The following is a 60,796-nucleotide window of genomic DNA, read 5'->3' on the forward strand; positions in this document are numbered from 1 at the left end:
TACATCAGGATTGACACATCTGCGCCAAAATAGCCCAGAAAATAAAAGGTATAGTGCAGCTAAATTTAATGCAACGCGGTGATTGCCCGTCCCCCCCCCTCGTTAACATGCCAACTGATGATCAAAAACTTGCAGGAGTATTCGAATCCAGGATCAGCCAAATTTGTTTTCAGCCAAAACTGCAACTTTGCTTTTAGTCGGCGTTTGTGTCACCATGGGCGGATCCAAGATTGCATCAAGGGGGGAATGCACTCAACATTGTGGGGCCCCCTGGAGTGTGTGGCCCCCTCGAGAAATATCCTTGAATTTCGGTCATTACATTTTAGAGACAAGTTTCTGTAGCATATATACACGTGTATAATATATCCATATTAAGGCACGTATATATGCAGTATGTAATTACCTATTTATCTATTTCATAAATACGGAAACCCATCTTACTGTGCACGGCCTTATAAAGTTAGGTATGCTACGCATGCATACACATAGAATTCACTCACTTTCTGCAGATCATTTTAAATGCTGTGATTTTGAGGCTAAGTTTTCGGGACAACAGGCAAACTAAACTTGAGATAACTGTTAACAACCATCAAAACCAAGCATTAACTTGATTTCTAGCTTATGTTTTTTACAGCTAGCCGGTTGGGCGATGCCATCAATTGATGGCTGATGACTAGTACAGAGTTTTTGCTCTGTTATAAAGGAGTACAACATATCCTAGCGCTCGAAATATGCTAAGAACATAATGCATTAGTGTAATAAGTGTCACACCTTCAATAGCTAATGAAAATGACACATAGGACGTCGGCGGCATATAAACTTACGTTCGGCAATTGCACGTAAAAATTCATCGGCGCATGTTCGACCCCTGCTCCGAGGCGAAAGTACCAAGGCCAATAGGGACGAAACCTGAGCGATCATGGGTGCCACAGGAAGTCAAGAAAGTGACTTCCGTCAACAAATATAGGGTCCGCAGAGCAAGCAAAAAAACCCAAGCCAACGTAGGGGCCCACGAACGACCGGTAGTGCCCCGGCAGGCTGTTATATAAGGCCCCGGGCAGAACACAGAAACTTCCGAGCCAAGGGGAATTATCCAAGACCATGAATTCATACCCCTGTCCGGTCAAGAGTGCGTGAGCAGGTAAACAACACGAGCCTTGATAGGAGTGAGGAGTCCTCCGCAAATGAGTCCAAAGGGGGAGAGACATCGATCAAAGTAGATGACCCCTCGTAGTGTCTATGTATCGCTGCAATGAAATGGACGTTGGATGGGATAAATCGGCTTCAAGCACCGCAGGATCACCCCGTTGTGGCCAAGAGCTAGTGGAGAAGCAGAACGTTTCATGAGAACGCTATCAAAAGCTGTGAAAGCTGCTGTCGTCGAGCAACGCCCGATCAAGCAGGAAATGAACAAGTTTCTACGAAACTACCGACCAACACCGCACACCACTACTCAGAAGAGCTGACACCTCGGTTCTGCCCAGTGCCATAAGAAGGGACCGGAATCCAAGGCACCATGGTCACCGCATCACGTGGATGTCACTAGGTGACGAGAAACGCGTCGCTATTAAAAAAATGCCCGCACCTCCGTGGACAGGACGCTGATCGCTCCGAAGAAGAGGACGAAGAACAGGCGATGGATGACATCCTCGAGACCATGCGGCGCCACACCCCTACTTTCCGCGCCGCTACTGCGGCCTCCCACGCCACGACCTCGTCCCCCGCCAGTGTGTTCCCCGACCATGCGTCACCGCGCGCGGCGCCAGACCGAGTGGATGAAGGACTATGTGTAAGCTATCATCTGAAGAAGGGGAGGGATGTAGTGTCTATGTCTCGTTGCAATGAAAATCATTCACATTCCCCTGTATTGTCATACCCTCCCGGGATACCATATGAAACAAACCCCTATTGACCTTGGAATGATAAACAACTTCCCCACCGACCGTTACCACGCGTTTTATTGCTCGCACCGAGCCAGACAATACGCGAGCTGATCCAGCTCCATAAACGCCACACCCCTGAGCATGGAGCGTCTCCGCCTTACCTTATAAAGCCCTAGCAACAGTACAAGGCCTTTCGAGCAAGTAGGAAGAGCTCGAGACATAAATGAAGGGCCCGCGAGCAACTGAGTGTACCCTGGCACATGGGTCGTGGAAAAAAGCGTACAGAGCCTTTCGGGCGAACGGGGAAATTCGCGGAGAAAAACCTGATCGATCGTCAGCGCTCAGGCATGGAGGCAGATAGCATCCCAACAGCACATTAGGCCCTACGAGAAAATGCAGATATCAAGGGCAGTGCGGAAAGCTCCCTTGGCGATCAGATTGTCCCGGCAAGTTGGACATATGCGGCCAGGAAACCAACAGCACAATGGCTCTAGACAACGTGATGAGCTCCAAAATTTTCCCCCAGCGACACTTCCTCTCAGCAAAAAATGATCTCGGTATGCTTATGAACTCATTACTTTTACTAGCAACTGTTTTTGGTCGTCTGGATGCCCAAAGGCTTCCAACTTTGTTGTCTTTGTTGTAAAAAAAACTGCGTCCGTCCGGCCTCTTATGGCCCCTTCGGAGCCCTTAGGTCCCCTCGGCATGGTCCTGGCATGGTCCTCTCCCTCCACCCCCCCCCCCTCTGAATCCGCCACCGGCTCGAGCAGCTTAACAGATGGGGTCCACAACGAACATAGGGCCATCTATTCCAAAAATAAATACTCACGACACCATGTGTAGGACTCTGAGCGATCGAGTGCGCCCGAATAGGTTAACAATAGGGGCCCGATCAGCAGCGTAGGGTCCTTCATTCAAATAGGAACTGCCCAAGACCCAATGTAGGGGGCCCCCGAATATTGTGTGCCCGAGCAGGTTAACAGATAAGCTCCCCAAAAAGAGCGCATGGCACTCCTTTCAAATAAGAAGTATTCAAGACCCAATGCAGAGGACCCCCCCCCCCCCCCCCCGATTGATCCAGTGCATCAGAGCCGGTTCACACATAGGGCCGGCGTCAGGAGCGCAGGGCCCTCCATTCAAAAAGGAAGTATCCCAAACCCAATGAAGAGCGCCTCTGAATGGTCGAGTGTGCCCGAGCAGATTAACAAATAGGGCTCCCAACAAGAGCGTAAGACCCTCCATTCGAATGGAGCGCACCGACGATCTTATGTGAATGACCCCAGAATGACAGAATGTGCTCGAGCAGCTTATCAGAAGGGCCCGAGAAGAACGTAGGGCCCTCCATTCAAATCAGAAGTACCCAAAACCCAGAGCAGAGGGCTCCCGAAAGATGGAGTATAACCAAGCAGATTATCAGGTGGCCCAGACAGGAGTGTAGAGCCCTAAATACAAACGCCAGGATCCAATAAGCAGGGCCCCCGGACAATTCAGTGTGGCCGAAGCGGCGAACATATGGGGCCTCCGTCAGGCACGTACGACCCTCAATTCAGATATAAAGTGTCCAAGACACTATGTGGAAAGCCCCCGGATATTCGAGTGTGTCCGAGCAGGTTAACAGACGGGGTCCCGGCGTACGGCCTTCTGTTCAAATATGAAATATCCATAACACGATGTAGAGGGCCCAAATAATCGAATGCGCCAGAGCAGGTTACCAGATAGGGTCCCCGAAAAGCGCGGAGGGCCCTCCATTCAAAAAGTATGTACCCAAAAACCACATGTAGAGGTCCCCACGATTGAATCGGCCCGAGCATCTTATCAGAAGAGGCCCCGACAGGGGCGTAAGGTCCTCCATTCAAATAAGAATTATCCAAAGCCCGATGCCGAGGGCCGCCGAAAGATGGAGTGTACCCGAACAGGTTATCGGATGACCCCGATAGAAGCAGAGGGCCCTAATTTCCAACACTGAAAACCAATGTGCAGGGCCCCGAGCAATCCAGTGTGGCCGAGGAGCGAACAGAGAGGCCCTGACAATGTGCGTGGGACCCATTCAAATAGCACGTGCCCTAGGCCCAATGTAGAGGACCCCCCGAACGCTATCAGATAGCCCCTCCCCCCAAAAAAGCGCAGAATCCCCATTAAGAAAAGACCCAGTGTGAAGGGTTCCCGAACGACTGTTGTGCCCAAGCAGGCTATCAGATGGGCCTCCGACAAGAGTGGCAGAGCCATAAATTGGAACCGCCTAGAGCAATGAAGAGAGCCCGTGAGCATATCGCAAGTGTGTCGGTAGGTTAACTGAGACCCACGTAAATGGCCCCTGGGCAACAGAGAATACCCCGGCAGGTAAGATATGGGGCCCCGGCTATAGCTCACCACAGCCTTTCTGGCGAATGGAAGAACACGCGGAAGGGGCCGTGGTTGACGGAGTGTCCCGGCACGCTGGCAGGAAGGGCCTCAACAACAGCGCAGAGTCCCTCGAGCAAATGCAGAGAAATGAAGGGCCACGTGGAATGCACCTTGACTATTGAAATGACCACGCCAGTGGGCATATGGGTCTCCCAGTGACAGCATCGGCCCGAAGACAGTGAAATGAGGCTTGAAGTTTCCAGTTCCCAATTTTTCCAATCAATGAATTCTTTTTTGACTTATCATAGGCCCCTTCACTTTCGCTTACAATTGTTCTCGGTCGTCTGGAAGTTCAGAGATATCTAGTTTTTTGCGTTTTGTATTAAAAAACTGCATGGGCCCCTTCGGAGACAATGGGCCCATTCGGGACCAAGGGGGGGGGGCATGGTCCCGTGCCCCCCCCCCCCTCTGGAACCGCCCCTGTGTGTCACAAGTCACCAAACGTCAGTGACAAAATATGTTTACAATGCATAAACTTATATGCGGATCAAATAGAATGATACAAAGCACTAAGCATGAATAACGGTATTATTGCCAAAACGGATCCTCCCTGTTAAGCCTGTGTGGAGCGATCTATGTCATTAACCGTTGGTGATCGGAACCGACCACCTCAGCAATAAGTGCCGTGTTTGATACAGAGTCGCATCGACGTTGTGTTATGGGCCCATGCGCTGAGCCGGAGTCAGATTCGGCTCCGCTGGAACAGTATCAAGCCGAGTGCGGATGGCATCTCGCCACCTTTGCACGATCCTGCGTACCTACGAGGGCCTGCTTGAGACAAATTTGTGTCCCCAATGGTTACTCCAGGGTTTGTTTAAATTCCAGCCAGTGGCGAATGGGGTGACCAATCTTTGCAAAACAGGCAGTACCCCACCAATTTCGATCCTATCTGTCGCTATCTGACCTTAACCTGCTGCCACCAGCGTGTCCAGGTGACCCTTCGCCCTGCGGACAGATCTACGTCATTCATACCTGGCTCGCCGTCGCCTGAACTTCTCTTTTTAGGATATACATTTCAATTTGCACGTTAAGCCATCACTGTAATTGAGATGACGTCATGTTGTGTCCAGGCGGCAGTCAACGGCAGACATGGCGTTATGACAGGTTCAAACGGCCGTGGGGGGAACTGATCTGCCGCCACCAAGGTACTACGCTGAAATCAACCTCGAATTATCATTATCAGTGAAAACGCTACAGTATGCTTACCAGTGCGGTCGGTCCAGTTTAGCCAGCGGCGGGGGCGAACGTCACAGGAAAGCGTCTTCCTCGCTCCAGCTGGTCAACCGATTATGCCCAGCTGACTCCTCAGCATGTGACTCACAAAGCGTTTGTCTTATTTATTTACGAGCATCTTGTATTTCTTCGCCACCAAGTTCCGTCACAATGTTTCCCGTTGGGCCTAGTTGGGTTGGTTTGATGTTGCGCCTGGGTCGGCCGCTGCTTTTCATATCCCATTTCAAGGACGCACAAAATGCTCGTTGGCGGTGCGAAGTGTCATCGCGCGACGGAAGTTTCGATTACGTTCGCGACAAGCATAGGAGGAAGGGAGCCCAGTACCAGACCACGTATGACTGATATGAAACACTTATAGCTCTAAGGATTAAGCAGTATGCTGCCGCTACTGCTACTACTGCTTTTGAGCGTATCACAGCTGTGAGATGTTACCGAGATGTTACTGAGCGTCTCACAGCTATGTTACCGATATGTTACTGAGCGCACCGCAGCTGTTAGATGTTACCGAAATGTTATTGAGCGTCCACAGCTATAAGGTGTTACCGAGATGTTACTGAGTGTCTCACAGTTGTGAAATGTTACCGAGATGTTACTGAGCGTCTCACAGCTGTAAGATGTTACCGAGATGTTGCTGAGCGATCGGAGCTGTGAGATGTTACCGAGATGTTACATAGCGTATCACAGCTGTGATGTTAACGAGATGCTACCGAGCGTAACACAGCTGTGAGATGTTGCCGAGATGTTACTGAGCGTATCACAGCTGTGAGATGTTACCGAGATGCTACCGAGCGTGACACAGCTGTGAGATGTTACCGAGCTGTTGCCGAGCGTCCCACAGCTGCGAGATGTTACCGAGCTGTTACCGAGCGTGACACAGCTGTGAGATGTCACCGAACCGCTATCGAGCGTCTCACAGTTGTGAGATGTTACCGAGATGTTACCGAGCGTGACACAGCTCCGAGATGCTACCGAACTGTTACCGGCGTCTCACAACTGTCACCGGCGTCGTGACCAGCCAGTTGCATTAATTTAGCTAATATCTGACAAATACAAATGAACAGCAGTTGGTCTCCCTATGCAATGGGGCCTAAGATCGAGTACGTGCAATCACTCGGTTGCCATTACCTGAGTGTCAGTACGACCGAAACGAGATCAAGGAGTGGCCGACTACGCATCTGATCATGACATTCTCAACCTTCAGTGTAAAACTATACCGATTTTCACAGCCGTTCCCATCGCAGAATGCTTTCAGCGCTCCGGTGCTCTGATACATCCGGGCGTTGGTCAGACGCGCAGCGTATATTCGACGCCCACTGTTTCACACACAGCTGTTCATGTCTCCACTTTTTACTACAGTAAATGCCACCAAGGAATGCATTTGCAGCAGTACAATGGCACGCTTTCCGGGATCGAAAACTAGCGCGGTGACTCGAAAGCTTCGGTCCTGCACATCACCACCAGGTTGCAGCACCTCTCACCAGTGCCAACGCAACTCCACCTCGCGCCTTTGAAAGACATGAGCGGCAGGCGAATCGAATGCGTCAAGGTCAGGCGCCTTTCAACTGAGTAAATATGGTTGACACACGATGAGTGGAAGCTTGGCACAATACGTAGGTACGTAAAAATATGGTAGAAACGTCAACACTGACGCCTTTGAAAACCTTGCGCTGGCCTAACACGCCCGTGTTCACTCAGCAAATGTACACCTTAATGGAATTCACGGATGTGGAAATAGCTATCATACTTGGGTGGTCTTGCATAAGCAAACTTAGACTAGGTGCAGTTGAACCATAAATAGTGACTCAAGTTTAACTCATACCATAACATAAATAGACGGCGTGGCTTGGGCATTGCGTCACAGCGCTCGCGTAACAATACGTCTGAGACCACGTAGGTACGGAATCGAGCCACACGATATAAATACTTGATGCTTAACAGTACACGTAAGCAAATCAGCCGTCCCGTCCTACGCAGGGCACTCACGTGACAACGCAATACGTAAAATTCAACAAATCATCACGTCGAAGACTAGACACGCGCTGCGCTCGGGAGGAGACGCAAACCTGCGATTTACGCTGCCGCTGGGCGTGTCACACCTCCGCTGCTCGGGCCGCGTGGCGGCGCGCTCCGTGTCGCGCCCGCGTCCTGAGCCCCGCGCTATACACTCGCCCCACCGTCGGCGAGCGAGGCTGCAGCGAGCGGCTGGTGCGTCACCACCGTCTCACCGCCGAAGGGTGGAGCCGGGAGCCACAACTCCTGGCGTGTCACCACCGTCTCACTGTCGGATGGTGGAGCCGGGAGCTACAACTCCTGGTGTCACCACCGTCTCACTGTCGGAGGGTGGAGCCGGGAGCTACAACTCCTGGTGTCACCACCGTCTCACTGTCGGAGGGTGGAGCCGGGAGCTACAACTCCTGGTGTGTCACCACCGTCCCATTGTCGGAGGGTGGAGTCGAGAGCCCACAACTCCTGGTGTGTCGCCACCGACTCACTGTCGGAGGGCGGAGTCGAGAGCCACAACTCCTGGTGTGCCGCCACCGTCTCACTGTCGGAGAGCGGAGTCAAGAGCTACAACTCCTGGTGTGTCACCACCGTCTCGCTGCCGGCGCCAGATGACCGGGCACACCCATCTCGGCGAAATGGACACCCTCCATCAGACGCTCGCCAATGACGTTGCGCCGCCTCTCGGTAAGCCGGTGCCGAGTCAGCGACGTTCAGCTCGTTCAGCTTGCTCAGCAGGAACTGCTTGTCATGGCCCTCCAACACCAGCTGCTCCTTTAGCACCTCGATCATGTGCTTGTTGGCCGCGGCGATGGCCGAGTAGTAGTACATGGCCAGCAGCAGAGCCACCACCAGCGGCACGGCGAACCCAGCCGAGCCGAAGAAGTGAATGAAGGTGCGCAACCAGCCGGGCAGCGCGTTCACTGTGTCCTGGATCTCCATCCACATCGTATGGAGGCCTCGGAATGGGCCGCATGAGCGCGACGGCTGGACCCTCGGCCATCGAGAAGATGATGATGGTCAGCGCCGCGAAGAAGGAGAACAGCGACACAAGCATGTAGAAGGCCGACGAGCGGATGGTGTGCAGCGACAGCTTCGGTGGCTCGCAGATGCGCGTACAGGTGAAACGCTTGATGGTAGAAGTAGAGGAAACAGATGAGCGCGGCGATGCCGGGAAGCAGCGGCGAGTAGAAGACACCCAGCCAGCACAGCGCCTGGTTGTAGACGACGTCCAGCACGTGGCGCGGAATCTCGAACTCCTGCAGGAAGATTTTGCGCATCCACGGCACCTGGAAGTGGTCGATCACCACCTTCAGCGGGAAGTAGAACGAACAGGTTTAAAACCGGCGATGCAGGCGAAGTCGGTCAGCATCAGCTTGTAGCAGGTCTGGCCGATGATGGTCTCCCAGCAGGCGTTGGCGCGGCAGCCCGGCAGGAAACACTCGAAGCCTGTCAGTTGGCCTTCGCACTGGGCCTTGTACTTAACGAAAAACGAGTACATGAGCACGGCGATGGAGGCGACGCGCAAGAACACGGTGCGCACCAGCGTCAGGATGACGTTCACCTGCGCCGTGTAGCGCTCCAGCGTCACGATGTGGTACATGAAGAGCGTGACCACGATGTTCATCACGGACACGGTCATGGCTGGTAAGTACTGGTAAATGGTCAGCAGCGTCCGACCGGTTCTCGCCGCTGGCCTCCATCTCGACGTGCAACAGCGAGTACTGCACCACGTAGAAGATGATGACGCCCGCAGATGATGAGGATGACGGTGACGATGATGTTGGTGACGGTGCGGACCACGTACAGCTGAATGACGTCCATCGGCTGCGGTTGCGCCGCTCCGCCTCGTACTGGTCCGTCTCCAGGTAGCCCTTCAGCTCGTTGTACACCGCCATCTGCTTGTACTCGCGGGGCGCTCACGTTGTCGATGCAGAAGTCCCAGGCGCTGAAGATCACGTTACAGTACTGATAGAACTTGCCCCGCGACAGGATGGCGTCCTGGAAGCCGTGCGCCGTGTGGATGACCACGAACGCCAGACAGAGCAGCAGACAGCTGATGGACACGAGCACGTACGCCAGCGGTAGGTTGTAGTACAGCCCTGATGTGGCGCCAATCAGCACCACGTTCTCGTAGTAGCCGTAGAAGAGCGGCGTTAGCTCCATGTAGCCGGTGCCCTGCAGGAAGTCCATGAAGCCCTTGGTGACGCCGCCCCAGCTGTTGTTGTGCACGTACTCGGTGTAGTTCTGGTTGCAGCAGGCAGTGACCGTACTGTTGTCGGTGAGGTCGCAGTGCAGGGGCTCCGTCCGCTTCAGCAGCCAGGTTTGGCAGAGACCACGAACGACAGCATGGCCGCGAACACCGCAATGTTCATGTACATCACCTTCTTGATGTAGCGGAAATAGGACAGCACGCCCGTGCCGAAGTTGCCCTCGATGAGGCGTGAGGAGAGTGTGCCACAGCTCGAACGCGAAGATGTCCACCATAGCGTCCTAAAGTGTGACCAGAACTTCTGCCGATGCAAATGAAACCGCTGCATGCCCTGTACTCGGAAGGCCGAAGAGGTCTGGAACAAAGACGAATAGCACGGCGATACCCACTGTGAAACATATAATAGTAGTCGGATACTCGATTGGTACCTGTTTACACACGTCCGCACCAGTGCGGCGGTTTGATCACTGCCGCTGGCTGCCGTACGCTCAGATACGTGACGTGACGACTTCAGCACACCACTCGATGTTTTTCCAGCCGCACGTGTATTTTGTTACTGCAGTTCCATGAACAAATTTACAAATGCTGTGTTCCGATTGTACGTACAAGGAGCTTGTTCTTGCGTTCCCTCTTCTTCTCCATCGGAATCGGCATAGCCTTGATGGCCTGAATCTGGTCCCAGACCTGCTGTTCGTCAGGAATGTCTGCGGCAGACCACACGGCCGGCCGTCAGCGGCCAGCATGCCGCGTGGCCACGCTCGGCCAGACCAGCCGCCACCGCCGGCGACCGCCCGCGTAGCCGACGCCGCGCCCAGCACACAGCCCCGGTGGGCCCAAACAACACACCGGACGCCGTCTGACGTCACAGGCAGACGCTGCACCAGTCGGGACCGATCTCAGCCAGCGGTGGCATGGTCCAGCAATTACGGGCGACCACGAAGCACTTCTCGTAGTCAACGATATCTTCAGGCTGTGTTCGATATCATACGTACGATAACTACATGCAGCATATGCAATATATGATGCATGTACGATATCAAACTGTGTGGCACAGGTTAAATGCACCGTACAGCAATATGTGATAAGAGCGAGGGGTACACAGCTGCAGAGAGCGCCTGTCATAAGCTACCGTCTTATCAACCAAGCATTCTGCCGTGAAGCAGCGTGTTTTTATGACGCGCCATAACAACCCCGCCGCACAGATCTTGAGGCCCGCTCAGGTGTGCACTGACCCGCCGCGGCCGCGGCGTCGGCACGCGCATACCTTGGTCGGGCAGCATCTCATCGTCGGCGGTCAGCCTGCACCTGGCTGGGCCGCAGGGTCAGCGTTGAGCGTCGCTTGCCGAGAGTGCGGGTCATCTGGCCGCTACTCATGGTGACACCTGTCCAGCCGGGGCACAAACCCGTCAGCCGGGGCACACACTGGTCAGCCGGGGCACACACCCGTCAGCCGGGGCAACACACCCGTCAGCGGGGCACACACCCGTCAGCCGGGGAACACACCCGTCAGCTGGGGCACACACACGGTCAGCCGGGGGACACACCCGTCAGCTGGGGCACACACCCGTCAGCCGGGGACACACCCGTCAGCTGGGGAACACACTGGTCAGCCGGGCAGCACACCCGACAGCCGGGGCACATACCCGTCAGCCGGGGCACACACCCTCAGCCGGGCACACACCGTCAGCTGGGGCACAACCGTCAGCCGGGAACACACCGGTCAGCCGGGGCACACACCCGTCAGCCGGGCACACACCCGTCAGCCGGGGCACACACACCGTCAGCTGGAGCATAGCACACCGTCAGCCGGGGCACACACCCGAGCGGTCACACACCCGTCAGCCGGGGCACACACCCGTCAGCTGGGGCACACACCGGTCAGCCGGGGAACACACAGGTCAGCCGGGCACACACCGGTCAGCCGGGACACACACCCGTCAGCCGGGGCACACACCAGTCAGCTGGGTGGCGGTTCCACCGCCGTCACTTCACCGCTGTCGGGGCTAATCTGGCGGAGCGTATTTCCCCCGCCATCAGATGACTGTCGATTATCACTCAACGTAATCATCTGTAACTCCCACCAACAAGAACTCGCGATAAGATATCATCGAACGAGCATTACCGTCCCCACCCGGAAATCAGATAGAAGTCGCCAGGGCCTTCTTCACAGGTGATATCCCGGGGTAAACCCTGCGCCAAAACAACCGGCCAAATCAGGGCCCCATGCCGGCGTTCGAGCTGGGTGCTGCGGCCCGCATTTCACAGTCGCGTCAAAGAAATTACAGGACAAACAGGCGGACGGAACTGTGCCGGGTCCTGCAGACGGTAACCGGCCGGCCAGCGAGCATGGCCGGGGCGGGCAGCGTTAGCTCCTGGCGGGCGTCGGTGGCCGGCGGGGCCGTCTAAACCCACCCCACGGATGAGTTTACAGGAGTATACTTGATCCGGCTCAGCCGAATCGCGGTCGTCGAAAAACAGAGCTCTATCACAACGGGGAAATTTAAAGAACCAACTAGAATAAAGTTAAGAAATACTAGGCACATGAGTACGGGAAAGACAAAAAAGGAAAACTCAACTGCGCATAAACCGAAGCCACACGACACATTGCAACATGGAACCATGAGGTACAGACAGGTAAACATATTCACAAAAGATGACCAAATGAACAAGCCAGGTAAAAAAAGCAGAAGGTTGATGGGAACATATCAGTGTTCGCATTCACGGAGTATTCCTCGTAACTGTGACACATGAATCGTGGCATGGGTGTAAGCCTCCCTCGAAGACGCATCCTTCGTAATTTCAACAACAGCCCTCGTGCCTTGTCGCATGTCCAGTTGGCATGCGGCGTGAGCGGCGCCAGTTGTGCCGATTGTGGCACGGCGTGAGCGGCGCCAGCTGTGGCCGATTGTGGCACGGCGTGAGCGGCGCCAGTTGTGCCGATTATGGCACGGCGTGAGCGGCGCCAGCTCACCGTCGACTGTGTGCAGCAGCTGGCGGCTGGGCAGGATGTGCAGCAGCTGGGCCTGGGAGGACGAGGCGCCGCCCGACAGCGAGTCGTCCGCCTCCAGGCCCGCCTGCGACGACGGGAAGTGCTCCTGGTAGAAACTCGCCGCCGCCGCCTCCTCCCACGTGGAGGGCTGCGGCCGTGACCGGCGCGCCATCCCCAATGCTGTCGGCGCCGAACGCTGCGTCAACGGAGCACTGGGCCTTGTTACGGACATGCGCCTTGATCGAAGGCCGTCTCGCGCCGTCCTCGCAAGAACTGTTTCCCATTAGCTGGCTGCCTAGTGCCCCTGGCACAACAAAGCCGACCCTCAGCAACATCGCAGTCGTTCGAAAAAAACAACGAAATTGTGTATCTAACAGGTCATAATAGGCCTGGTGAGCATTAAGGGGGTATTTTAGTGCAAGCAACAGCAGGGGTGAGACTTTTCACAAAAGATCAAAGGGTGGAGGAGGTATGGGAACTTATGGCATGGTTGCCCATGGTAATTGACCATTGGGGGGAGGGGAATGATGTTTGCAATGGGTGAGAACATGACTAAACAATCAACAACTAAACAAATTGCATACAAATGCTTTGAAATCATGACAGCATAACTTTGTAGTATATGTGCTAGCTTTCTTTTAGTCTCTGGGGCACTGATTGTGCTTGTTCGGCAATAGAAACATGTCTAAAAAAATTCTGGTTTCTGAATACCACTGTTTCAGGAACACTGCACAGCGATTCATGGCTGGCATGGGTGGTGGTAGACAAATCTGCCGACTGTGTGTGGCGTGGGTGATACTGTTATATCACAGGGCCCTACACTATAAAAACACACACAACTGTGTGATGATGTATTCCAAATTAAATGAAGAATAAACCTGTGAATTTTAAGTTTATTCATGAGATGGTTTGGAAAATGTTGCACATAAAGCTGAAATATTCCCATTTTGGGGCAATTAATGTTTAACTTAACCCACTGGGGTCAATACCTGGCCCAGTATAACATCTCATTCCTCATTGCAAGGACCAATGCAATGCATTTTTATTTGAGACCCTTTTTAAGGTTGAAAATGGCAGGAAGCACCAGCCCATTCTCAGCATGGAGATCAAATAGATCCCAAATGGTTTGTGTTATGAAATGTTGAATCAGGGTGAGGGTTAAACATGATATCATGAGTACTTGAAAGAACACCTCTCATGGATTAACATACATCATGAGTCCCACTGTCTCGACAATGACAGAGTTAGGGAGAAACTGGTTACACAGAGCAACTATAGTTGGAATCCTTTGCTCCAACATGGCAGCCAGCTGCAAAAGGTGAACAAATGATCTAAGTAAAGGTTGGGGTCATATATTGGTGTATCACAACAGCACCATTTTCAAAATTGGCATGCTGAGTGTGCCAGTAACAATGGGAGTCACTTTGCAATGCTCAGGAAGAAGACTAGACTGACCAGACTGATTAAAATTCATGTTCTATTTCAGGAAATGTGCTCACATGATACCCACCTCTTGTAGGGTCTGTTTGCCTGTCATCACACAAATGTTAATAATGTTTAGGACAGCCTGAATCCTATGGCATTTGGAAAGCTTCAACAGCTTAGCCTATTCCAATAGAAAATTTGCCACCTTTACACATTAAAGCCCCAAGGTCATTAAGTGCCCTTTCAAGAACATCTACCTTTAAAGTAAAAAAAACAAGTAAAGAATTTCATTGACCAAACTCTCACCCATAAAGACCTTATCAGCAATTTTACACTTGGCACACTGGTCTGCAAACTGTTGACCATGACAAATTACCTTCACCAGTCATTTTTCTTGAGACATTGACCCTATCAGCTGAAAGTGGTGGTACTCATACACCAAACTCTGCACACTCAGATTTAAGGTGTACCTACTTTAACTTTTTTGCTGTAATACTGCTGCCACCACAACATGTTTAGTGCAAATGTTTTTGAGATCATGGTATGGGTGGCCTATTTCCAACTCCAAAATGAAATTGGTTCAAACTGTCTGGAAGCATGAAGGTTGTACCTTAGTTATTGAGCCAACTTTTCCCTGGAATGAGCTTGTGCATGACAACTGGACATATTTTGCAGCATAGAAATCTTATCCTGAAAAATTAAACCAATGATGCTGGGTGGCAGAACACAAAAATAGGTGGTGTATTCAAAACCCAGATTATCTCTTGGTAAATACACACTGCAACATTTCACACTCACATGTTTGTTTAACCAGTGTTGGCAGCCACCTGCAATGGAAAGGACAAAACATGTGAAAAGACACTGCAGCTCCTCTGGGGTTGAAAGCAAATCTCTGTATCCAGCAGGTCTTTGTGCTAAGAACCTCAGTTATGTCCCAGTTTTGGGAAACACTGAGAACCATGGTCTCCCTAAAATGTGACCATGGTAGCAGCCAATTTGTGGCCAAAGTCTAACTTGTATGTTCAATGTCTGATACCAACAAAATGGACATCATCTGATATAAAATAGAAAGTTTGCTAATTGCTGTGATTATGAGTGCAAAGAATGCATACATTGCCAAGATATTCATGGATAACCTTTAAAAAAAACCGAGGAGCCGAGGGCACAGTCGTGACCACACTTGTGGCCAAACTCTAACTTTCAAACAACTTCATAGAATTGAACGAAAGTGACACCAGTAGAGTTGTCTGCACACTAGTATCAATCGAGGATATTTTCGGGTCAATAAAGCAAGACGTGTTATTTATAGCTACTTTAAGTTTAGGCACCTGTGGCCAAAGTCAACTCCTAAACATGTCGTCTGATTGACATGAATTAAACACCATTCGATGGGAAATCTCCAAACTCATTATCGTGGAAAATTTGGGTGTAAACTATGCACTGCTTGCAGAAATATTCACGGGCAGCCGCAGAGCCTCCCCCGCCCACGGCCCGAAGGTGCGAACCGCCAGTAATTGCAAGTACCGCACAATTTTGCTGGTAGACGCGAAAAAGCAGGATCTAACGGAAAACGAGGCGAATCTAGCGATATGTGAACAATTGGGATATTGCGTGAGATTCTGGTGCAATGAGGAGTAAAGAATTATAGTGATTTGCACACCTTACGTAGGCATATCTGAGAACGGAATGCGAAATACATGACATGACTATAATTATGACTACGCTGAGATGCGCACCCACGACTTTATGGAGGGAGGGGGAGCTCGGTATACGCATCACCATGGGTGTAGAAACAGGGAGGGGGGCAGTGGGCCATTCCCAGTCCCCACTCTTCAAGGTGTGTGTGGGGGGGGGGGGGGGGGCAGCAGTGTTAATTGCCCGCCCCCAGTTTTCAGGTTAAGGTTGTGTTTAGATTACTTTTTTTTCTTTTTTATAAATTTGGTCCGAATCGTTTGAATGGATGGATTTCTGGGATCAGCGCTCACGCTAAGCAGTGCTTGTGTGAGCCCTGATCCCACCATCGATCGCGCAGTTCCTGGCAACGGCCAGAATTAGTTGCGAAAGCTTTACGTGCCGCAATGCTCGGCAGGTCCGTCCTGCCTCTGACGTCAACTGACTTTTAGCGCGACCGCTGCCACCGGCCGCGGGCCATACCTGCCAAGGGCAAATAGCGAGCGCCCTAAAGCGACTCGAACTCATCCCGCCACAGATGGGTGGTCGGAATGCAGGCGCTCTAACCAACTAAGCTGCCACCGGCCGCGGGCCATACCTGCCAATGGCAAATAGCGAGCGCCCTAAAGCGACTCAACTCATCCCGCCACAGATGGGTGGGTCGGAATGCAGGCGCTCTAACCAACTAAAGCACCGGGACGGACTTAACCTAGAGCCACCGGGACGGACTACGTTTGCACCACATTTAAATAAATGTATATATGGCCGATTTACCTAGTTCAGCAGCCTCTTCTCAAGATGCGTCACATTTTTCGATTACTTATGGCCGGCGCTTAGCGCCACAGCGTACGCCGACGACTACGCGGCCTATGGAGACTGCTTTTTGTTGTTGTTTATTGGAGTTTAGGGGCGTGCCGACTGCGGTGGTCATTTGGCACCCATAACGAGTTTTTTTTACCTATCTAATGAGCAGCATAAATGGTTCCAAAGTTGATGTGTTTGAGAAATAAAACGATTTGTTGAGCTCCAAAAAATTGTGAGTCGTCTCGCGCCCAATACGTAGTCTGCGGAGCACCACCTCTTCTTGCCTAACTTTGTGAGAACATGATAACTACTGACCCAGCTTGGGTTTCGTTGCTCTGAGGCTTTTCTTTCGTTTGCCCCATCCCAATAACGCCGGCATTAGTTCTGTAGAAGTTTTTTATTGCCGGGGTAATAATCTGTAGCAGGGATGGAAACAGAGCGTACACATGAAGCCCAGCGCTGCTCGCCTTGCAGCCGCGTCAGCCACCCTCGTTGCCCGCGATTCCAACGTGACTAGGAACCCAACACAGCATGACTTTCTTTCCGGCCTGATCCAGTTGAGTCAATCGTATTAAAATGTCCTGTATAAGGGAAAATGATTGATACAAAAACTTCAAACTCAGATCACTGCTCAGAGAGTCCGTCAAAATGAGATGTAAAGGTTCGTCGCCGACTTCAATAAAACATAGTACCTTAGTGATCGCTATGAGCTGCAATGTGAAAACCGAAGCGTTTGGGGGCAATTAAACGACCGGGTGACGCTACCGCTCACAAACGCACAGCCCACACCATCAGGAGTTTTAGAGCCGTCCGTGTAAGTGTGTGTGTAGCCCTCATATAACGCTATACGCTCAAGCGCTCTGGACCTCATTATATCTGGCAGCGAGACACTTTTTCATTTCAGTCAGAGATGTGTCTGTGAAGGGTGAGATCAAATGCCAGGGAGGAGTGCACAAGTGACCTGATCGCTTGACCTTTCGAATGGGAATTTCGTTTTCCCGCAGTAAGGCTTGTATCCGAGAGCCAAAGGTCACAACATGCGCCCGAGGTGAATTGCGAACAAACGGGACAGCGGGCCGCGCAAAGACTGCGTGATATGCGGGATGTCACGGGAACTGTCGCAGCTGAAGTACGTAACGCATGCCGAGCATCTTCCTCCTCGCTGACAACGGCGGGCTCGTGTGATTCTGCCAAGAGGCTTCGGGTTGGAGATGTACGGAACGCCCCTGTGATGGCACGTATAGCAGTGTGATGGATGGTGTCAATGATGCGTTTGGTGGATTCACACGCGCTGTCATAAATAAAACATGCATAGTTCAGTTTAGAGCGTTATGATGGCCCGATACAGCAGCAAAAGCGTACTCCGATCTCCGCCATACGATGTGCGCGAAGCACATTTTAATACGTTCAAAGATTTAAAACAGCGTTTACGTAGCGTCTTAAGATGTGCCTTATATGTAAGTTGGCGGTCAAAGAATACCCCGAGGTATTTAGCCACAGGCTCAGTTGGAATGCATTGCTCACACAGACGGATAGACAGGTCACCGCATTGCCGGCTACGGCAAAAATGCATGGCCACAGTCTGGCTACTTGAAAACCTGAACCCGTTCATGGTACTCCACTTCTCAACACGGTCCACAGCCAACTGGAGTTGGCGCTCCATCGATGGTGCTCTTGCTGCGCTGGTCCAAATGGTAAAGTCATCAACAAAAAGGGCACGACCTGCAGACTGCGGCAGCCCAATCTCGATGTCGTTAATCATAACGGCGAACAAGGCTACGCTGAGAACGCTGCCTAGGGGCACACCGTTAGCTTGAACATGCCTCTCAGAGAGCGCGTTTCCAACACGGACACGGAAAGAACGGTCAACTAGAAATTTTTGAAGAAAGGTGCCCATATTGCCGCGTATACCATACCTGTGTAGCTTGAGAAGGATGCCTTGACGCCATGTGGTGGCATAGGCGCCCTCTATGTCAAAGAATACTGCACCTATGTGTCGGCTTGCTTTAAATCCCATACGAATCGCAGTGTCAAGAACTAAAAGATTGTCCACTGTGCTGCGATTCTTTCTAAAACCACACTGGGCGTTTGTAAAAACGCCGTGATGTTCTAAAAACCAAGTTAAACGGATATTAACCATCTTTTCCATCAACTTAGAGAGCGATGAAGTGAGAAAGGTAGGTCTATAGTGTAAAGGATCCAGTCCACTTTTACCCGGTTTCAAAATAGGAACGACTATAGCTTCTCGCCAAGAGGCTGGAAGGTCCCCACTGGCCCAAATAGCATTAAATACTGCTAAAAGAGCACGAAGCACGCAAGGCGGCAAATGCTTGAGCATGTCGTTTGTGTACAGTGTCCGGACCTTCTGATACGCTGCGAAGCTTGGAAATCGCCCATTCCAACTCGACCAGGGTGAATGGACCATTATAGGAGTGCAGCTCACTCGTTGAAAAATCTACTGCGGATTGCTCACATTGCGCTCGGTGCCGCACAAACTGTGGGTTAGTGTTGCCACCTTCGCTGCGGTAGGCCAGCGCCCGGGCAATTTCGTTCTCAACTTCCAACGGGCGCGTCACGGCCTGTCCGTTCACACATAGTACCGGAAGAGCCATGGGTGAAAACTGCCCAGATATACGCTTAATTCGAGACCAAACCTGCGATGTTGGCGTGAACCGGTTCAGCGTACTCACGTAAGCATGCCAGGAAGCATGCTTCGCCTCCCTTACGGTGCGCCGAGCAAAAGCTCTCACCTTAAAAGCTATGAAGTTTTCTGTACTGCTCCTGGCGTCTCAGGCCCGAAATGCACGTTTACGCGCCCGGATGGCGCTCCGACACTCCTCCGTCCACCACGGAACAGGAGTACGTCGGGGAGCGCCAGACGTGCGTGGGATACAACTGTTGGCGCACTCTAAAAGTCTGTGGGTAAAATCCTCAGTAGAGGGTACAGTCCTCACAGCCTCAGTTACGAACGATTCGTCGAGCCGAGTCTCAAATTCGCACCAGTCCGCTTTCTTAAAATTCCAGCGTTGTGGTCTAACACTCAACGCTCCACCTCTTTTAAACCGGACCCACACTGGGAAGTGGTCACTTCCCATTGGGTCATCTCCGACACTCCACTCGAGGTGTTGGACGAGCTGGGGACTGGAGAGGCTTAAGTCTAGCGCGGACGTCTGACCGGACGGCATTGTAAAATGCGTACGAGTTCCTGTGCTTAAAATACATAGTAAAGCACCGTGGATAAGATTCTCGCACAGCCTCCCACGAGCATTGGTGACGTCACACCCCCAAGCGGTGTGATACGCATTAAAATCGCCTAGGAGAAGAAGTGGTGGAGGCAGTTCAGCCAGCAGACATCTAAGGTGCGCCAACGGAAAAGCGATGCCTGGTGGAAGGTAAAGTGAGCAAACAGTGATGTGACGATGGTTGAAATAAAGCCGCACGGCTACAGCCTGAAGTGTGGACCGCAAGCTTAACCTCCTCGCTGGCACGCTGTGGTGAACTGCCAGGAGGACGCCACCGTGAGCAATGCTCTCCGTCGTTGCGAAACATCGCATATCCTTTCAAAGAGCAGAAATGCTCAGACGCTAGCTTGGTCTCCTGCAGCGCCACGGCTGCAGGAGAGACCCTGCTGACGACAGCCTCGAGATCGAGGGCGTTCGCCCTTACTCCTCTACAGCTCCACTGTAAAAACGCCTGTAAAAGAGCGCATTAAAAAAGCGGTAAGACGTGAAAAGCTAAAACAATTCCCGGCTTAAAGAAACTCGGCTGCGCCAGCTGTATGTCCAGACCGAGAGATTCGGCTTAACTCCGGGGGGCCGTGCCCCACCCTAGGACGAATCCTTGGGCTACCTCCGTCAGATGGAGAGGGGGCCGGCTGGGCACGCTTTACGCCAGCGTACCCAGCCCGGGGTGGAGGCGGGGGGGGGGGGGGGGGGGGGGCATCGGTGGGCCTCTACCGGGGTTCGAGGCACCAGCGGGGGCCTCCACCGGCTTTCGTGGCGATGGAGTGCTGTTTCGGGACGGGCTCTTTGTCTACCCCGGACAGGCGGCTTGCCGCCTTAGCGCGCTCCAGTTCGGTCAAGGGCGCTCGCTTGGCCTCGCGGGCGCGCCTGTCAGCTTCCTGACGTTCCAGCGTCTCTGCCACACGCTCACAGGCACTGGCAAGAGGTGTCTCTGTGGCAAAGGGACTGATTGGGTAGCAGACGAAGGCAAGGCCGGCGGCGCGCGGGGACTCCGACCACACCGAGCCGTCGTCCAACCGTCGCCCGCTGGTGATCCGGCGCGCACCGAGGAGGCCAGCGGTGCGACGTCCACCGACTGCTCGATCGGCGGAGAGGGAGCTTGGGGTGCCGACTGGGAGTCGGGCGCTCGGACCGAGGGAATAACTGACAGGCCAAATGACCTCAGAAGTCCCACGAACTGAACGGCCGTCATGTGCTCGATGGCATTACTTTGTGGGAACGAAGTTTTCACTTTGGACGCATGCGATGTTTTTGGATGACTGTCGTTGTAGAGTTCACGAGCTTCACGAAAAGAGACATTTCTAGAGGTTTTGATCGATATAATCTCTTTTTCTTTCGCGTAGGCCGGACATGTACGGTCGTATGTCGTGTGTGGGATTTGGTCCTTACCGCAGTTGACGCAATGGGGTTCAGCAGAGGTGCAAACCTCGCTCGTGTGCTCGAATGATGCACATTTACCACATGCTGGGCGGTTACGACAGTGGAGCTTGGTACGGCCGAATCGCTGGCACTGGTAGCACCGCATGGGGTTAGGCACATAAGGGCGAACCTTCACCCGAGCGTATCCAATGCGTATCTCGGCCGGCAAATCGGAAACTAAACGTCAGAATGAGGTTGTTGGTAGGCAGCAGCTCTCCTCCCCGTCTGACGAGAATCCTGCGAGCGCTCGTCACACCAAACTCTGAGAGTTCTTTGACTATCTCGTCCTCGGCGACGTCACGGAGATCGAAGCAATTGACTACGCCCGTGGAGGATTTTTTTGTTTTATGTGGTGTTGATGATATTGGCACTGTCTTTTCGTGCTTGCCAGTCTCGTCCCGAAAAGTATACGTAAATTCCTTGGCTGTCATGGCCCTACTCGCCTCCAGACTACTCGCGAACTCTACTTCAATTTTTCCATCCCTAAGCTTGTCGCATCTGATGATTTTCCCAAACCTGTCGCAGCCGTTCCGTCTCTGGAACGGTGAGAGGGAAGCTAGCTTCATCTCTTCACTACCGAAGATCAGGATCCGTGGACCGGGAGGCACAGATACTTCTCTGCACCCTGGGGTTATCAAGGTCCGTCCCCCTTTCGGAGGACGGGTGTTTTTAATGTTAGAAGAAGCCATAAAAGGTGGTTTTGGTTTCGGCACCGAGGCTCCCCACCCACCGCGGAGCCCAACTGCGGGACGGCCCAACTCTCCCTCGGGAGGTGGTCACCGCCAGGGCTACCCCGGTGCTATACGGGGCGGACGACGCCTCCCACACGGCCAGGTGTAACCGGGGAGACCCCTCCCCGTCCTGACCGTGGTTCAGCGTCGCCGCCCCTTGACCCCTTAAGCCGCTGCGCGCGGCCAGGCGCCCCAAGAGGAAACTCGCAAAGAGCACCCAACCACAACGCGGGCGACAAGCCGCTAGACCCGTGTGGGGCTCCACGGGCCACCCACGCCCCCGGATATCCTGGCCAAAGTGGCGTGTTGGGACGCGCCGTGACTGGCCCGCACGACGCGCCCCTCAGCCACCAGGATCCGATCAACCCGGGGACGTGGGCGAGGGGGCACGGCGACCCCGATAAAACGCGGATGAGGAGTGGTGATAGGGCCGGATGCGGGAGTGCGGGTAATGTGGAGGGAGCGGGCGGGACATGGAGCAGGAGCTCACGTACCGGAAGGGTCGCTACGCCCTGGGAGGACCAGCTTGCGCTGTCCACCCGTTACCGGAGCTGGGACCGAGGGGGGGGCTAGTCCCCTACACCGACCAAGCCGGTTGCCCCTGCGGGGAGCCTGCGGAGACTGCAACGCCAGGCGTTCAAGCTGTTGTTGCTATGACTTGCGAGCGCTTATGTTCAAAACCATACTACATAGTGTTTTTTATCTGTGATCAGTTCTGAATGAATCTTGAACATTTTAAGATAAACATGGATTGGCAATTTTAATACAAGCTCAGGACCCCATTTCATCTACAATCTACGTTCAGGGATTCCCCATTATCCCTGAGAAAACAGAAAAGCACGGAACTGGAGCCTGTGTGACAATTATTGGACCACCTTTGGCGATCAGAGACGTTGTTGCGTCAATGGGCGTTCCTGTGCTGATACGGGGCCAACTGCGCGGTTCAGAAGGCCTCCCGTGTCAGAGGAGGGGAACAATGTGTTATAATGCATACTTCCAATGACCTCCGGATTGACCGGGAGATACCGCCCCGTATCGCTAGAATGACAGCCAGAAGACGCTTCGCGATGAGACGGAGTGGCTTTTCAGCTCTTGACCGGAACCGGTAATGTGCCCTTGTTGTTCTAATCAAGCGGCCCCTTTCTCAGAAGGAAAGAAGGGGCCTCATTTTGTTGAGTGGGGTAGAGGTCTCATTTTTGTTTAATAGAGCATGTGGGCATGAATTTTAAAAAAACGAACAAGGCCATCCCATGTTTATCTGAGAATGTTTATTTTTCAGAATGGAATAGTGAAAAAGTGCATTAACAGGTTTGAACATGATCGCCCGCAACCTCGAGAGCAAGGACAGCGATGGCCTAGGTTGCAGCTTTCGTACAACCAAACGGCGTCGGCCACTGTAAGTGCCACCAGACGGAGGTCGCCCTGTTAATCTTTCTTCTGGACAGACGAAAATCTGCCAAAACACGGAGAATAGAGAATCTACCTTTACTCTTCCAGTTCCATCATCAGATTCCAGCTCCACTTGGCGGTGCTTTATGGGTCTAAATCTGTTAAAATATCTGTTCTGCCATCAGTCTAAAAATCGCACACCTGAAATACGTGCCCAACTGCCTTGTAGGTGTAAGGTTTGATGTCCTGAAGCGTTCCAAGATACTCCTTTCAGAGGCGTCATCATTTTTGTCCACCCGTTGGCCACGGCTCAATATGAACCGTCAAGGCGACACTGTGCGGCCTACGGAGACTGCAACGCCTGGCGTCAAGGTTTTTAAACTAAGATTTGCGAGCATGCATGCTCAAAATTATGTCACAGAACTTTAATTACTAACCGATTAAAGTGCTGAAAGGTAATTTTCACAACCGTTATCATTTTCGTCCACCGGTGGGCCATGACGAAACGCCAACCACTGAGCTGGCGCTCCGCCGACTATGGAGACTGCAACGCCGGGTGTCGAGGTTTTGGTAGGTAAGATTTGCGAGCGCGCATGTTAAAAACCACGTTATATGAATTGCATCACTAATCGATTCTGACTGAATGTTAAACATTTCCATACAAGCGTGGCCTGGCGATGTTAATACATATTGTTGACCACTCGATTTACAACACAAAATCTCACCCTCAAATTTCTATGAAACATATCGCTATAGCGCGTCGAACGACGCGGCGCGGCCGCGTCACATTTTGAATAGCTGTAGAAAATTGAATGGCGGATCGCTCAGCGTCAAAAATTTAGATGTAATTTGCAAGGTCGCTGACCTATGGCAGGTACAAGTTAGGCCATGGTTTCAGCAAGTCAGCTTCTAGGCAATCGTTCAATCTGGTGAACAATGGGGTGTTATACGAAGCCATACATCTCTGAGGTGCTTTCTTAGGCAACGAAAATATTGAACGATCAAATTACGTTGAACTTAGATCAAGTATAACGGTCAAAACAAGGCCAAAACCAACCTGTTTTTTTTTTGCTCTAGGCTTGCTGTATGAGATAGCTTCTGGTGCTCATTTCGCATTTATTGATAGCAGGAACCGCATTATACACCTTCCATGGGCTTCTTAGAGGTCAGAATAGGCCATTGACCTAAAATGACCTAGGTCAACATTTTGCTTTTAGAAAGATCCTTTTTACCGTGATTTTTGTCGCGCATTCAAGTGCAAAACTCAAAGCAGTCTTGTGTGATTTTGGTCACGTTGACCTTCAAAAGGTCAAAAAAGGTCACTGTACTTAAATCAACATGATAACTTTTGCTTAAAGCAGTTATCTAGGTTCTGGGGGCAATTTAGAGACCAAGCTGGAATTTGGTCTTGTTTGACCTGTTTTGACCCAAAGCTCTTGACCTAGGAACCCTAAACTTTGACCTAAGTGAGGTCACGTACACGTTAACAAACCCTGTGAATTTGGCGTCTCTAGCTTTCTTAGTTCCCGAGATCTCAGGGTGGTCAAATTGACCCCTCACCCGAGCGAAGAGTATCTAGCCGGCCGCCCGGGCACGTGTTAAAAATGTAAACAGAATTGATTTCACGGTAGCTTCTGGTTTCTGCTCCGGTTGCAACGTAAAAATACCAATGAAACGAAGAAAACCGTATCCCTTGTTAACAAGTAGACTATATTCGGGGATATTTTTGTGGGTGGGGGGAGGGGATTACCATAAGGGGCTTTCGTCAACCCTGTGTTCCTCTTAGCAAGGCTCTGGCTATCCCTGCCTACACAAAAAAGCAGATCAAGTCATCTACGCTGCATGACGAGCAATTCAACGCCGGTTGGGTTGATTCATGCCCAAAGTAGGTAGCTTCCCGGCGGCGGCATTTTTCTATGGTGCTGTGGTATAAGGGAAGATGATTCGGAAAAAGGTACTGTTGCAGGTGTCCAACACACGTTTTACATCAACACGTGTTTTACATCCCAACTAGTAGCAATGCTGATCTAGAAATGTAACAGCAAAGCAGCCATACCATCAGTTCGCCGTCAGTCATTCGGTGACAGCCCGGCCAGGACAGTGGCCACCGACGGCGGACGGAAGTAGGGCTCAGACAAGGAAGATATGACAGAAGGGCCGTTATTCTGTGACTTGGTTTTCAAAGCAGAATCTCCATTTCTATGGCTTTTGTCACATAAGCCCAGTTCACAACGCACAATTTGTTTAAGCCACCCCACGTGACCTTTGGTAGGTAGATTATTTTGTCTATTTTTTTTTTAGCTCCTATTGGATCTTGCACATGATTAGATTAAGTGATCACAGCAAAAGAACTCCAGGTCAATTGAAACAACATATAGCTCTCTACCAATAACTATAGCTAATATACCTTCCACAAGTTGCACCTCGGGAAGTTTCAAATACTTGTTGTTTAAGGACAACATGTTGTTCTGAGTGCGTACACTGTTGGGTTATTATCTCCCGGCTATTACCCAAAGATCTTTTATCTCTAAACCGGCCGTTGTCCAGTTGTCAAGTTCGGAGTACGTGGGTGCGCTGCTTCCGAGGGGATTGTGAGGTGGGTGAGCAGAGGGTCGGTGATGCAGGGTATGTGTGTGGAGTTTGAATTTCCACCTGAATAATTATTCCGTGCGGTATGTCTAGGGAACGAAGTGGATGTTTAAAAGGTGTGAGAAAGCGCCAGGCAAACTATGGGAGTTTCCCCGAGACTCCATACAAGGTCACAACAGAAAATCCTATAAAACTGCAAGTTCTCTGTTAAGCTGAGGTTTCAGAAATGTCCTCCTAATTTCCACAGAAACTTCGCCTTTGAGCACCACCTAACTGCTATCTGAGCACCAAGGAAGGTGCATACCACATAAAAAGCCAGCCGCCATCCTCCGTCTATGTGACCACAGTCTGAGAGCAATATCATAATGATCAAGTTTAAGTACAATCCCTCTTCACGTGGCTTTTATCCACGTGTGCATTACGTTATCTATGCTACGAACATTTGTTAAGTATTATAGAGACCTTCAAAGTTCGGACTTTGTTCAGCGCAGCTCTGAGGAGTATTGTACATGCATAAGTCAGTGCTGATAGCGTTATTCCTCGTCGAATGACCAGGAGAAAGGAAAAAGATGCATGTAAATTTCGTAGTGCATTCATTACTAATAAAGCACACCCTGTGGCTGAAATCCAGAAAGGTGCGGACCCTATAACCTTTTTAGAACTCAGTCATACACAGAACACAGAATAATCCAGAAAGGAAAATTAGTGAACTCATTCTTAAAAAGTCAGCGACCAGGACCTTAACGTACAGGGCTCATCATGGTCATTCATGCGAATGTGATTAGTGCCTTCATGTGTGATCGTGCTAGCTTTAAATTGTTGTAATGTATCATATGTGTGAATATCTGCGTACAAACACATTACTATCATTACAACTTTACATGACAAGGTGTGGATGCTTACAACGATGTTTTACCGCTGAAGGGATCGGCCATCAAACAACTCATACGGCTCTTCTCATGAACTTTTCTGCCCAGATTATGTTGCATGCGTAGAGACTGCCAAGATAAGTACGTATACGGCATCAGTTTCGTAATGTGAAAAGATCCTAACGATGTACGGAAGAATGACGTTATCGCGTAGCCGCCAAGCAATATTCACTACTAAACACATCGACATCATTGAGAAGGTAACGTTAGTTCTAGCCAATTGTTTTTTGAGGATGTCGCTTGTCAGCGCTGATAACAGTTCGCGAACGCGGCGGTGGCGGCGGCCACGATGTTGATGTTTTTTGGTTACATTGAGCTGAGGGCTGCGAGCGTATGGGTTTGGATGCATGGTAGTGCTGGTCGGTTGATACGCACCAATCATGTCGGCCTACTTTACGCTGAGATGAGGAATAAGTATTGAGTCATGTCAGTTGGCTGCACCAGGCTATAGGGAAATGCAGTTTGTTCTAAGTCACCTAACAACCAAAATGTCTACGTTACCTAGCAAACAAAATAATGGCCATGTCTAGCGCGCAGCTGCTCGACACATATAGGTCAGTACGTCCGTTCTTTCCTGCCCGCTAATTGGTTTATCTTTTAGGATTGCATTTGTTCACACACAGCCATCGATGGGATCGTTATAAATACATAAATCAAAACTGTTGCAAAACCCAAATGCACATTTAGCAACCAGAATCAACCATAGATAATTGCCAAATTTCCCTCAGGAGTGTAATGAGAAAGCCGAAGACATTAGACACACGAAATTACTCGAGCGGGTAGGCATTTTGGGTCATTGAGGAGGCACCTGTGATCACAGGGTGGATGCCAAAATACGTCCTGGACATAGGTTGGTGAGAATTTTGAAAGTGAATCGATGGCTCACGGTGCGACAGATCTTTCATGCACCTTCATTTCGCTTGCTGGTTTTCAAGAGGTCAGGCTTGTCACAGTATTTTAGGAGAAAATCAATTCGGAGGCTTGAAAGTGCCAAAAACAAAGTGACAAAAACCACAAGACTGGAGGTCCTCCTTTAAGGACCAAGCCGCATAATGAAGGCCCTTCCATCATATCTTCCTTATCTGAGTCCTGCTCCCGTCCGCCGTCGGTGGCCACTGCCCTGGCCCGGATGTCTCCCGCATGGCTGACTGCGAATGGATCGTATGTCTACTTTGTTGCATACTTTGGGACTAGCGTTACTACTACATGGTGTGTGAAACAAGCGTTGGACACCTGCATCAGTATTTTTTCCGAATTATCTTCCCTCACACCACACCATCGCAGAAAAATAGCCTCCGGTAAGCTGTCTGCCTTAGGTATGAATTGGCCCAACGGACACTTCATTGCCCATCATGCAACGTATACGACTTGATCCGTTTTTGTTTGTGCTCAGGGGCGTAGCCAGAGCCTTGCCAAGGAAGAACACAAGGTTGACAAACGCCCATCTTATGGTGATCCCCTCAAAAAAGATCTTACTTGTTAACAAGTAAGATTTTTAGTAACAAGGATATAGCTTACTTGTTAACAAGTGACACGGTTTACTTCATTTTATTGTTACTTTTACTTTGTAACCAGGACAGAAACCAGGAGCTACCGTGAGCTCGACTCTGTTTGTATTTTGGGGTCAATAAACTGCAGAAATCAGGCGTTGAACGACTGCATGGAAGAAATCACCGTCACTCTTTATTTACAATGGTTAGTTGACTTTCTAAACCAATAGAATTCAGGAGCTTTCCCAGTTTTTACCTTGGTTCTACAGACATTGAGGACATCGCGAAGGTAGATTGTAGATCGATATGTTTGATCCAAATTTGAAGAGGAAAATTTGATTGTAGATCGAGCGGAGAACAATGTGTATTAGCATGGCCAAGCCATGTTTTTCCGAAAAATGTTCAGCATTCAGTCAGAATCGATTAGTGATTCAATTTATGCAACGTGTTTTTAACATGCACGCAGGCGAATCTTAGCAACAAAAACCTTGACACCGGGCGTTGCAGTCTCCGTAGTCAGCGGGGCTGTGGTCCAGTAGCTAATATGCAGCCTTGGCTCACCGATGGAAGAAAATGGTGACGCTTCTGAAATGGTTACCTTTAAACACTTTAATCAACTAGTAATACAAGTCATGCGACGCAATTTTGAGCATGCGCACTCGAAAATTTTAGAAACACGAGCCGTGACCCCAGGCGTTGCAGTCTCCGTAGGCTGCGCAATGTCGGCGTAACAGCTAATATTAAATTGTGGCCAACGGGCGGACGAAAATGACGACGCTTGTGAAAAAGTATTCTTGGACGCTTCATGACATCATATGTTGTATTTAGAAGGCAGCCTGAGCACATATTTCACGTGTGCGATTTTTATACTGATTAAAAGAACGGATGGGCCCCTAAAGCACCGCGAAGTGGGGCTGGAATCTGGTGGTTGAACTAGAAGAGTGAAGGTAATATATCTATTTTCGTGTTTTCGCAGCTAGTTATCTCCAGAAGGCACATTAACTCGGCGCCCGCTGTCTGGTGGCACTTTCAGTAGCCGAAACTTTTAGGTTTTACGGAAGTTGGAGCCCAGACCATCCTTGTCCTTGCTCTCGAGGTTGCGGGCGAGCATGTTTAAGCATTTGGATGTAATTTGTCTCAATAATGCATTTTGAAAAAGTGAACGTCGTCAGGTAAACATGGCATGACCTTGCTCGTTTTTTAAAAAAAAAAATCATTTCGACCCGCGCCATTCAACAGTAATGAGAGCCCCACTCTACTCAACAATAATGAGACCCCTTATTTCCTTCCGAGCAAGGGCTCCTTGAGTAGAACACCAGGGGTACATTATTGTTTCCTGTCAAGGGCTGGATAGCCATTCCGTCCCATCGCAAAGTGTCTTCTGGCTATCATTCTGGTGGCACGGGGCGGGATCTCCTGCTCGATCCGGAGGCCATTAGAAGGATATATCATAGCACATTGTTCCCATCCCTGACACGGGAGGCAATCTGCCCCCGTAGTTAGCCCCGGATCAGCACAGGGACCCTCAGTGACGCAGCAACATCCCTGATCACCGCAGGTAGTCCGATAGTTGCCACATAGACTCCAGTTCCGTGTTTTTCTGTGTTCTTCAGAGATATTGGGTTTTCCCTGACTGTAGATTTAGATGAAATCGGGTTTCTAATTTGTATTAACATAGCTAGCCCATGTTTGTCTTAAAATGCTCAAGATCCTGTCAGAACTAACTACCGATAAGAAAACTACGTAATGTGGTGTTGAACACTGTGTGCTCGCAAGTCACTAACAGCCTCGACACCCGACGTTGCAGTCTCCAGGCCGTGCGGCGTCGGCTTTGCGGCTGTAACACAAAGCGATGGGCAATGAGCAAACGAAAAAGATGACGCATCTTCAGATGGCTGGTGAACTAGGTAAATCAACATGCATGTTTAATGTGGTACAAAAGTAAGCCAGCTGCAACCTCAGTCTGAAAAGTCTGGCAGTTAACATTCCTGGCCTCCCACCTTGAAAAATGGGGGTCCACGACCCCCTGCCCCCCCCCCCTCCACCCTGTTCCTACGCCCATGCCTGCAACCCCTGGCGAACTATCATTAAGGGAAAACAAGTAAGTCTGCCTAATGCATTTTTCAGCTAACGGTAATAAGCTACTCTATGGTAAAAGCGTAACTTATAAATGGCAGGTCTAGGGGGCTCGAGAAAACCTTCCGCATCCACCCTACCTTATCCGAAAATGCGTCGTGGGCGTTGCTATAACCACGAGCTACTGCACTTACTTTGCCTCGCGGCCAAGTAAGGAATGGGCTTGGGCCGTGACGGCATAGACAACTCGGTAGCTACTTCATCCATCGACTGGGCTTACTCGAAGTAAGGAATGGGCTTCCATTTGGTCGTGAAGAACGGGGCTCTGGTTGTTATGCTGGCGGCTGACGGCCGGGGGGCGTTGGGCCCGTTCCCGTGCGCGGTTCGGGAAGGGTGGACGCATCCCCCAGACAGGTTGGTGCGTAGGGAGGACGGGACCTGGAAGTGTTTTCGTTCGCGTGCTGGGCGCACCGGTGAGTCTGCGTTGTGCGAAACCATTTCCGTTTCGTGCATTATGCTCTCGTGTGACAAGATTTCTTTTAGCTGATTTGGTGTGTTTGATACGACCGGTATACTCGCAGGGCCGTGCTGTGCCGTGCAGGCTGCCGTACACGCATGTTGAATAGAGGGCGAATATCCACCGAGTGTTGTGCATCTCTCCCCACCCAGTGGCGTGGAGATCTCCTCCCCTAGTTGAATGAACCTCAATTAAATGAGGTCGGTTTCCGTCATTGTGTAGAGCGTCATGCAAGGCTTATTATGTATAGGTAAGAAATCCCCGCCCCCCCCCCCCCCCGCCCATTGAAAAGGTCTTAGACGAAGCCCTGGACCTGAATGACTCCTTACATATGCGGTAATACGTTTGCGACATCTCGTCACCTGTTTTTCCGCATGTGCTTGCTTGCAATATGCGAGCGACGTACTATTGGTGTTTTCAGTTTACGCCCCTTTTGCGTGTTTTTCCAGCAGGATGAGGTTTGCTGTTGCAGATTTCGGGGGGAGCGAAGGGAAGAGCATCAGTTCCAGCCCTTGGTTAGAAGGAGAAACGCTTTACTGTTGTACTGCTGAGATGTTGCTGAGAACTGGGGCTGCTCTGCTCTGGAACGCTGCTTGAGGACTGCCTCTGGTCGCCCGAAAGCAGCGTGTCTGCCAGCAAGCTGGCATAACAATCAGACGCTTCCGTCAAAGACAACTGGGGCTGCTTAAAGTGATCATGCTTGGGAAAGCAGGTATTGTACCATATGGGTTTGTGATGTTCAGCTCGTACTTCGCGTACAATTCTGCCAAACTTACAGCGATGATTTCCTTACCACGATTATCGGTAACTCCACAAGATGAACGTTGCGAAGACAAACCCATTTTATCCATTTCGTTACTTTGAGCACCTCCCTGGGTAAACATTAGCAAACCAAGTTTTGGAACTGCGACATAAGAAATAAGTGGCAGAATTCTTTTTAAAAGTGGGCTAACAGTGCTTTCCCGGAGTTTGTTGTTTTATCATTCATTTCAGACATTTTTAACAAGTGCACCTTTTAATCAATGACGACTACTTTTGTTGCCATCAGCCGCAGACCATCCATCCACCGCAGCTACAAAAGACGAGTGCCGAAAACGACCCATACTCATCCTTTGATGAGTAAGTGGATCGGAAAGCAGCGGCTCTAAAAATGATCTATCGATACAATATTGTATTCCCGTGTAGACAGCTGACAGCTGCTACGCCCAGCCTCTCTAAAAATGACTGATAAGCTTATTACCATCATCCTGGCAAAATAAAATGCAACACACCAGCCCTTCCTCATCACATATAAGCGTTTCGCTTGATTACCCTCATAAATGGCACCAGTAAGAGTTTCATGTCGCTGCTAATGCGACCGCAGGAAGATATAACTCGAGTCGGGTTTCATGCAGAACTCCATGACCTCTCATTAATTTTTTTCCATACATGTACTCCGAGAAAGTGCATGCATGGAAGAGTGTGTCATCAGTAACAAAACCAAGTGAGACAAATACATTTTTTGGCACAGGAGTCCAAAAGTACACGGCATAGCAAAAGCTCTTTCCAAAAACTTAAATTCGTGAGGCTCGAGTCTATCGAAATATCGCCGAAAACCGAAGCCCGGCGTTGCAGGCACCCGAAGCTGGGCGGCGTCCGTCGCCGCAGGTAACACCAAGCCGTGGGCGGCAAGCGACACAAGATACCTTTGCGTATAGAAACGATGCTACCGAGCGCTTCTTAAGCCGTCGTACGAGAATGTCCCGGTTTAGGGTCTAATATGCGGATCAGACACTGCCCGATTGATTCTCATTTGGCGGAAACCTTATAACTCGTCGTACGAGCATGCTGGTTAGTATTGCTTTAGACTTTCACTTCTCTAAGACAACTCACGTGATGCAGAAGGTACAGCAGCTGCTGGTTGGTGCTCAGCTGCTGAATCAGGTCGACCGGCAGGTTTGGCACGGACCCCGACCTAGGCTTGAATGCCACAACGTCCCTCCCTCAGACCTCTCCGGCGCAGGTCTTGCCGATGGGCCCAGAAAAAAATTCGATCCCGCGGTCGTGCCGCCCAAGCTCAGCAGAAGATGGAGGAGGTTCAGCTTGCTGCCCGTGCAGCTGGCAGATGAACCAGCGTACGGGTGACTCGGTGGCCAGCTGAAACAGCCGGAGCACGTCGCCTATCTTTTCAGTGTTGACGGCCGTGCCATCGCAGCCGAACACATTGATGCGACCGTGGCACTGCGGGCTCACGGAGTGTAGCTCGTTGAATAAGTGCAGGGCGCGACCGAACTCGGACGTAAAATGAATCAAATAGCGGCTGCATGGCTCAGTGATCACAGCCACGTGTTTTTCGGCGGCATTCGTCTGGCTTCGTGTGGCTCATTCAGCTCCTGCCTCCGCGGCCGTCGGAGTAGAGGATGGTCAAACCTGACTCTTGGACTGCTTCAAAATTTTAACGAGCCGTCTCTTTTCTCGCCCTGTCTCTTACGGAGCAGATGGCCTTGGGATCTACGATATTTGACTTCAAATAACCAGCCCGTCTCCGCTGTATCGTTGAAAGGCGTTGATGATAGCAGCAGCGACCCGGTTCGAGCCAACGTAGCTGTCAGCCGCCAGAGCGGTGTTAGTCAGATCGTTAATGTTATAATCCGCAGCGATAGTGGTCTCAACCGGGACGAACGACTGGCGTCGTCGCCACCTTCTATCGTGTACGGAACCGTGTAAGAATCCGTGCTCTCGGCTGACTCGCCGGCGCTGAGACTACTTGGTCCCGGAGCAGGCTTGGGGTCAGCACTAGCAGTCGAGGCTGGTTCAATAGGCGGCTCGGGCTCGGCAGGGAGCGGGGAAAGCGACTCAGGTTCAGCAGCAGACACCGCCTCACATGCGGCCGAGCCACGACGCCCCTGGAATTGTTTGGTCATCCTTCGCACCTTGCGAGCCTCCCTAGCCACAATCGTATTCCGGTCATATTACCCTAGGGTAAGCTTCCGGTGCCTGCACGGGTCCTTCATGGCAACCTCCTCCTGATACACTGTGCAGGCAACTTGGCATGGAAAGCTGCACTGGGGCTTGCACTTGCATTTCGCGACATCAAGAAGCTTGTTGAATTTTGCGGTGGCGGCGTTACTGTGTTACTCTCTTTCTTTCTTTGATTTCTTGCTGATAGCTCTGTTGGGATGATTTCAACCCCTCTCGATCAATTTTGTTACGTGTTTTAGATCATGAACAGGGATGGCTTCGGTGGTCCACAGTACCTTTATTTCTATCGTCGGTCTTGAAGATGGTATAAGTGAGATTTCTCTTCGACTCGCTCAGCCACCTGATGTAGCTCAAGACTTCCCCGTTGTTTGCAGTTGGTGGTGGGACGGTGGAGCCGGGTGGCCTATCACAAATTGTTTTGTGCGCGACCGCGTAGCCTTCAGCATGCTTATGTAATTGTTTAAAAGAAAAGTTCCAGTGCCGGCAAAATAAAACTAATAAATCCATATGCCCCGCGCAAAGAGCGCACAAATTGCAAATCAACACCACAATGATGCCCTAGCAACAACAAACTTGAACACAACCCGGTCTGTTGCAGCATTTTAATGACTGCACAGCTTTAGTTTTGACCAAAACTTAATATTCTGCACTAAAAAGTCGACTTAAAAGCTATTTAGCAATGTTTTGCTGGCGCTCTTTATGTTATCTGATACTTAATCCACCAAGTACCAGTAGTGTGGCAAGTGGCAGCTTTGAGGCTTGTCGGAGGATCATCCCAGTGCGTAAAATAGGTGGCGCTAGTATCGAGTACGGTTTTCTTGGCCTATCAAAGCAAAACTGCTCTCGCCTCACGAATACCAACATTGGTACGGTGCGACAGACCTAAAAGATTATCATTAATCCGTGTGCCAAGGAAAAACTTTGTCTCAGATGATTCCAAGAGATTCACCCCTCGATGATACACCCTAATGCATAGTGCATTTGTGCACTGCTATTCGACATAAATGCTCTTATCATTTCAAACTCGGCAAACGACTTAACAAAAGATCAGTTCTTTCAGTACCACAATTGGTGTACATGACTGATCACTTACACTCAGGCCATGGGACAGTGATCTGAAGTACTGAATATCGCCATTTTCAGGGGCCATCCCGCGCAACACACCGCGTCGCGTTGTCTCCCGCAACAAAACGCGAGTATCTTGGAGAGCATGGCAATAAGGCTCACTGGGCGGTAGCTCGCTGGGGACTGTCGGTTACCTTTCTTAAAGATCGGGACTACCTCGTCATATCGGTGCAAGAGGATCTCTAACTGACGTGAGATCATGGGCGGAGGTTCTTTTGTCACCTACCTACATGTAAGGTGCCAGAGAACACCTATGTAGAAGCCAGTGAATGTTTGCATAGTTTGGCGAGCGCCACTTGGAGACGCTCGCGTTCCCCTCCTCCTACCCCAGGCACTCTGTGCGAGGGACGCGGCCGCGGTGGCGAGGAGAGTAGGTAGTAACGAGGAGAAGACTTGAAGAGCCGCCGGCGCAGGGACGGTCTCGCCGGCGGGACGAACTGTGGAGTGCCTGTGACGAGTGTCATACAGAAGTGGATTAATGGTCGTGCTGTGGGTACCTTAGGCGTGAGGCGAGACGCCCGAACAGTAGAACTTACATACACTTAATATGACCTTTGGACCGCTCCAGCCTTCCAGTTGGGCCCTTGATCTTTGGTCTCGAGAGACGCTTCAGACCTTTCTTCATGTCCCCTCGATTGCGGCACCTGGCCGACCCGGGGCGGGGCATCTCCAGGTACTTACCGACCCGGAATCCATTTTAGGTACTGTGGTCCCTGACTTTCACGGAAACCCCCATTGCGTCAGGGACCCCAAAAATTGCAAATAACGGGCCCCAGCTCTGTTCTTGCCTGAGAAATGGGTCTCTGCCCAGCCAGCATGTCCAACTGGGACCCATGTGGGTCCCAGATGGGCAGTCATATGGGGCCATCAAGGCTGCCCACTTCGGTCCCATGTGGGCATGTCATGAGCAACCAACTGGGTATCACATGGGCAGCCCACCTGGGGCCCGTATGAGGCAAAGCTGGGACCTACATGGGCCCGCCTGGGCTGCCCAGTTAAGACCCATTTCGGTCCCATGTGAGCATGTCATGGGCAACCAACTGAGCCTCACATTGGCAGCCCACCTGGGCTCATATGAAGCCAAGATGAAATCCACATGGGCCCGCATGGGCTGCTCAGTTGGGGCCCACGTAAGCAAGGCCACCTGGGCCCCACATGGGCAGCCCACCTGGTGCCCACGTGGGGTCTAACTGTGACCCACATGTGGCCCAACCGGGCTACTCAGTTGGAACCCACGTGGGTATGTTCAGCTTGGGCCCACATGGGTGTGCCCACCTGTGACCCATGTAACCAGCCCATACGGGACCCATATTTCTAACCCAGATGGGACCTTTCAACCACCCCAGATGGATGTCCTTTGGGCCTTATCGACCTGCCCTTTCATATTCCACCTGATTAATGGACCGCCGTAATTCCAGGCAGACCGCCTCATGTCATCAATAACGAGCCAGACCAACGTTTATTCACTATGTGTTTTACCGAAATTGACTCGACAACAGCATCATTGCACAAAACATGCACTTCCCTGTTATCATGTCCGATGCAATTACCCCTAAACCATTCAACGGATGCTATGCGTCGCCGTTGCCGCCGTTGTCAGTGCGATGTTTCCTGCCGTGGTCGCGGTCTCTCCCGGCGAAACCATTTTCCTGGTAACTATTTCATTTTGTTGCCGTAGACACCGTAGCGTGGTGTGCTGCGCGGGATGGCCCCTGAAAACGGCGATATTCAGTGCCTCGGATCACAGCCCCACGGCCTGAGTGCGCATGGTTTTCTCATGCACATAGATTTTGGTACTGAAAGAGCTGATGCTTCGTTCAGTCGTTTACCGAGGTCGATAATATTGAGAGCAGCTGTGTCAAGTAGCAGTGCAGAAATGGACTACACATGCACTCTCCCGGAATACTTGTGTGGGACACCTTTACGTGAGGCCACTTACATGGAGTACCTGCATGACCTGAGTTGTGTCTTTCTGCGGTCACAATAGCATGAAATTATTAATGGTGGCAGTTAGCAACGTGACCAAGCGAAACGTCTATATTTTATGAGGAAGAAGTAGAGCGTTGTAGGGTATTTTGCTAGGACGATCCCAACAAACTTATCGCTGTCATTACAAAGACTGGAGCATGATAACTGCCAACTGTCTATAGCAGAATACGATGTTGTCTCGATAGGTCTTTTTCGAGCTGCTGCTTTCCGATCCCCTCAGTCATTAACGGGTGAGTTTAGGTCGTTTGAGGCACTCGCCCTTTGCCCTCGCAATGGATGGCCTGCGGCTGATAGCAACAACGGTAGTGGTCAGTTATCAATAGGTGCACTTGATAACAATGTCTGAAATAAATAATAAAACAGCAAACTCAGGGCAAACACCGCCAGTCCACTTGGAAAAATAATGCTGTCCTATCTGTCCTAGTTACGGTTCCAAGCCCTCGTTTGTTGATGTTTGCCCGTGGAAGTGCTCAGAAAAAATGGAACAAATCAAATGAGTTTTCGCCATGTTCATCTTGTGGGATGGCCAATAGTCTTGGCAATGGAATCCTCGCCGTAAATTTTGCCAGGATTGCCCCTGAAGTATGAGCTGAACAGAACTCACCCATGTGGTGCAATCGGGTGCCGTCTAACCTAGGTTCAGCCAGACGGTGATGAGCCCCCCGTCGCGTGCTGGGCGCGATCGTTCACCGACACAGTCATGTTACTCTGTCTCTGAAAAGGAGGCCCTCAGTGCCGTCAACGCCCTGGAGCACTGGCGAGCGTACCTGTGGGGCCGCTTCTTCACCCTGAGGACGGACCACTCGGTGCTCACGACTCTGCTCACGCCGAAGTCGGCCAAACGCGCCGGCGCGCGGATCGTCAGACGGCAGGGACGTCTGCTGCCGTACTCGTACACGGTGGAGTACCGCCCCGGCCACAGCATCCCCGTCGCCGACACCCTGTCCCGCCTCCTGCTGTCGGATACGGCCGCCGCCGAGACTGATAGGGACGAAACCGTCGCCATTGTCACCGACGAGGCCGCCGACGTGATCACGAACGACGCCATCCGCGCCGCGTCCGCCGGCGATCCAGTCCTGGAGGAGCTGCGGTCGACCATCCGCACCGGCTGGCCAGACGCCGCGCGAAAGTGCACGCCACAGACACGCGAGTTCTACGCCGTGCGGCACGAGATGCTGGTCCATGAAGACGGCATCGTGCTGCAGGGTCCGGACCGCGCCATCGTCCTGGCCGCCCTGCGCACCAAGTACCTGGAGCTGGCCCAACGCGCGCACGAAAGCGTGGAGGCTCGGGTTGAAGGGCTTTATCACCAGTCTGGCAGAAATGAGCCGCTTCAGTTCCCTGAAAGCGTCGTCGGCCTCTTGGGTCCATTGGAAGATGGCGTCCTTCCCCAGCATGGCAGTGAGATACCTGACCCCTGATGAGTACTGGGGCACGAACCGGCTGAACCAGCCAGTTGTGCCCAGGAGGCTACGGAGCTCCTTCACGTTAGTGGGAGGCGGGGCCTCGACCACGGCCTTGGTGGCAGACAGGAGTGGGACCACTCCGGTCTGGGACAGATGATGTCCGCAGAACTCCACCTCCGTCTGGCTGAACGAGGACTTATACATGGTGACGGTGACGTTGGCCTGACGGAGGTGGTCCATCACGGTGACGTCGGCCTGACGGAGGCGGTCCATCGCGGTGACGTTGGCCTGACGGAGGCGGTCCATCGCGGTGATGTTGGCCTGACGGAGGTGGTCCATCGCGGTGACGTTGGCCTGACGGAGGCGGTCCATCGCGGTGACGTTGGCCTAACGGAGGCGGTCCATCGCAGTGACGTTGACCTGACGGAGGCGGTCCATCGCGGTGACGTTGGCCTGACGGAGGCGGTCCATCGCGGTGACGTTGGCTTGATGGAGGCGGTCCATCGCGGTGACGTTGGCCTGACGGAGGGGGTCCATCACGGTGACGTTGGCCTGACGGAGGCGGTCCATCGCGGTGACGTTGGCCTGACGGAGGGGGTCCATCGCGGTGACGTTGGCCTGACGGAGGCGGTCTATCACAGTGCGGAGACGCTTGTCATGCTCCTGCTGGTCGCGGTCAGCCACCATGATGTCATCCGGGTCGTGGCCACAGCCCTCGATGTCCTGAAGGGGATTCGCCAGGAGTTTTTGGAAGGCGCTGCCACTGGACACCAGGTCGAACGGGACCTTGGTGTAACGCATCAGCCGCGCGCTGGATGACTGGTAGGCCACACCAGGGAGGATTGCTTGGCATGGCTGAGGCTCAGCAGGGAACATGTTGCACCTGTGTTCACCTGCATTGACACATCCTGGGTGGTGCCACCAGCTGTCGCCTGGACAGTACAGGTGAGGCGAGTTGGGCCAGCGGCCTATGAGGAGCAGGCTAGGACGTAGAGCTCCTTGACAGCTGGTTTGTGACCTCGCTCGGCTGATCGGGCAATGGCTGCGCTGCTGCCACCACAGCGCCAGCTGATGAAGTGCCCCTACTTTCCGCAGGAGTGACAGACAATCTTGCGGGTAGGGCAGGCTGCATCCCTTGGGGCATGGTCAACACATCCACCATTGGTGTAGCGGTCACTAGTGCTATCGTTCAGCTGCTGCTGAGGACGCTGCCGATGACCTCTGGTCCTGGTGACCTCGCCACTGTGGCTGCAGGTGACACTATTGCTGTTGCTGGAGCAGTGATGACGACTGCCTCACGCAAGGAGTGCTGGTAGCTCTCCGCGAGACTGGGCACCTTCTCCAGGGTCAGGTGTACTGAAGGTACCTTTAGCGGAGACGCTGGTGGTAAGTCCTTTCAGCTACCACGTCCCGGATCAGTTCTGACTCTATGGGTCCAAACTGCCGAAAGCGTCGCCGATAGCGCACAGAAGAAGGGCGCGCCGCTGCTCGGCAGGCAGAGAGGTTGCACCAGTTCTGGCCATGAAGTAGAACTCAAATTTCTACTCCCATGTACGCCGCGGGACGGCCGGCGTCCCGGACCTGCTTCCCAGGCATGACGATTCTGGATCAGCACCAGTTATGGAAGCCTCTGCTGTGCCAGCTTACTGGTAGACATAATGCTTCCTGGTGGCCAGGAGTAATCCTCAAGCAGTCCTTCACAGCAGAGCAGCCGCAGTTCTCAGCAGCACTTCAGCAGTTAAACAGCAGAGCATTTCTCCAGCTAACCAACGGTTGGAATTGATGCCCATCCCTCCTCCATCGACATCCACATTAGAGAACCTTATCCTGCCTGAAAAACACGGAAAAGAGACGAAAATTGGAGGGAAAACAATAGCACATCGTTCGCATATTACAAGAAAGCACATAAGGAGAAATAGGCAATGAGATGTCGCACATGCAAGAGGTCATGCTGGTCCACGTCCCTGTCAAAGACCTTTTCATTGAGCACATCAGGAGAAACAGGCGATGAGATGCCGCCCATGTAAGAGGTCATGCTGGTGCACGTCCCTGTCAAAGACCTTTTCATTGAGCACAGCAGGAGAAACAGGCGATGAGATGCCGCCCATGTAAGAGGTCATGCTGGTGCACGTCCCTGTCAAAGACCTTTTCATTGAGCACATCAGGAGAAACAGGCGATGAGATGCCGCACATGTAAGAGGTCATGCTGGTGCACGTCCCTGTCAAAGACCTTTTCATTGAGCACATCAGGAGAAACAGGCGATGAGATGCCGCACATGTAAGAGGTCATGCTGGTGCACGTCCCTGTCAAAGACCTTTTCATTGAGCACATCAGGAGAAATAGGCGATGAGATGCCGCACATGTAAGAGGTCATGCTGGTGCACGTCCCTGTCAAAGACCTTTTCATTGAGCACATCAGGAGAAACAGGCGATGAGATGCCGCACATGTAAGAGGTCATGCTGGTGCACGTCCCTGTCAAAGACCTTTTCATTGAGCACATCAGGAGAAACAGGCGATGAGATGCCGCACATGTAAGAGGTCATGCTGGTGCACGTCCCTGTCAAAGACCTTTTCATTGAGCACATCAGGAGAAACAGGCGATGAGATGCCGCACATGTAAGAGGTCATGCTGGTGCACGTCCCTGTCAAAGACCTTTCATTGAGCACATCAGGAGAAATAGGCGATGAGATGCCGCACATGTAAGAGGTCATGCTGGTGCACGTCCCTGTCAAAGACCTTTTCATTGAGCACATCAGGAGAAATAGGCGATGAGATGCCGCACATGTAAGAGGTCATGCTGGTGCACGTCCCTGTCAAAGACCTTTTCATTGAGCACAGCAGGAGAAATAGGCGATGAGATGCCGCACATGTAAGAGGTCATGCTGGTGCACGTCCCTGTCAAAGACCTTTTCATTGAGCACATCAGGAGAAACAGGCGATGAGATGCCGCACATGTAAGAGGTCATGCTGGTGCACGTCCCTGTCAAAGACCTTTTCATTGAGCACATCAGGAGAAACAGGCGATGAGATGCCGCACATGTAAGAGGTCATGCTGGTGCACGTCCCTGTCAAAGACCTTTTCATTGAGCACATCAGGAGAAATAGGCGATGAGATGCCGCACATGTAAGAGGTCATGCTGGTGCACGTCCCTGTCAAAGACCTTTTCATTGAGCACAGCAGGAGAAATAGGCGATGAGATGCCGCACATGTAAGAGGTCATGCTGGTGCACGTCCCTGTCAAAGACCTTTTCATTGAGCACATCAGGAGAAACAGGCGATGAGATGCCGCACATGTAAGAGGTCATGCTGGTGCACGTCCCTGTCAAAGACCTTTTCATTGAGCACATCAGGAGAAACAGGCGATGAGATGCCGCACATGTAAGAGGTCATGCTGGTGCACGTCCCTGTCAAAGACCTTTTCATTGAGCACATCAGGAGAAATAGGCGATGAGATGCCGCACATGTAAGAGGTCATGCTGGTGCACGTCCCTGTCAAAGACCTTTTCATTGAGCACATCAGGAGAAATAGGCGATGAGATGCCGCACATGTAAGAGGTCATGCTGGTGCACGTCCCTGTCAAAGACCTTTTCATTGAGCACATCAGGAGAAACAGGCGATGAGATGCCGCCCATGTAAGAGGTCATGCTGGTGCACGTCCCTGTCAAAGACCTTTTCATTGAGCACAGCAGGAGAAACAGGCGATGAGATGCCGCACATGTAAGAGGTCATGCTGGTGCACGTCCCTGTCAAAGACCTTTTCATTGAGCACATCAGGAGAAACAGGCGATGAGATGCCGCACATGTAAGAGGTCATGCTGGTGCACGTCCCTGTCAAAGACCTTTTCATTGAGCACATCAGGAGAAACAGGCGATGAGATGCCGCCCATGTAAGAGGTCATGCTGGTGCACGTCCCTGTCAAAGACCTTTTCATTGAGCACATCAGGAGAAACAGGCGATGAGATGCCGCCCATGTAAGAGGTCATGCTGGTGCACGTCCCTGTCAAAGACCTTTTCATTGAGCACAGCAGGAGAAACAGGCGATGAGATGCCGCACATGTAAGAGGTCATGCTGGTGCACGTCCCTGTCAAAGACCTTTTCATTGAGCACATCAGGAGAAACAGGCGATGAGATGCCGCACATGTAAGAGGTCATGCTGGTGCACGTCCCTGTCAAAGACCTTTTCATTGAGCACAGCAGGAGAAACAGGCGATGAGATGCCGCCCATGTAAGAGGTCATGCTGGTGCACGTCCCTGTCAAAGACCTTTTCATTGAGCACAGCAGGAGAAACAGGCGATGAGATGCCGCCCATGTAAGAGGTCATGCTGGTGCACGTCCCTGTCAAAGACCTTTTCATTGAGCACATCAGGAGAAACAGGCGATGAGATGCCGCACATGTAAGAGGTCATGCTGGTGCACGTCCCTGTCAAAGACCTTTTCATTGAGCACATCAGGAGAAACAGGCGATGAGATGCCGCACATGTAAGAGGTCATGCTGGTGCACGTCCCTGTCAAAGACCTTTTCATTGAGCACAGCAGGAGAAACAGGCGATGAGATGCCGCCCATGTAAGAGGTCATGCTGGTGCACGTCCCTGTCAAAGACCTTTTCATTGAGCCATCAGGAGAAACAGGCGATGAGATGCCGCCCATGTAAGAGGTCATGCTGGTGCACGTCCCTGTCAAAGACCTTTTCATTGAGCCATCAGGAGAAACAGGCGATGAGATGCCGCCCATGTAAGAGGTCATGCTGGTGCACGTCCCTGTCAAAGACCTTTTCATTGAGCACATCAGGAGAAATAGGCGATGAGATGCCGCACATGTAAGAGGTCATGCTGGTGCACGTCCCTGTCAAAGACCTTTTCATTGAGCACATCAGGAGAAATAGGCGATGAGATGCCGCACATGTAAGAGGTCATGCTGGTGCACGTCCCTGTCAAAGACCTTTTCATTGAGCACATCAGGAGAAATAGGCGATGAGATGCCGCACATGTAAGAGGTCATGCTGGTGCACGTCCCTGTCAAAGACCTTTTCATTGAGCACATCAGGAGAAATAGGCGATGAGATGCCGCACATGTAAGAGGTCATGCTGGTGCACGTCCCTGTCAAAGACCTTTTCATTGAGCACATCAGGAGAAATAGGCGATGAGATGCCGCACATGTAAGAGGTCATGCTGGTGCACGTCCCTGTCAAAGACCTTTTCATTGAGCACATCAGGAGAAATAGGCGATGAGATGCCGCACATGTAAGAGGTCATGCTGGTGCACGTCCCTGTCAAAGACCTTTTCATTGAGCACATCAGGAGAAATAGGCGATGAGATGCCGCACATGTAAGAGGTCATGCTGGTGCACGTCCCTGTCAAAGACCTTTTCATTGAGCACATCAGGAGAAATAGGCGATGAGATGCCGCACATGTAAGAGGTCATGCTGGTGCACGTCCCTGTCAAAGACCTTTTCATTGAGCACATCAGGAGAAATAGGCGATGAGATGCCGCACATGTAAGAGGTCATGCTGGTGCACGTCCCTGTCAAAGACCTTTTCATTGAGCACATCAGGAGAAATAGGCGATGAGATGCCGCACATGTAAGAGGTCATGCTGGTGCACGTCCCTGTCAAAGACCTTTTCATTGAGCACATCAGGAGAAATAGGCGATGAGATGCCGCACATGTAAGAGGTCATGCTGGTGCACGTCCCTGTCAAAGACCTTTTCATTGAGCACATCAGGAGAAATAGGCGATGAGATGCCGCACATGTAAGAGGTCATGCTGGTGCACGTCCCTGTCAAAGACCTTTTCATTGAGCACATCAGGAGAAATAGGCGATGAGATGCCGCACATGTAAGAGGTCATGCTGGTGCACGTCCCTGTCAAAGACCTTTTCATTGAGCACATCAGGAGAAATAGGCGATGAGATGCCGCACATGTAAGAGGTCATGCTGGTGCACGGCCTTGTGAAGGACCTTTTCATTGAGCACATCAGGAGAAACAGGCGATGAGATGCCGCACATGTAAGAGGTCATGCTGGTGCACGTCCCTGTCAAAGACCTTTTCATTGAGCACATCAGGAGAAACAGGCGATGAGATGCCGCACATGTAAGAGGTCATGCTGGTGCACGGCCTTGTGAAGGACCTTTTCATTGAGCACATCAGGAGAAATAGGCGATGAGATGCCGCACATGTAAGAGGTCATGCTGGTGCACGTCCCTGTCAAAGACCTTTTCATTGAGCACATCAGGAGAAATAGGCGATGAGATGCCGCACATGTAAGAGGTCATGCTGGTGCACGGCCTTGTGAAGGACCTTTTCATTGAGCACATCAGGAGAAACAGGCGATGAGATGCCGCACATGTAAGAGGTCATGCTGGTGCACGGCCTTGTGAAGGACCTTTTCATTGCAGGGGAAGGGCGATATTTCTTACCCGTACATGATGAGCCTCAGATGACGCTCCATACAGCGACGGGAATCAACTCCTTTTAATTGGGGTTCATGAACCTAAGGGAGAGGGTTTCCACGCGAATGGGTGGGGAGGGATGTACGACACTGGGTGGATTTTCGCCTGCTACTCAACACGGGTGCACGGCAGCCTGCACGGCATGGCACGGCCCTGCGAGTATACCGGTCGTATCAAACACACCAAATCAATGAAAAGGAGCACACAAAGCACAACGCACGAAACGGAAATTATATCGCACAACGCACTCTCACCGATGTTCCCAGCGCGCGAGCAAAAACTCTTCCGGTAGCCGTCCTCCCTACGCGCCAACCTATCTGGGGAACGCAGCCATCCTCCCCGAGCCGCGCACCGGAACGGACCCAACGGCCCCCGGCCGCCAGCCTCCAGCCAAACAACTGTAAGGTGTCAAAGAACACCTATGTGCTAGACAAGAGAGCCACCGGCGCGAGGACGGATGCGCCGGCGGGACGGACTGTGTGGGGTGCCTACGACGAGTGTCAAATACAGAAGTGACTTTGAACGTGCCTTGTGTACCAGTGAGCCGGAGGCGAGGCACGGCGCAGCAGAACTCACATAACCAGGACACCAGGGTGGGGACGATGTGATCAAGCATGGGCGAGGTAACGATCGCGCTATTTGGGGGAGGGCTTTGGGGGACTGAGTCCACCTACCAACAACTGAGATCATTTAGCACCAGGTTTGCAGCGATACAAGGAAAGAAACGCCTCAAAGGCCTTTGCCCCCTTCCCAATTCTTGACAACTTCTCTCGCTCCTGTGACCAAGAAGGGGCACGGGGTGGGTCAGCGCCAGCGGAGGCGAGGGCCAAGGTCCGGCGTTGTCAGGCACAGCGGGGCGCAATGGATGGGAGGGTGGGTCTGGACAGGCGGACTGCCGGCGTCGCCGGTGTGCTGCCAGCGAGCGACTCGGCTGCCGCTCCCGTGGCTCGGTGCAAGGAACATGCCTGGTTTATGAGGGAATCCCCATGCTCAATAGTACGTATACGTAGGGCATTGCCACTCAGCCCCAGGTTAAAATCACGGCTTAACTGCAATAGTTTCGAATTAATCCATAACAGTATGAACTAGCAAGCAGTGATTGCCAGTCGTGTGCTGCTGTTGCAAGCGACACTAACGCTGGAAAACTGATATGAAGCATCACCAAGGCAAGGATTTCAGGACAAAAATACGCTTGGAAAAATGACTTGTGATCAAGCAAACTCATACACAGTCCTCAGTCAACAAATGTGCGCAATGCGCTTGATGTAAATTGCGTATGGTAAAAGAACATTCAAGAAGTTTTCGCCAAAAGACCTCGTAAGCAAATGTTTGCGTAGTTTAAAAAGAACGTCTACTAAATATTTGTTGCAGCAAAAGGTTAAACGGGAGGCAAAAGCTCCTAGGCAAAGAGTTCGCATGCATATAGTTAAAGAAACAATGATCTTAAACAATCTTAACACGTCAATGCCGGCGACGCAAACTTGCTTGACAACACGCACGTACAAGTTCCTAAGCATCAGTGATGCAGCGTCGGTTGTTCGCATGCAAAGCGCTCCTATGAGAACATTTCAGAAAAAATCGATCACGCCATTATCAAATTAATCACCACACCTTTCAGATATCGCCTGAATGTTTTGTTTAAAAGATGAATTTATCGCTTAGTTATAGAATGAAGCCCGGCTTTTTTTAGCTATCTGGTGTTCCGTCCAAACATTATGGGTTGGGAACTTTCATGGGCCACTAATAAAACCCTAATGGAAAGCCCTAGAAGCGTGAAATGTCACTCAACATCACTCAAGTATAAGAATGAGCTTAGCAACGACAAGAACTGTGAATTTCTGGACTTCGTATCGCACAACTCAGCATGAAGCGGTGCTCTTTTTCTCTCCGTTCACCATTACACAATAACCCTCAGTTTTCGGCCAATTCTAGTATATTTTTTTCACGTGAAGTTCATGTGCTCTAACATGCTATCCATGCTGTGTTGTGGTTTTGAGCTGTGGCGAGCCCTTAACTTCTGGTGCAGCCATGTTAGAGGCTTCGTGAAAGTTCAAATTACGCATAGCTTTTGGCGTTAGCAGGATACATGGCATGTGACATGCAACCATAGTATGCTGTAATGTGAGTTAAAATGCCCTTTTGCTTTTGCCGGCGATGACGTCAGTATTTCCGTCGGATGCACTGCATCCCAAGAGACCATTTGATCTGAACATGATCATGCATACATCAGACATCTGAATTCCAAGTTAATGTGCGCACATATGTGAAACTAACTTTGTCGATGAAAATATTTCAGGAAGAACGCTCGTGAATTCGCATTATTCGTCTACAAAAAGAACTTGAGCAAAGGTAGTTTTTCTTGAGGTAGTTTTTTATACAAGCTTCGTCCTTGGCAAACGGTTGCCAACGAACTTGTCCACCCGAACGTTTACAGTGCAAACAGTTTCATGCTGAACTTTTTCAGGCTTGTGTTTTGGCAAGCAAGATTTTTCGTTAGAATCTTTTCACATTACGAAACTGATGCCGTTCACAGCTCATCTTGGCGGCCTTTAGGCATGCAAACTTGCAACTTGCAAACAGCTATCACACGGTCTTTTCTGTTCGTGCTGTTGTCCGCACACATAGACAACGCTCGTTGGGTGTCATCTGGTGGCTGTGTCAATAACTCCGTCGAGGTTAAAAGTACGCACAGTAAAAGATCACACGCCATTTTTCTGGAGATAAAGTTTTCATGCCCCATTGCGATGGAATAACATAAACATACTTAAGAGCTTGTCATGTGAAAGGTAAATTATGCAAAAAGCTACAAAAGATACAGGTTGTGAGACAAAAAGCACGCCGGGAAACTATTGTAGCAAACATATTCTGGGCGTAAAAGTTCATATGAGTTGTTCAAAGGCACACACCTTCAGCGATCAAAAATCGTTGCGTTGTCATGCAAAGTTTTTATGTTAGTAATATATTTGTAACACATTTTCACACACATGTGCTGCTCAGGGGCAGTTTGATTCAATGAAATACGTACATCACGCAGCACGTATCATGCATTATTCATATATTCAAACAATTTCAAGCTAGCACCCATCACGCAGTAATGCATTCATCAGATTCACATAATCGGCCATTATGAACCCTAAGCGTTTAGGTCTGGTCGCCGACCTTTATAAGAATGGGTTGGCTAATTTTCCTTTTTTGATGGCTCTGTGCTCTGTGTATGACTGAGTTCTAAGAGCGTTATATGGTCCGAATCTCCCTGGGTTTCAGCTTTAGCGCGTTATGTATTAGTACTGAATACACTACAAAATGCTCATGCACCTCTGTTCCTTTCTTCTGGCTGTTCAACGAGGCATAAGGCTATCAGTATCGTCTTATGCACGTTTAATGTTCCCCAGAGCTGCGCTGTACAACTTCCGTGACTTTGAAGGGTTTTATAATACTCAACAAATGTTCATAGCGTAAATAACGTAATACACATGTAAACAAAAGCCTCGTGAACAGGGATTGTAGCTTAACACGTATAAAGCAACACAAGCTTGAGGAAAACGATATTACAGATGTTGGGTGGCGATTTGGCTTAAGTGCCCCCCTCATCTTGTGGCTATAGAGATAAGCATCAACTATGACAGGCAGCGCCATGACTGAATTATGTAAAGGCCTAAAGCACTTTTATTAACAGGCTACTGACTGCCCTCGTGCCGAATGATGCACGAAAGGTACAGCATGGTCTGTTCCTAATGGGTCTAGGTTGCACGTAAATGCGACGAATAAAAAGCATACGGCAAATGAAATAAAGGCAACCGTTTGTCGGTGGCCATCGATGACATATTTTCACGCTTTCACTTCGCGGATCATTTTTAAATGTGTCATGTGTAAATGTGTTCAAAGTCGCCCACAGAGAAGACTTTGCTGAAGAATGGCTTTTTATTGCAAAACAATGTGAGGCGTCTGGTTTTAAATATATAATGCACCGGCAGTCTTTCAGAGCGACATACAGCTTTGAAGTGGCAAACACTTCAGGCCATGGCTCATCATACATTTTCCTTCTCGTTGAATTATGCTGCATAGGAAGTACTTATAAATGCTTTTCGACACGTCCATGTCGCACGCAGGATAGTACACTTTCATATGGATTCACAGTTATATACTTTAACCCTCAACCTCTGCACCATTATCATTCACCCCTTCCGAAGTTTCTGAAGATATCTCTCTGGAACGCGCAATCGCGCCGAATGTTTCGTTATCCTAGGGCTATTCATTATGTGTTTTGACACCAAAAACATTGTTATGTCAGTCAGATTTCTGTAAAGCGAAGTCGTTGTCGGAATATTGCATGATGATTCACGACAGCCGTGGGCGGCGAGCGACAACCGACGGATCCGCCGATGGCACAAGGCGGTCAACACTGTTACGTCAACAGAGTTACAGAGCATAATAACATAACAACAGAGCATAATAAACGTTTGTTCAAAACACAACCAATATATATTGATGCACACACACACACACACACACACACACACACACACACACACACACACACACACACACACACACACACACACACACACACACACACACACACACACACACACACACACACACACACACACGCACACGCACACGCACACGCACACACACACACACACACACACACACACACACACACACACACGCACACACACACGTGTGTGTGTGCTGCTGGTGGCTGTAGCTGTACTGGTGGTACAGCTAAATCGTAAGCAGCGAAATGATCAGGTAGCCTTTATCAGCTGGAAGCGTTGATTCCAGGCTTACCATCCAACCACCAATGCCATGGACGTACAAAAACTCTCTACATGTTGGAAGTTCTTACAGGCAGTTGTTGTTTTGTTGTTGACGTGAGCTAAGCTCGGCCACGCGCAGTCCCTGCGAATGAGATTCATACCAGTTGTCCCTCTCATTTGTATATAGCATGGTAAAACCGAGCGAGGTAGCCCACGGCACGAAAACTATTACGCACATAGTCAATATGATAGCATATGGGCAGCCAATCTGGGTCCCAGACGGGGCCCAGACACCAGCCCGCTTGCATCCCGTGCTGGAATGTAAACTGCTTGCCCACCTGCGGCCCGTTTGCATCTGAATCTATGCCACTCACCCTTGTTGCAAACTCACGTGTGTAGGAACAGGCGGGGGGGGGGGGGCGGGGGGGGGGGCAGGAAGGCCATAGCCCCTACTTTTCAAGGTGGGGGTCCAACAACATTAACTGCCCCTCCCCCCCCCCCCACTTTTCAAATTAAGGTTGCGTTTAGCTTACTTTTTCACCACATTTAACATACATGTCGATTCACCTAGTTTACTGGCCATCTTCCTCAAGATGCGGCATCTTTTTCGTTTCCTTATTGGCCATCGTTTAGTGTTGCAGCCGCAGGCCGACGCCGCGCGACCCATGGATGCTGCAACGCCGGGTGTCGAGGCTGTTGTTACGACTTGTGAGTGCGCATGTTCAAAAACATAGTACATATGTCTTTGTCCGTAATCAATTCTGACTGAATCGTGAACATTTTAAAACGAACATGGATTAGCCACGTTAACACAAGTGTGGGGCCCCACTTCATCTACAATCTACGTCCAGGGAGAACTCAATATATCTGAAGAACACAGAAAAACATGGAACTGGAGTATACGTGACAATTATTCGACCCCCTGTGGTGATCAGGAACGTTGCCACGTCAGTGAGGGTTCCTGTGCTCACCCGGGGCCAAATGTGCGGGACAGAAAGCCTCCCGTGTCAGAGAGGGGAACACTGTGATTTGATACACCTCTAATGGCTTCCGGATTGACCAGAAGATCCCGCCCCGTGTCGCCAGAATGACAGCCAGAAGGCACTTCGCGATGAGACAGCGCGGCCCTTCAGCACTTACCGGAACCGGTTATGTGCCGCTGGTGTTCTACCCAAGGGGCCCCTTGCCCAGAAAGAAATAAAAGGTCTCATTATTGTTGAGTAGAGTGAAGGTCTCAGTATCGTTCAATAGAGGGTCGAAATACTTTCGAAAAAAAAATCAGGTCATCCCATGTCTGCCTGAGAACGTTTATTTTTCAGAATAGATTAGTAAAATAAGTTATGAAAAGGTTTGAACATGCCCGCCCGCAACCTCAAGAGCAAGGACAGCGATGGTCTGGGTTGCAGCTTCCGTAAAATCAAACGGCGTTGGCCACTGTAAGTGCCGCCAGACGGCGGGCACCGTTTCAATCTGTCTTCTGGACGGATTAATAGTTACAAAAACACGTAAAATAGAAATCATACGTTTATTAACTCCGCCAGTTCCAGTTCCGCCGCCAGATTCCAGCACCACCTCGCGATGGATCAACGGCCAATCCGTTCTTATCAGCAGTCTAAAAATCGCACATGGGAAATTTGCACTCAGACTGCCTACTAAATGTAAGATTTGATGTCTTGAAGCTTGCATGGATGCTTCTTTCAGAAGCGTCATAATTTTCGTCCACGCGTTGACCGCGACTCAGTGGAAGCGGCTGGGCCTGCGCTGCGCAGCCAAGGGAGGCTGCAACGCCTGGAGTCCAGGTTTTTGTTACTAAGATTTACAAGTAAGAATGCTGAAAATTGCGTCTCACAACTTGTATCACTAATCGATTGAAACGTTTAACATTAATTATTTCAGAGGCGTCATCACTTTCGTCAGCCGGTGGGCCACGACGAAAAGTTAGCTACCGGGCTAACACTCCGCAGGTAATGGGGACTGCGACGCCGGGTGTCTAGGTTTTTGTTCCCAAGCTTTACGAGCGACGTTAAAAAGCCGCGTTGCATAAATTGTATCACTTATCGATTCTGACCGAGTGTTAAACATTTCCAAACATGGTCTGCCCATGTATATACACATTGCTTACCACTTAACTACAATCAAATTTTCACCTTCAAAATTTGGATCAAGCATATCGATGTACATCCTACCTTCGCGATGTCCTCAGTGTCTGTAGAACGCAGATAAAACATTCCGATAAAGCTTCTGAATTGTATCGGTATATGAAGATTCCACCAAGCCCTGGTAAATTCAGGGCGCCGGTGATTTATTCCATGCGGTCGTTCAACGCCTGATTTCTGCAGTTTATTGGCTACAAAATGCAAACATAATTGATCTTACGATAGCTTCTGGTTTCTATTCTAGCTACAAGCTAGAAATAACAACGAAACGAAGACAACCATATCCCTTCTTAACGAGCAAGCAATATCCAGGGATTTTTTTTTGGGGGGGGGGGAGCCACCATAGGAGGGCTTTTTGTCAACCCTGTGTTCCCTGTGCAAGGCTCCGGCTATGCCCCTGCCTACACACACATAAAAAAAACAGATAAAGTCGCCTATATTAATGCTGGGCAATTAAATGTCCGTTGGGCCTTGTCACGTCTAAGGCAGCCAGCTTACCGGAGGTTTTCTTCTGGGGTGGTGTGGTGTATGGGAGGACAATTAAGAAAATATGCTGTTGCACGTGTCCAACATATATTTTACACACCAGTTAGTAGTAGTGGTGATTCAGAAATATACAAGAAGCAGCCATACGATCAGTTTGCAGTCAGTCATGCGGAAGACAGCCAGGCCAGGGCAGTGGCCGCCGACGGTGGGCGGTAGCAGGACCCAGATAAGGAAGTTTTATTGGCCAACAGGCTTGAGAACAAACAGGCTACCACAGGTGTTCGGCGGCGATTTGGCCCAGGCAGCGCCCTCCCCCTCCCCCCCCCCCCCCCACACACAAGCGATTTTATGAAGAGGCTTCTGACTGCCCTCCTGCCGAATGGTTCACAAAAAATACAGCATCGTTGATTCCTAGTGGATGTGGATTGTGCGTGTATGCGACGAGTGCGACGAGTTGAAAGCTTACGATAAATGAAATACAGGCAACCGTTTGGCGGTGGCAACCGATGACATATATTTTACACTTCGACTTCATGGATCATTTTCTTAATGTAATAGCTTTAGCGTCATCTGCAGCGGACCCTTTGCTGGAAAATGGTTTCTAGTTTCGAGATAACGTTGAACATTTGGATCCAAACCTATAATAATGCACCAGCACTCTTTCAGAACGACATACAGCTTTAAAGTGGCAAACACTTCACGCCATAGCTTATCATCCCTTTTTCTTTTCTTTGAGTCATGCCGCATGGGAACTAACCATCAATGATTTTCGACACGTCCATGTCGTACGTAGGATCTCACAGTTTCAAATGGATTCATAGTTATATGCTTAAACACTTTCCCTGTTAAGGGTAGGGCGATGCACCCTTACCCGCTCCTGCAGTTTCTGAGAATATCTCTCTGGAACGTGCAATCGCGCCGAATGTTTCGCCATCTTATGACTATTCATTGTGGGCGTTTTAACATCAAAAGCGTTTCACTATCAGTCTGATTTCTGAAAAGCGAAGTTTTTGTCGGAATGCTGCGTCATAATCCACGGCCGGCGCGAGCGGCGGGTGGCAACCCATGGATCCGCCGATGGCGCACGGCGGCTAACAACGTTACGTCAACAGAGCCATGCATGATAAACGTATAATCAAAACACATGCAATGTATTTATGCATATCCGAACATACATATATATGTATATGATGCTAGTCAAAATTAAAGAAAAACAACGCTTCTTTAAGCTTTATGCTGTTAAGCTACATTGCTACGCAGACATTCGTATACAAAGCTGAAGAACGTCGTTCCCAGGAAAAATTGACATTTGACCTGTCCTAGTGAGGTGTAATATGGAACAAGAAAAGTCAGATTGACTACCAATGGCGAGATTGATGAATCTGCTGAGGTCAAGAGAGTTGGGATTAATCCGCTGGATTTTCTGCGGCGTCACATCGGCCGCTCCCCATCTTCATGAAAAAAATGGCGAATTTAGGGCGAAGGTAAAACGACGCAATACGATGCGGTATCCGAATACTCTCCTGCCTGGCAAATGCCGTTGCACACAAATATATCGGTTAGCTCATAAAACTGGTGGTACAGCTAGATCGTAAGGAATGAAATGATCAGGAAGCCTTTGTTGGCTGGGATCGATGGTTCCAGGCTTATAACATTAAGGATACACAGCACCCATCGAATACTGTCGAGAACTGACTAGCCAATTGCACCATCCAACCACCAATGGCTATGAACGTGCGACAACTCTCCACAAGCCGAAAGTCTCTACAGACGGTTGGTAAGTGGAATATTAACTTCCAAATAGTGAAATAATTGCGTCGAGTCGTCCACGTCGGACTTCTGACACTAAATCTGCCGATAAATCCATTACGACCCCCTGGGTCTGTGTTCTTTGAACAGCAAGCAGCTCAAAGAAACTGCATCTGATCAGTTGCATGCAGCCGCCAGAAATTCCGACCAACGTTATAGGAGACAGTGGTTAGCGGCGTGCTCGGTGCTGCCGGCCCACCTGGCCAGCCGGTCCGCTGATGGGGCACCTTCGCGCCCCTGAAGGGAACGCGGAGGTGCCGGTCAGCGGACCGGTCATGCCAAACACCCACTCGCCACTGCTCAGATCCCAACGGGCGACCGGCCAGCGGGACACCCGTAATTACCGGGGAGCTCCAAAGGCGAGCAATGAACAATCAGCCGGTGAAACGTAAATAGAGGGCTCACTCATGCCCTTAGCGCACAAACTTCCAGCACGGAACACACCAACTGCCTCAAGTGACGTGACAGTGAATCAGTCAATGTTTACATGAGCTAGGTTCGCCCACGCGCCAGTTCATGAGGATGAGATCCGTGCCAGCAATCCCTCCTATTGGCACGTGACAAGGTAAAACCGAACCAGGGAGCATACCATACCGAAAATTATCACGCGCATAATCAATTGTGATAGCATATGGGCATCCAACCTGGGTCCCAAATGGGACCGATGCACTAGCCCGCTTGCATCCCATGCTGGCACTGTGGCCCGCTTGCCCACCTGCGGCCCGTTTGGATCTGAGTCTCATGCCGCTCACCCCTTGTTTGCAAACTAGCTTGTACGCAATCAAAAAATATCCAGCCATGCAGAGTTAAGTCCGAAACTAATGCATTCTGTAAAGAGATGTCAGCAGTAATGGACAGCCCATCTGGGTCCAACGTGTGAAGCCCGAAGACACGGCCACCTGTAAGCCCATGTTGACATGAGCCCGACTTGCCCCATATGCATCCCATATGGACCCCAAGTCGTGCTGCTTTATTTTGTTATGTGCTCATTTGTACACGATGAAGAAAAATCCACCGTAGAGCACAAGGTAGCAGACCTAGTGCACCTGCACCAATATAGGGGCATATGGGCAGCCTTTCTGGGTCCCAGAAGGAGCCCAAATATCAGCCCGCCCGCAAACTATAAGGACGTGAGCATGGAGGTGGCACATTTAAAATAATTGTGTCCGATATGGTAAAACCTTGAAACAACAGATATAATTGATATGCACATAACTGTGTATATGACACTTTATTGCGCATGTAACATATGGGCGGCCCATCTGGGCCCGACATGAAACACAAAGACCAGCCCACCTGCGGGCCGATGTTGACATGAGTCCGACTCGCCCACATGCATCATCATATGAACCGCAACCCGAGCTGTTCTCCTTTGTTATGTACTCATTTGTAACATGATAAGGAAAAATCCAACGCGGGGAGCACACGGTAACAAGCCTAACGCACACTGCACCAATATAGTGGCGTATGGGCAGCTCATCTGGGTACCAGATGGAGCCTGCATACCAGCCGCCTGCGACACTACACGGACATGAGCCAGCTACCCCCGTGCTCAGCCCATGTGAAACCCCAGTCCAGGCAGCAATCCCGTGATTTATAACAATTGTACACGATATGATAAACCCAAGCAATAAAACGACTGGTATGCACATCAATATTGTGTGTGTGGCAACTTGATTGCGAATGCAACATATGGGAAACCCATCTGAGCCCAGATTAAGCCTAGACACCAGCCCACCGGAGCTAAAGTTGACATGAGCCCAGCTTGCTCACATATGGCCCATATGGATCCAACCAATGTAAGCAATTCTCTCCTGGTGGGCTATTTCTTCTAAACGTGATAATTCCAACGGAAAAGTACAAGGCACGAACAGTTTTGGGTGCATACAAAAAATATGAACGATGTGGGCGTCCATGTGAGACCCAGCTGGAGCCCGGTTAAAAGCCCACCTGTAGCCCATTCCACATTAACCCAGTTGCCCCATATTTAGCCCATGTGGGTCCCATTTGGGATGCTGACTGGGCTCAGTCTGGGTTTCGCCCCCCCCCCCCCTTGCGCGCGGCAAAAACTGCCATACAGCTGCGGGGGGCGAGCAAACATGACCGGCAGCAAAAGCAGGCTCTCATGATCATGTCACAATGTCTAAAATTTTCGTACATGCATTTCTGCTATGAATATAGTTTCTAAAACATTGAAAGGATTCGAGCCTCCCGTCCCCCTGAAATGAAATGGGTCCCCCCCGAAACTTAACTTGGGCTCTGTGTTTGTAGCTGCTGATCTGAATTGGCCATGTGCACCCTAATAGCCTAGAGTATGTTCTCTTTTGCATGCACCTGACTTGAATGTTATGCCTATATCTTATTTCAGAAGTTTGCTTTGAAATGGTGTCATGTCAAAAAACAGCTTGTCATGATTTTGTTGTCGCTTCTGTTCTGGCCTTTCCATGTGTTGTAGAATAATTTCGGATTTGCTATGTTTAGAGCGAGTGTTTTTAATTTAGTAATTTGCTGCTTCCAGCGTAATTTTCCCGATTTCGCCGCGCGCCGATTGGCCCGGTTGGCCTGGCTTGCGATTGGCCTCGATATCGCGAACGGAAACGCGGTTGCGGGAGGCATTGGATGGTTTCCAAGCATGGGTACATTGAGGAGGGGTATGTTATGGCCATATTAACGACTTTAGCCCAATGCTCAATGCTGGGTGACTGCCTCCGGAGAGACTGAAGCCATTGGGGTCGAGATCGTTCGATTTTGAGCGATATCCGTGTACCACCTACTTCAGTCCGTACGAGTTTCCCTCGGCACCCTTCAGCATGAAGTACAAGAACAGCTTAGTCCAGCCATGAATTGTGAAGGGGATGGGGCAAAAAGGAAACTTGGTGGTAGAAATTGCACCAACTTTTAACTGTGCTGTGCTGAATTGTTTGAGTCAATTGATGGAGCAGGATGGAGGCACCAAAAACCCTTTTTTATATTTTAAAATGTCTGGTCCAGATAGTAATTGCCCATAGGTCATACTTTCAGCAGAATCACTGTAAAGAGTAATAACAGCATGTGCAATTGGGAAGAGCTCATCTTCTTACAAAAGGTCTTACATTACTTATTACTTATTACTTACATCACATTACTTCTTACATCTTGATAGTTTATAGATAAAGCCAGTCTTATTGGGGGATTATAATCTCATAGAAATTTGTGCTTTCTGCACCATAAATTTGATGTCAGGTAGATCATGATTCATTATAAATGATGGGATTGGCATGCTTAGCACCATGTGTTTGATCTATTATTATAGGGACACTTGAAACCCATGTTTCTGCAGGGGAAATGTTGAAACACATTCAGCAAATTTTCTCTCCTGGGTTTGCTGTTATATTATTTAAAATAAGGTGTAGCTATGTAGATGACTTGGATGATATAAATGGTTATTAAATATTTTTCACTTGTATCATAAAATTTAGTCATATTGCATGCTGACTAGGTCTTTCATGCTAAGGTATCAGAAATATGTTAAATTCATTGAGCACAAACAGGTCCCACAACCATAAGCAAACAGCCCTCTGATAGACCAAGGCAAAAGCATAGGTTAAAAATTGTTATGTAATTCAGCAATACCTATGGATCATATTGTAATGCCTCCAGGTGTCCAGGGCAATTTTAATTGAATATAATGAATTGAATAATGGAATAATAAAAGTGAAAGCCAGGTTCCATTCACAGAAAAAGTCCGATTTGTGGCCATAAACGTATAAAGCCATCACATTAGGATATTTTAAAATGGATTTGTTTGATAATTATTGACCCATCTTTTGCAAGTGTGCAGGCAGAGGCTTGCTGTTATGCATTTTCATTCACAGGTAATGTTGCTTACAAACCAACTGCAATTTAGTGAAACTATTGTTTGTGGATCTGACTGCACCTTTAGCTTTTACTTGGTTCTGTGATATAGTTTGGAATGTTCACTTGCTCATTAGCAGTGTTTTAATAAATTCATTGGGTGCAAAATGAACGTACATCAGATGGATGTCACCCACAGGAAACTGAGTCACAGCTCCAGCCACCACATGTTGCAAAGCGCTGCCTGATATATTCATGGCCAGTTTCAGAGTTACAGCTGACCCACCAACAGGGTGGCTGATAGTGCCCACATTGATCAAATGACATGAAGATACTATCCATCTTTAGAGCTCTGTAGGGTGCATATGTGCTGAATAAAGGGCTAGATTTGAGGCACTAAAGGCACCCATATTTAATCCCGACTTGAATGACATGCATCTGGTGGTGGTGGCCATGCAAAACATCAAATGAAATCAGGGGCAAGACATAGTGCTAATGATTTCAGCACAGGACAGTTTTGCCACAAAATTATCTAGTTGATCTAGAATTTCACAGTCAGAGGATGTGATCAATTCTCATGGATTGCAACATCAGACACTGCTTGAAGTAAGCTTTGATTCCAAATGCCATCATGCAAACTCTGAGCTATATCCTTGTTTTTGTTCTGCTGGTCTTTTGATGCAAATGCTTGTTTTTATTGAGTTAATGGTTTGGTGCCTGCTGAACTGCTTTGGGCTATCAAATGTCACACACACTAGTGCTCACTAATAATTGATTATCATCTGGCACAGTCATTCACATGAGGCATCCAAGGTGCCTTCCTCTTGCCTGTACTGTTCTATTTTCAAAGCACAAAATTGTCTCATTTGCCAGAGCACCTCAAAGTTGTGGATGCAGTTGCAGTTCTGGATCATTATGCAGTTTCCCATGGTAGTATGCCTTGACCAGCATGGCTCATCATAGTATGCCATATTATGACCATATGTGACTAAGATATGACTAAAAGGTAACTTCAGCACAGTAAGTGTTTGGTTATATTGAAGCCAATGCTGCAAAATATTAGTGGCACCAAGAGGCTGCATGGCTACATGTGCTAGATTATAATTGATTGCTCTTCTGATTTTTTGAAGGTTCTGAAGATTTACTTAGTTTGGCACTTCTCATTCTGTGTAAGTCATTTCAACATTTTCAAATTTTGATTGATTTAGGCTTTTGGTAGCTGACTTTGAGTGAGGAGAAATATATTTGTACACATTGGTGAAATAATGAAATAAAGAACTTTGTAAAGTTATTTTAGAAATACACAAATAATGTGGGACAATATTGTACATAGTGAACCAAGCATGGTGTGAGATTGTTGTGGTACTGCACCCATGAGTATTGGACACTATGCAGTCAGTCAAGATTTCCCATGTGAATGAGTGTTTCCTGTGCATCTGATACCTGCACTGCATTCCTGTTCATATACGTCCTGGCAATATCGCACATCATCCTACTCAATAAGCTGGCATTTGGCTAGTACGCACATTGCATGTTTTATGCTCTTCCACCACTTACTCTCTTGTACCAGGCTCTGTTTGATGCTTCAGTTCAAAGTATGTGAACCTGCCATCATGTTCAGATGCGTTTTGTAATGGTCGCACAGAACATTATCAATTTATATGTTCAGAATAATCAGTTATGATAAGGAGCTGAAGCATTGAGTGGAAATGGCCTCCAGAGAAATGAGTGAGGGAAATGATGCTCAGGAACAGGTAGGATTTCAGCAGAAGTGTTTCTAGTTCGTGATGCTCTCGTTATTGACGTCAAAGGACCACTGCAGTCAGCTTGCCCAAAACACCAATGAGCACAGAAATAGTGGTGATGCATAATATATGAGATTCTTGGTTAAAATGGTGAGCAACATTCATCTCAACAGTGCTTTCGCTTTATTGACTTCTGAGCATTTCAGAATCAATTGATTTAACTGTAGCAGAAAAAGGCTTTTTATTTTTTGAAAAGGTTTGTATTTGTAGAGGATAAGCTGGTCTTGCATCCACCACCATATGTTTTCCAGTGTGTGGAGCTGTTGAATCAGGCCTCACTGCTTCAAGATGAGAGGCAGAAGGTGACCAATCTGAAGAAGGTGCAGGAGCTGATCAATCCACCAGGACCCGCACTGTTAGACAACTTCCTTGATGAAGTGGTAGCCTTCCAGTCCGATCCAAGTGCTGAGGTGCGGCACTGCCTGTGCTCGGCTTCATCGAAGAGGCATGGTGAGTGGGTTCCGTCTACCCCTGGACGTCCCATTCAGAACAAGGCCAGCTCAGGTCTGCACAGAGCATTCATTGCTCTGTTGCCTGGATAAGGATTGCCTAGATGAACTTTGTATCCAGGAATAAACCATGCATTGACAATGACTTGTAGTGATGCATGCATTACAATGGGAATACTTACTTGCTTCAAAGTAGAGTGGTATATTAAAATACAAAGTAACTGACTTAACCCACAACTAGTTGGGAGGGCTTCTCAGTTGCACATTTCAGTGTTTTGCAGGATTACGATGAAATATGATCAGACAATTGTCCTCATCTAGTGTGTTTGGTATGTTTACAGAGGGTACACATACACACTGTCAGTATGTTCATATATTAATACACCAGGCAAGAACGATAGTCCCAACGTTTCTCCCATCTGTGATGCTGATGCATCCTCTCAATTCCCGCATATGATTGTTCGCACATGTTTGCCACTCAACTCTCAAGTCTCAAATTGTAAGATCTGCTGCTAGACTATAGGCGCACGTAAGGTGCACGTAGGCGTATG

At 50.0% G+C, this 60,796-nt stretch overlaps 1 protein-coding gene and 1 pseudogene across 1 annotated transcript; one reads left to right on the plus strand and one right to left on the minus strand.

The window, feature by feature from the left end:
- Positions 1 to 7,794: 7,794 nt before the first annotated feature.
- LOC119094327 (transmembrane channel-like protein 7) lies at positions 7,795 to 12,893 on the minus strand (annotated as a pseudogene).
- A 24,457-nt stretch (positions 12,894 to 37,350) lies between these two features.
- Positions 37,351 to 38,710, plus strand: LOC119094438 (uncharacterized). The gene is made up of 3 exons (XM_037217531.1): positions 37,351 to 37,386; positions 37,777 to 38,358; positions 38,651 to 38,710. Exons 1-3 carry the CDS (start codon positions 37,351 to 37,353, stop codon positions 38,708 to 38,710), a joined length of 678 nt encoding a protein of 225 aa, XP_037073426.1.
- Positions 38,711 to 60,796: the final 22,086 nt, after the last annotated feature.

Source organism: Pollicipes pollicipes, unplaced genomic scaffold, assembly GCF_011947565.3.
Source record: "Pollicipes pollicipes isolate AB1234 unplaced genomic scaffold, Ppol_2.1 Scaffold_1349;HRSCAF=1579_pilon_pilon_pilon, whole genome shotgun sequence".
Classification (NCBI taxonomy): domain Eukaryota; kingdom Metazoa; phylum Arthropoda; class Thecostraca; order Pollicipedomorpha; family Pollicipedidae; genus Pollicipes; species Pollicipes pollicipes.

Coding starts and splice junctions, on each gene's coding strand:
- LOC119094438 (XM_037217531.1), top strand. CDS start 37,351: ATGGATGGCCTGCGGCTGATAGCAACAACGGTAGTG. Junction 37,387..37,776: donor TGATAGCAACAACGGTAGTG/GTCAGTTATCAA, acceptor TCACCGACACAG/TCATGTTACTCTGTCTCTGA. Junction 38,359..38,650: donor CCCAACGCGCGCACGAAAGC/GTGGAGGCTCGG, acceptor TGATGTCCGCAG/AACTCCACCTCCGTCTGGCT.